The sequence below is a fragment of the Sphaeramia orbicularis genome, chromosome 11 (assembly GCF_902148855.1).
Source record: "Sphaeramia orbicularis chromosome 11, fSphaOr1.1, whole genome shotgun sequence".
Classification (NCBI taxonomy): Eukaryota; Metazoa; Chordata; class Actinopteri; order Kurtiformes; family Apogonidae; genus Sphaeramia; species Sphaeramia orbicularis.
The window spans coordinates 12,930,633-12,991,580 of NC_043967.1; the positions used below are offsets into that span (position 1 = coordinate 12,930,633).

Here is a 60,948-nt window from a genome sequence, read left to right on the forward strand (position 1 = left end):
ACTCATATATCCTAGAATTAAAAGACTACAAACCTCAGTGCACTCGGGCTATCATTGCGCTTAAAGACTCTCTGGTGACGTTTAAACATAATGAGCATTAGGCCAGATCATTTTAGAGTTTCTCTCTCAAAGTCATAAATTAATAATTGCATTGGTTAATTAAGTCATTTACCCGGATTAAGACTAAGTTGCAGGTGTGATTTTTTTTTTTTTTTTTCACATGCGCGCTTGCACACATAGACTACACACACACACACACACACACACACACACACACACACACACACACACACACACACACACTGAAACGCGCACGCACTGGGTGGGACACCGGTATATGCTTGTATATAGTGGACTTACCATGAGCAGACAAGGGCAGGATGAACATTGAGATGGTCAGAAGCACCTGCCAGGTCCACAAACGACCGTGAGCGCGCGCCATACCGCAGACTCTCCTTTTGACACACTGATGCAAACTCTGATCTGATCCAGGCTGTTCCAGGCTGTTCCGGGCTCTCTATGACAATCCTCACAAGCGGATCCTCTAAAGTTCAAATGTCGCCTATTTGCGCCATGTCACCGTTATCCTCCCCAACGTGTCTATGTCTGCCGCCGCCGCTGTGCGTGCGCCTCTCAACCATCAACGGCTCGGATTCGGTGCCATTGTCCCAAGCGGGTGCCCTCTCTCCTCCACACCTTTTGCGCGCGCGTGTCACTTTTGCGCTCGGGGCTCCGTTCCTCAGCTCCGGTTACCGCAGGTGTAGTTGTAGTAGTAATGCGCGTCACCGGTGGAGGCTTCTGCAGAAAGAGGTTTTAATGAGCCGGGTTTGTCACCGCCTGCCCGCCTCCCTTTCCACGCGTGCGATCCGTTAAAGCCTTTTTTTTTTTTTTTTTTTTTTTCCCTTTGGCTTCAGAGCGATGAGCGGCAATAAAGCACGGCGCGGCGCAGAATGGAACGGTACGGCACAGCGCGCGCACAGTGATCGGGTGTCAAGGTGCCAGCATGCACACATATATATATACACACATACACACACATACAAATGCTCTCCAGGGTCCAGTGTCCACGCAGCGTCAGTCTCCTGTGGCTGGTGTAGACTGGGGCTGAGCTGGGATTTAAGCAGCGTCTGTTGTCACTGGAAGTCAATATGCTCCATTTTACACCACAACCAATGTGTGTGAACTACTGTGAACATCATGTCCAAGAGTCACTCTCTCTGCTGCCCCCCCCACCTCATATGTCTCTCTCTCTCTTTCTCTCTCTCTCTCTACGGGTGATGTTTCTATGTCAGGGGGTTATTTGGGTGCAGTATGGCCTTCAGACTGCAGAAAGGCATATGTGTGCATGGATAATCCTCTTACTGTTATATTGTGATGTATAGGCTCCAGACAATGGCATCTGCTGCTGAACCCCCTCTCCTGTCCACACAACTATACAAAGACATGGACACACACACTTGCACACAAACTGCTTCCCTCTTTTGTGGGGACATTACATAGGATATACTAACATTAATTCCCTGGAGACCTTTCCCTGTAAAACAGTGGTTCTTAACCTTTTTTGGCTCGTGACCTCATTTTAGCATCACACATTTCTGGCGACCCCAGACTTTCAAAAAAGAGACACTTTTTTGCTGAAATTAATTTTATTTTCCTTGGTCAGGATATGTACAGTCAGTCCAGCTTGTATTTAAAAGGCTGACAATTAATACTGAACAAACAAGAACTCAAAATGTGAATTAAGAAAGAGCTGCAGCATCTTAACTGTTAGGGGTTTGAGTCTATTTTGGCTGTTTTTGAGTTCTTTTGATTTTGTCTTTATATACTATATAAAGAAATGTTTACTATACCCATGTTTAGTATGTTCTTTTTCAGCACAACTTTCATCTATCTCATCTGCCTATATTTTTTCACTTTAACCTACTATATCAACACAAAAGGCCAAAAAATACACACAAATTAGAAAATCCAATTTGAAAAATGTATATAATTTATTGCATAAATGACACAAAGATGCTTAACGAACCATTTCAAAGACTTTAAAAGTGAATATTGGTTCCAAATATTAAGTATATAAAATCAAAATTGTAATAAATAAAAAAAAATATACTAAAATATTTGACCTGAAAGCATATCTTTACATAGGCATTTTCTCTGATTTTCTCCATCAATTACTTGAAATTTCAGGTGACCCCATTTGAATTCCAGGCGACCCCACGTGGGGTCCCAACCCCAAGGTTGAAAAACACTGGTGTAAAATAAACCTTAACCAAAGTCTTCACCTTAAAATTTAATGCAGCAGTTTGGTCCCTAAGAAAATGTCAGACCCTCCTGGTATGAGTGGGCTCCTGGTTTTGAGACCTTACAAATGTAGAAAAAAAAACCTACCCACACACACTCAGAGAACAGACAGCTGTCTCCGTCCTCTGTTCCCCCCAACATTTAATATCATTTTTTCCCAAAGCTTGTCATATTTTCCTTTCAAGTGTGGAAAATTCTACAACACACACCATTACCTCAAAGGGCTTTTGTATCCTTGCATTTTAGTATCTTTTCCCACTATCACCATAAATACTCATAATAGAATTGCTTCCAAATACATGTGACACTAATCCATTTTCCCATTTCTTTTTTTTCTTCTCTTTACTGTCACAAACGGAGAACAAAATGCCTGTGGAGGACTGACTACCCACTCTGCTCCTAAATGGGATTATGTCAAATACATTATGAAATAATTAAGACCAAATGTTCTGTTCCTAGTGAACAAATTGCAGTTTCACTCATTACTCATTGAATTGGGACTGAATTGATTCCAGACCCCCGCCGTGTGCAGCATCCCACAGCTCCACATCAATTACAATCCAAAAAATAAAAGAATATCACTGGAGTCTAAACATGATGCACTTTCATATTCCTACTCTCAGCAGCAAAAGAGTGGGATTTGGTGACAAGACAAGAGGTTGGCAGAGGGAGTGAGAGGAAAAGCCAGAGAAAGGGACAACCATAGCAGAGGAAGAAGGAGAGACAGTGTGTGTGTGTGTGTGTGTGTGTGTGTGTGTGCACGTGTGCATATGTGTGTGTGTGTGTGTGTGTGTGTGTGTGTGTGGTGGGATTCAGAGGATGGACAGAAACGGGAGAGAGCAGGAAAGCAGCGGAGATTGAGAAACAGAAAAATGTTCACTGGTGCACTGCCAAACAGAGCAGAACGAAATTGCTTCCGCGCCGCCCCCCACCCCCCCCCCGTACACATACACACAATGATAAAACTGCCATCATAAACACACACACAAGCACATATTGCGCTCATCCTATCCTTCGACCCTCACTCTTCTCATATTGATTGAATTAATCCCAGTGTTTTAGGCTTGCAGTGTCACCATCAGACTGCAAAGGAATAAAAGAGTGCACTATTTTGTGCAGGATGAACAGATGGATCTTACTGAGAAGCAGAATGGAAGAATGGCACACCTTAATCAACGCCAAGCTCTATGCATGCGTGGTGTGCTCAGGCCACGTTGGTTTTTCCATCCTGTTCCTGGGTTGAACAGCGAGAGGCGGACAGGATGTCCAAATCCCCTCCAGTGCATTCCACCTGTGCATCAGTAAATATACTGTATATATGCGTGAGTACGTGTGTCAGATGTTACAACATCTACTCCAGGGAGAGGATGAAGATGCACATGAAGTACACTGTAAAATCCAATTAGTTACCATTACTTAGAAAAAACATGCAAACCGATTGCCCTTAAAAAAAATAGGACCAATGACCCTGTAGCTTACCGGCCAATTTCAAAGCTTTGGGAAATGTATCCAGATGCCATTTCTTATCACCCAGTTCTGTGTATTTATTATATTACAGAAATAGCCCATATTTTGGTCATATTCTAATCAGATCTGTAAAAAATTCAAATTCCAACTTGATATCATTGATACTTACTGATTTATTGGATCAATCCACTTCCTATCTCTTATAATGGGAAATTTTTCAAAGTCGCACCAAATCCAGAATCAGATCCGGATCGAAATAATTTCAATACCTTGTGTTGAAATCATCATAAAGAAGCTGTATACCAAGTTTGAAGTCAATCAGAACTGGAGTTTCTGAGAAAAAGACGATTGAAATTTTTTCCCAACCCGGGTACGGAGCAGAGCCCAGACCGTAGATGGCATCGGAGCCCAACCCGGGTACGGAGCAGGGCAGAGCCTCAGCTGGCGAATTGTTGCTCTGCAACACTCGTGACCCCTCGGGAACAAGCATTGTGCGTGCCATTACTCTGGAGGCGTGGCTTCAGAGGGACGTCTGAAGAAAAGGTTTTGGACTTTTGAACTGAGGATTTTCAAAATGTGGCTTGCTCGAACCGTTTTTCTAAGATCTCAGACCCCACTCTTAACGTAACACCCAGCACGTAAATGATGCAACTTCAAAGCTAAGGTGACTCTACAGATAAGCAGCCTGACAAACATCCTGTGTCCTCTTGCCAGCCTTCACCGTTTCTCCTCGGACAGACAGTGTCAGTACATTATGAACATCTGTTAATCATGTCTTTGAATGGAACACATTCATGCTGCATTCACGGAAAACCATAATTTCCACATCGAAAATTTGAAAGTCCAGCCAAAATACCTTCGCCGTCAACTTAGGAAAAACAGAAAACTTATGCTACAACATTTCAAATGTGGGACTTTTAAAGTTACTCGGCTTTGAAACTGTTAAAGGCTTTTAAGATAATCACAGGTGGGAAACCGCCCAAACTTTGACCTGAACAGGCTAATGTTACATGGATTTGGCTCGTTAGCTAGCTAACTAACGCTAATGTTAGCTAGCGAACGCTAACAGTCACAGCAGTAATTAAAACGTATAAACAGACAAACGTGCTCGATAACTTACCTTAATATTTTTCAAAAGAATAAAATACACGGCTCAACGGTCAAGTCAGCAGGCTGCCCTCGGTGCCCCGGGCCGGAGACTGAATGTTGCTACTGCACATGCTCAAGTCTTCGACTTCTCTGAGCCCACAGTGGGAGTGAGACTGTTAGCTACTTATTGTTGTTAGTGAGCTGAACTCTAAATGAAGAAATCTCCACTCTAAACACTAAGTATTTAGCATTTTTCTCCATGCAAGTAACTGCTACTTCATAAATACAAGTCATAAGTGCATATTTTTGATAATTTTGTAAGGTTAATGAATGTATGTCAGGGCAACTACTGGATTTTACAGTGTACTGAGCGGTTACTATTTCTAATCACTTTTGTCTAGTCATTCTTTGATACATTTCCTTTTCATGCACTGATCATCTTGAAAATGTCTTTCTTCCTTTATTTTCATTTCTCCATGCATATACAAAATGGGCACTAGTGTTCCTAACAAAAAATAAGAGTTCTTAGTCTTAAAATAGTCTTAAAATAGTTAGCTAAAAAAGACACAAATGTACTTCTGCTAGACAGAATCCATCTTATCTCACATGTCTTCCAATCAGAGCAAAACACAAAAGGATCTGAACATTTTACCTATCAATATGTTCAATATGTGATGGAGACACACATATAAAAATTGACCAAAAACTTGTCCTCTAATTCAGTTGAGACCTTAGTTATGGACAGTATTGGGGAGACTTAATCTATTTGTAGCTGAACTACATATTAAACTACATTTTGCTGTAACTTGCTGGTAGTTAAACTACATACATATTTTGTGCCGTATCAAGTAGTTGAAGTACTTTTTGGGTAATTTTTTGTACTTTATCTACTTAGTTTGCAAACTACCATTTTGGGCAACAACATCAAATTAAGGTGTTTTTTTTTATTTATTTTTTATAATGTAAATTGTATTTCAACGTTGAATTCAAGACAGTCCCTTTTTCTTTCATCCTGAATTGCTTTGAAGACATGATCATGTCATGACATGAAGGCCAATGCTGCCTCTGACTGGTTTGCTCTGACAGCACTCGAATGCTTTGCAGATGTGCGATCATTACTAATGTCGTACAGTCGTCACCACCATGGACAACCCTCCTGTCAGCGCCACCCCTGATAGCGACGTGTCCCCAACCATGGCCATATTTTATTTCACATACACCACATTCTCAATTTAATGCTAAAAATAAAAAGTAGTTGCTAAAACTACATTTCTCTCGGGGTAGAAATGCAGTTTGCTTTGACTATACTGCTGTGCTGAACGACTTGTAGTTTTCCAAGCTACAGTTGTAAAGTAACTTCCCCAACACTGGTCATGGAGTGCACCATGGAATAGGCCAGAATCTAAATAAAAACCTGACCAATACAATATAATACAATACAAGCAAGTCTACACAAAGCTTCAGTCTTACAATGAAAATCATTCAGCACTAACTGCCAGAATTCAATGAACCGAAGATGATTATGTTAATCTTGAATGAGCATAAATAAGTGAAAGAAGACTATCCTTTCATAACAACCAACAGCAAAAGGGGGCGACACTCACATACACAGACATGCTTTTAAAATGAGTATCTGGTATAATAATAGGATGACTGGATAAGAAGGGTATAACCTGTAAACTGAAGAATAAACACAAAACTTCACAGTCTCACAAAGGTTTCTGTAGCTGAGAGGATGTGGCTGTGATGGAGGACTCATGATGGGCACCTGTTGATGGTTTCCAGGTTTTGTCTTGTAGAGGGATAATAATTCCTCCTGTGGCTTTGTCAACAAAGACTTATTTCTCCACATTTTATTGTCATTTGAGACCTGAAGTCATTCTTACATCAGCTAGTTGTGAATAAAAAAAACTTTTAACCTTTCACCAAATGAAATACAGTGGAGCATTTTATGATTCTTGAGCTATTCATTTACTTTGCACATAATTCTCTGAAGACTCAAACTTAGATCACTATAACTGTTTAAAGCTTAGTGCACCTAAAAAAAAAAGCTGCAATAAAAAAATAAAATAAAATACAATTCATCCATGATTGATCAGTTTAGTTTTCTGTTTGATAGTGGTGCTATAGACATGACAGATCCCCCACAAAAACATATGTGAATGAAATATGGATTATTAAAATGAATAGAATATTATACCACATAAATGATAGTGAATATCACAGCGATAAAACAAGATCAGCTTATTTACATTAGTCAAAAAATTTCTTTGAATTGGAGACTAACAAAATAATTACCATGAAAAATATAGAATAGAATAGTAAATAATACACTGCTGAACACTGGTGATTGCTTGATGTACTGACAAATGGAAGACGATGCAACCTGTGAACACTGGACTGGACTGTTGGATCACAGATGTGTTCTGCACTGATCTGGATGAATTGAGCAGCTCTACTCCACATGCGTTTATTTGTTTAAGTGTAACACTTATAAGACAAAGGGGGGAAAAAACCTTTTTGCCTCTTTAACTCTCAGCTCTCACTTAAAAGTGTTAACAGTTACCAGTCATGTTTTTTTTCCTCTCTGTTTTTATATTTTCATATAACGTCCTGTAGTGAGTTATATTAATATGTGTCACACCCTAAAGAAGAATATCTGCCATAGCCAATATGTTTCCTACTAAACTAAACTAATTTCACTGAACATTTTATTATTCTGTAAATTTTCCAAAAAATGCAAAGCTAAAGTAATATATAATTATAAATAACTATCAGCAGAGAATCCACATATAATGGATGCTCATCAATATCTATTACTATTGTTGATGTTGACTAATTTAGGCAAATATTTCATTGACTGTTTGGCAAAAAAAAAAGCTCTTTAGAAAGTAATGGTTGCCAAGTTCTTAGTTAAGTGTATATGGGGATGATGTGTTCAAAGGCAAATGAGACACTAAACAAAAAACATTGTAAATATCCTAACAGTGGGTATGTTTTATTCAGAGATATTTTTATTATTATTCACATATTTTCATGCATGAATTATGAAAAAAAAAGTAATTACACTTTTATAGATTGATTTTATTACTCAAAATTATGCTAAAGTTGAAATGCACTTTGATTTTTTTTAAAATATGGTTTTATTATTTTTAATAATATTAATATATATATATATATATATATATATATATATATATATATATATATATATATATATATATATATATATTTATATTTAATCTCCTGAGACCCAGGAAAGTACAAGTTTTGGCTTTTTTTAATTAAATAATTGCCGTTATTGGAAACATCATGATGTAACAGTTTTTTCAGATGCATTTTTAAAAACTTTTATGGAATGTTTTTTTGTGGTGGACAGTTTGTTTGGTTTTTTTTATTGAATAAAGCTATAAATCTCTTGTCCACAAACGTGGACAGAAAACCCATAGCTGGGTTTTAAGAGATTAACTAAATGAGATCACAGAACAGTGAAAATTCTAAAACTAAGATGATAGTTGTATTTCATTGTATTGTTAGGGTCTATAGAGACTGCCCCCATGTGGTTTGGAGAATACTGCCTTTATAACATTTTGGAAAGTGAGCTTCAACTATGTGTGCGCAAATGTGGATGTCATGCATGAAAGGGGTATAGGGGGATGATGTGTTCAAAGGCAAATAAGACACCAAACAAAAAACATAGTAAATATCCTAAAAGTGGGTACATTTTATTCAGAGATAATTTTTTTATTATTCACATAAGGGATGTTCAGCCTCTGTTGTACCATGAAGGACTGTTGTGCTGCCTTTGTGGATACAGGTGGTGACAAATTTTACCTTTTCCTGAGTAACAATGAAAGAGAAACTATCTATGTGACAGTGTTTCAGGATGAGCTGAGAAGTATCACTGGTTCTTTAATTAGGGACCGAGCAGAAAGGTGAGGCCCTCGCACTCACTGAGTGAGAGGCCTTGCCTTGAAGCAAGGCCCTATTGTTTTTGTTCATTTTTATATTATTCAGACACCACTTCTAACTGGATTTTGACCCCCTAAACATGCTCAAAAATTTACCAAATTTTGCACATGCCAGGTCTGGTGAAAATTTATTTATTTATTTATTTATTTTTAAATGTAAAAATTAACCCCATAGGTGCCAAAATGTGCTCTCTAGCACCACCCATGTAACAAAAACGGAAACGGCCCTAGCGGCCAGTCAGAATACTGGTCTGGCCCACTTGAGATTGAATTGAGCTGTACATGGCCCCTAAACTATGAGTTTGGCACCTTTGACTATTAACATCTCATTGTATTAGGCCTGCAGGCTGCATGTATGACACCCCTGACCTGGAGCATCACAGGATGCTCAAATGTGATGGGGTCCACAGGGAACACTGAAAAAGAAAAAGTGGTCTTCAATATACAGTCTACTCTCGTTATACTGCCAACTTCCGTTCACGGCCAAATTGGCGGTATAGCGAAAATGGCGTTACAACGGGTTGCGTCCATAATGTGCATGTCTTTACTACATGATGTCTATGCTGCCTCCGTTAACCCGTTCTAATTTGCGTTTCTAAATAAATCTTGATTCTGTTATGTTGTAAGGGATCATTTAAAGTGGGGAAACATTTTAAGCATTATTATACCGTGTCGGGAAATGACACCCCATCATCTTGAGGCTTTGGCTTAATCCCACGTCCTCTTCCCGACATCCTGACCTACTGAGTGTTCTGCGATAAATGAACGGTGGCCGTTCCGTAGACCTACTCGTAGCTTGTCGCGATCAGCGTCTGGCGCCTTTGTTTCAGTGCATTGTTAAAATTTATGTGTACTCGATGGCAATCATGCTGGCGGTATAACGGTCGGGAAATCAATGGTATAAGTGTTGTTTGTGCATGGAACTGGGCTGGCGGATGGCGATAGGCGGAAATGGCGGTAGCTAATGGAATAATGCATTGGGGATTTTTGTGCAATGGTTTTGGTCGGCGGTGAGCGAAAATGGCGGTATAATGGCGGGCGGTTTAACGAGAGTAGACTGTATTTTACATGATCCAGCCAAAAAAAATGACCAAGCAAATACACAAGAGCCTTCCATTAAAATCACTGTAGGGGTTAATATGTTTCTGCTGCATCTAGTTCTCCAACCCAGCTTGATGCAGTGAGTGGCCTCTTATTTCTTAAACAACTATCAGTTTGTATGGAATGAATGAATTGTTTATTTTGGTTTGTACATTGATCATTGTGCTTAGTACAATAATTATAATAAACATAAAAACCAAAAAAGGAATATGCTAGAAGCAAAAACTTATTTTTTTGCCAATCCTTTTCACCTGATCCACTGCTTACATTAAATTAAACGTGTACAGCATTGAGAATTCTCATTATAACAAAAAAAAATCAACAAAAATACATCTACCATGTCAGCTTAATATTCCTGAATGATTTTATACTTAAGACATTTTTTTAAACTTTGTCAAAGAAGTGAACAAATTAAATTCATCATGAAGTCCATTCCATAATTTCACACCCACAACCAAAATACATCCAGACTTCACATTTGTCCTCACTTTAGTAGAGCATAAGGTCGGCTGTGTTTCAGTGGAAAAAGGTCATGTGGTCTGATGAGTCCAGAATGACCCTGTTCCAGAGTGATAGAAGCATCAGGGTGAGAAGAGAGGCCTATTTCCCATCATGCCTGGTGCTTACAGTACAAGTCTATAGGGGGCAGTGTTATGATCTGTCGTTTCTTCAGTTGGTCGGGTCTAGTTTCAGTAACGTTATGCGTCCATAAAATGAGGACAGATGAACCTGAATATACTGAATGAGCAGGTTTGAACATCAGTGCAGTTTTTTCTTCCATGATGACATATGATGATAACGCAAGGACTCACCAGGCTGAAAGTGGTTCAACAAGTATGAGGTATTAGAGTCCAGACCTGAACCCCACTGAGAATGTCTGGGGTACATGGGTCTGACTCCCATCATCAATACAAGATCTTGGCAAAAACTTAATGCAACGATGGATGAAAATAAATACTGTGACATTTGTAGTGACATTGCATAGATGCCACAACAGTTTCCCCTTGTTTTTTCAACAAAAGATTAATGTCAATTCCACGGGAACACATCAAATGTTACAAGAGCACTGGTACCTGATTAGATTAAATAACTAGAAGAAATGGAAAAAATTGCTCAATTGCAATCACTCAACAATAATTATATTCAATATCATTGCCCCAAAACATGACAAAATTCAAATAGAAACAACAAAATAAATAATGCTCTGCGATGAACTGGCGACTTGTTCAGGGTGTACCCCGCCTTCGCCCCTACGTAGCTGGGATAGGCTCCAAGCGACCCCCGTGACCCTAGTGAGGATAAAGCGGGTTCAGATATTGAATGAATGAATAAATAAATAACATTAGCTACATTATGTTCTCACAAAGGTTTATCTTACATTAGTTTTAGGACAATTTGCATTTATTCTGTCTACATTTACATTGCTCGGTATGCTTTATGCTGAGTGCTGAATTTTTTAGTTGTTTTCTGAACATTTTCCAATAAATTACACATGGTAGTTAGATGTCATACACATATTGACAGTCAAAGAATTACCAACAGATAGTCAATAGGTGGTTAGATGATTTATAACCTTACAACCAGTGTATCAAGAATGGTCTGTGTTTAATGCTTTTCTGTATTCAGTATTTGTTCACTTCTGCAAATTGAGATGTGAGCATGTTAATATCAACCATTAAAGCTTTATAACTGAAAATGTGACTCTTGGTATAGCTGTTGACTCTTGAATTTTTGATTATTTTTATCGTTCACTATAATTTGTAGTATGAGGCCGTACAGCTCTTTTTGCTTGATTTTATTGTGTGTAATGAGTACGTTGAAGAATTCCTTTAACATCCAAAGTTTATACATTGCTGGGGTATTCTATATTAGTAAATTAAGTGAGCTACTGTAAGTGACACAAGGAGTGGCCTGTAAATTAGGATGTGATCAATGAGGCGCAGTGGTTTGTATTCAGTGTATTTAAGTCTGACGTCACAGTCATTTCTGTAAAACACCAGGCTTTCATCATCTCCCACTCCATAACCCCTCCCTGAATGATGTGTGGAGGATGGGAGGGGTCAAGGCCCCCTCCGCCTCTCCCTCACCATCCGGTCTCAGCACTCACGAGTCTCAAACCCTCAACCTGCCAATGACAGGTGGCGGTGGGAGAGCCAAGGATGAACCTGCTACACTACAGAGCACCGTGGCACTCAGAGCTCCTGTCTGACAGCTTTAATTTAACTGCAGAGAACGTGAGGCTCCACAACATGTCAAATAAAGCATCTGACGAAAACATCTTCAAATTTGTGTGTCAGCCATTAAACCAGGGCTGTCAAACTCATTTTAGTTCAGGGGCCACATTCAGCCTAATATGATCTAAAGTGGGCCGGACCAGTAAAATTATATAAATAATAGTGTAAGAGCCAAAATATGATGGCTGAAACAAATTAATGTTTATAAGTTTGTTTGTGTGAAGTTGCAAATTTCTGATTTTCTTTGTTGCTATTTAATGCACCATCACTATGTATGTGTGTCTTATGACCTCTCTGAAGTAAGAAAAAAAAGAGGTTACAAAGCTTGTGAGTATATAGTTTTTTCTACCGTCTGGCATGATGTAAATGAGCCTTTTTTTGTTTTAATAAATTTTGGAACGGATGACAGTTTTGTCATTCGTGTCAGAATACAATTCATACGCGATTTTTTTTTTTTTTAAATGAATGGAAGATCAATACAAATAAGAACTTTTGAGTGAAAAAAGTAAAATTCCGTAATGAAAATGTTTACCTCTACGAATTGTACTCCAACATAACATGAACAAATATGAACAACCTGTAAATTCTTAAGAAAAATAAGTGTAATGTTAACAATATTATGCCTTAGTTTATCATTTATACAAGTGAATCACAAGTTACAGATCACAGTGGATCTACAAATACACCAAACATTTAATAAGAGGCAGAATATTATTAAAATTCCACATACTTCTCTTAAGAGATTTCAGATTATTCACGTTTTTTTTTTTGTAAAAGGTTTGTCTGTAAATATTCTTGTGTAATTTTACTTTTTTTTTTACACTAAAACAAAGAGAAGAAATACAGTTTTCATTATTTATAGGTTATTATGATAGTATTTCACTGGTCTGACCCTTTAGATTGAACTGACCCAAAATTATTTTAACATCCTTGATTATTAATATCTTCAGTGTCATTTTTGCATTTCACAAATTCATCCCAGGGGCTGAACTGGACCCTTTGGAGGACTGGATTTGGCCCCCGGGCCACATGTTTGACACCCCTGCATTAAACAAACTCTACATGAAAAAATTCACATTAAGCTGACACAGGACAAACACAAAAAACACAAGAAAAATCTAGACAATACCAAGTTAGGGTGAAAAACATGTTCAACACAATGAGCAGCAACAGAATGAAGAGAAAAATAACCAGACACCCCAGCGTCTCCACAGTGAACAGGCAGAGGGCAAGCGTGGACATCTGTGCCAACGACAGACCCTCAGCCGACCATAGATCGTTTCCAGGTTGCCCTGCCGACGGCCACAGGGGAGGTGGCCAAGGGTCCACTGGGGATGGTCAGAGGCTACCTGAGAGCTGGAGACAGAAGGGCAGCTGGCTGTTACTCTGGCTTGGACAGTCAGGGGCCACTGGAGTGCTGGAGGTGGAGGGCAGGTGGATGCTGCTCTGGCCCAAACGGTCAGGGGCCACCTGAGAGCCAGAGGGCCAAGGGCTGCTGCTCTGGCCTTGAATGATTTGGGGCTGCCAGAGAGCCAGAGGCGGAGGGCAAGGGATTAGCACAGGTCAGGGGCCACCTGAAAGCTGGAGGGCAGGGGACTGCTGTTCTGCTCCAAAGAGTCAGGGGCCACCTGACAGCCAGAGATGGGGGGGCAGGTAGCTTTGTATCACATCATCTCATTACGGTCATCTAGTCAATAAACATTTCTGAATTAAGTTATTGCAGAAGCCACTGTTGCATTCGAGAGTACCATGAAGTGCATCTTGGGAAATTTGTCCACTATGTCTACATGAGTCACCAGCCAGTGCATCCTTGGTTTAAACTAGCAAATAAGAACAACATCCGGGTATTCCATGTGTGTGTGGTTCCCATGAGACAGGAGGAAATGACAGACAGATAATGACACGATGCATTTACCACAGAGTAACCTAACAGTATATTAAAAAACTTGAAACAAGCTCACCTTGGAACATAAATTAAGTGTGCTATATGTGTAAAGTTAATCCAAAACCGTCATATTGGTCAGTAAGTCTGTATTGTAATTATCACTCAGATAAACATGGCAGTGGTGCAAATGTAACAGAATTCTGTAGTGATGTGACGTTCATGAACAAATCGAATCTTTTGAACGGCTCTTTGAAACGAACGATGGGAACCGAGTCTTTGTAAAGAGCCGTTCATTTTTGTATTTTTTTTAAGGAGGGAGTGTCCAATTGCCTGTCAATTTAGCGTCACTGGGGAGGCATTGGCTTTGTATACAGAGTAGAAGTGAGAGAACTCCTGATGTGGTATCATTTAAATATTTACATTAGAGATATCAGGTATTTTGCAATGTTACTTGAAGTATTTTATTTGCACTACAGTTTTTTTTTTTTTAGGTATTTAAGTACTGTATTTGCAGTGATTAATCACTGTTGTGTTTTGTGCAATTTTTTCCGTTTGTTTACTCACATTTATTGTTCTTGTTCTGAGAACTGCACTACAGTTCAGGTGTTTCAGTAATTGCAGTGATTAATCACTGTTGTGTTTTGTGCATTTTTCCCCTATGTTTACACACATTTATTGTTCTTGTTTTGAGGGGAATAAAATGTTATTTCATAAGAAAAGGTTTTATTTTCTTCTTCATTTTTAGGCTACAGACTAGTCCACATAATGTACTGTGATGTTTTTGGTCAAATTCCAGCATTTGCCTAATGTCACCTCTCATGTCATGTATTTAGCCCACACATTTGAACTAACTATTCTTTTTTACAGTAACATAATATTCACTGCCGCACCAATTAAACACCTTTAAAATGTAATGTCAATCATCGCATGTAGCCTATTTAGTCTTCAAAACACTGGTGTTTCAAAATAATGCAAAAAACATAAAAGAGCCAATCTTTTGAAGGGCTCCTAATTGAACGGCTCCCTTTGAAGGTCCAACAGTTCCTTCAGTACAGTTCTGCTTCCACTGGCCCCTCACACGTCAGTTGTATGGGTGGGTTATTCAGGGGCTCCTTCTTCTGATTGGCAGAAACGAAGTCAGTCAGCCGATGAGGGATGCTCCGGGTAGGTGTACTGTATATACTTGGTCCGCTACATGAACAAGGTTTATTTATCTGAAATTCCAATTGTCATTGGAGAAGAGCTATTTCAGCACATATAATATTGCGTAGTGATCACTTTGAAGTAAACTTGTTGTAGTTGATGTCATTGGATTATACGTTTCAGCGACGTTCATAATGTGCTAAGCTAATTATGCTAACTTTTTTTATAGCAGAGACCCAGCGGTACCTGCCATGACTGACCCACTACAAAACTATTTTTTGTGTGTTCCGAATAAATCCGCCATAAGTGAGACCTGCGCCGCCTCCTTCTCCATCTCGTGGGACACAATCGGGAAAATAAGCACGCAGGTAACAGAAAAAACAAGTTTAATCAGAATAAACTAAACCAAAGGTCACTTTGCTGACTCTTTAACATGTGGGACATGTCCTTCTGTACTGTGTGTTCATCAGGGTTGATGACACATAAACTCCAACCAAGAGTAGGTAAGTTATTCAAAGATTATCTCACACAAATCATTTCAGTCTTTAACATGTTAATATATATGATTTTACTGTACTTTATGCTTGTGTGTAATCAAAGTAAGAACTGAAATGAGTGTAATATTGCATGTGTGACTTTTGGGAACACAGTTTTATGCAGCAGAGAAATAAAAAAAAGTGTTACTTATTGTTTAAGGACATCATCATAGTGTAAGAAATCTACAAAAAAAATTGGTTACTCTACATGAGTTTTTATTATACTAAACACTACAAAAAATGAACAATAGTGGTTTTTTGATTCTCTGTCTTTTACTTCTGCAGTTTTGATTGGACTTCTGTGTTTGTAGTTCACTATGTTGCGTGCTGTAGGGGTTCTTTGGATCTTATCTGCATTGGTCTGTGTGGGAAGAGGTCATCACCATGAAGGTCATGGTAGTTCAGATCAGACAGACCAACACACCAGTGGCAATTTCTCATAGACTGCAAGGGAAGCCTGGCTTCCCCCAAAATTACGAAAATTAAATGGTTAAATATGTACGGTAGTGTTGACATTTCATTAACTACAAATGTGTTAGAACACGCTCATCTCAAAGATGAGTTCGTTCAGAATCAGCTTTATCACAAATCAACAGACCCGATGTTGTTCACTTCTCATACATTCCTGTTGCACTGTTTTCTCATCCATCTCTGCTCAGTGCATTTGCCCGTAGACGCTGGGCGTCTCTGGGCTTCAGTGGGACTGAGTGGAACAGTTTTTTTCATTGCCTCAAAACTGGATGGTAATTGGATAAATGCCACAATGTTGTCCCGCCCCCAGACGCCGGGCGTCTCTGGGGGTGAATGGAGCTGTGGGCGGAGCTCAGCCGGGCTTGACGCCAGAATCCCGCGTGCTGATTGGAGGATCAGTCGAAAGGCTGAATCCCGTTTGATTGACAGCTATTTTCAGATCTACCCCTTCACTGACACAGTTCAGTTTAATACCATCGCACATTCTGCTGTGAAATCAGAGAAACCACTACGAAATTACTCGTTCATTTCTTGCACTGTAAATAAAACACACTCATTGGACTTCCTTCTTTCAATTTAACATAATTTCAGCGTTTTCTTGTTTCAGTTACATAATTTAATCATTTCTTGTTCGAGTTTAATATCATTTTGTAGATAGTTAAATCAATCAAACTGTCGGCTAGGTCGGGGTGAAAGGCGCATCTCTTGTTTAAAAAGGCTGAAGTCTTACACCCACAACACACTGGGCCAAGGCAATCTAAGCAGCCCAGCTCTGCTGCCCATTCAGAGGACACTGGTCCAGTCCCTGGAAAAGACGCCTACTTGGTACGATAAGGTCACTGAGCATTTTCTTAAAAAGGAACGAAGGGCCAAATGTATGTTTGAATAACTCGACAATTTTTATATTTTTTATTTATGTATTTATTTATGTATTTATTTATTTATTTAGATGTAAGCCGACAATGAGCTTCCCCTGTCTGAAAGACGAGCAGCCGCCACTGCAACACACCACAGTTCCCAGCAGCACCAACACTGTCTCACTGGTGAAATAAGCAAACAAAGACTTTGCCCTCCGTCTGTACACAAACTTAGCAAACCATGCTGATTCACAAGGCAAGAATATCTTCTTCTCACCCTTAAGTGTGTCTGTAGCCTTGGCTGCCCTGTCCGTCGGAGCACAAGGTGAAACCCATGAGCAGCTTTTCACTGGTCTGGGTTTCAACAGCTCTCTGCTGACCCAGACAGATGTAGATCAGGCCTTTCATTCACTTCTGAACAACAATGGATCCCAAGAAGATGCCAGTCAAGGCACCGCTGTGTTTGTGGATGACCAATTCAAGACTCAGCCTGAGTTCCTGGATGTCTTGAAGCGGTCCTACTTTGCAGATGGGTTCACTGTTGACTTCAACCAGAGCACAGAAAGTGCAAACACCATCAATAAGTATGTGGAGGAGAAGACCCACGGTAAGATAGACAAGATGGTTGAAAGCCTGGATGAAGACACAGTCATGTATCTCCTCAGCTACATCTACTACAAAGGTACATGTTTAATGATTCTATCATTGTGATTAAGGTGGCCTCTGTAAGTCTGATAACCTTAATTTCAAAGTAAAATAGGAATAATTTCTTGAGGTTTTTTTTCCTTGTGTGAAACAGGAAAGTGGGCATCACAGTTTGACCCTCAGCTCACCAAGGAAGATGAATTCACAGTTAATGAGAACACCAAGGTCACTGATGAATTCAGTTTGGAAAAGACGGAAGTTACAACACAGATTGTCTCTGGTATGATTCAGTATGCCTTATTCTGTTGTGGATTCTTTATACATTTTCCAGGTTTCAGTGCAGATGATGAATAAGGAGGACGGGTTTGATACCAGCTATGATCAAGAAATCAACACCAACGTCCTCCACCTTCATTTCACCAACTCCTATTCCATGTTGTTGTTGTTGCCCGATGACATGGCCACACTGGAGAGAGTCATTAGCCCAAGTCATGTCCACAAATGGCTCAATGAGAGGTTTTCCCAGTGAGACAAAATTAACTGTTATTCATTTTTGTTATGCAATGTTTGAAAATATATGGAGAAGGAAACAAACTAAAACATCTTGTTATTTTGGAGGTTTTAATTTTCTGTTATGAAACACTTGATAACAATAATAAGAGCCTTTGACTGACATATCAGCAAAAATATTTTTTACTCACTGATGATTATTAAAGTGACACAAACCACATTTTTCCCTTCACAGGGAAATCAATATCTTCATTCCAAAGTTTTCCATCAAGACTTCCTACTCCCTGAAGGATGTGTTGAGGCAAATGGGGATGACAGACATGTTTAGTCGTCAGGCAGATCTGAGTGGGATTTCAGAAAGACAGAAGTTGTTTGTTTCAGAGGTAACAACAAAGTATTAGAGAACACATATATATATACACACATATATATATATACACACACACATATATATATATACACACACATATATATATATATACACACACACATATATATATATATATATATATATATATGTTTTTCTTCCATGAACACTTTGTCCAATTTTTACTTCATTTTCTTAAGGTTGTGCATCAAGCTTCTCTGGATATTGATGAGGTTGGAGGCAGCGCTGCAGCTGCCACAGGTGCTGTATTTCAATTTCTGAGCGACCCTCCCTATATCCCCGTCTTGAAGTTCGACCGTCCTTTTATGGTCCTCATCATTGAACGCAACACAGCAGACATCCTGTTTATGGGCAAGATAACCAACCCAACCATCTGATGGAGAAAACACAATGTGTTAAGCTATAACATACTTCAGAAAACTGAATAAAATCCATACTTGTGAAAAAAACTACTGTTTGTTCACTAATACTTTATTTTTCTGGAATATTTCCGATATGAGTAACATTGTTAAAAAAAAAAAAACTAATCTTTTGGCATTTGTTAAAAAAGGAAGTAAAAATAAAGCGCAGGTAGATTCTAACACAAAAATAATCACATTGATATGGATAAGTTAAAAATGCAAAATGAAGCCAAAGAACTCCACAGATCAAATGACCAGATTATAATTTTTCATAGCTCTTGGGTGCATATAACCACTTATTTCCAAATGTAATGAATGTTCGTAATAAATTGAGGAATGATGTTTTCTTCTGTGGGATTAGTTTAAAATTCCCCTTCATTTTAATCTTTAGAAATTGGTTTGATTAGCTGAGGTCATGAAAATTGGACTTTTTATGTAAAGTTCAAATGAGCTTAACCTTAATCATCTAATATAAATCCAGAAACAGCATTTGTGATAGTAAAACACTACTAGTTTTACAGTGCAGAGTAAAGCTCACATACAGACAGTGATACTTAATTTAGAGTAGTCTTTATTGAGTCCAGGGAACACAGGAAATACTACGAGGATTAAGAGTTCGAACAGTTGTATGTCTCCAATAGCCTTATCAGCACTGAGGCCAGGCAGCTCACCAGTATGAAAGAGAACACGGAGTAACGCCGTGTTCAGGAGTTCAGCCACAGCAGATGAACAGCCGATGAGGAGCATGCAACAGCTGAGTCAGGGATGGAAGAGGGGTCAAAACCATGAAAGCCAGACGAAACCAGGAGCAAAGACAGCAGACGTAGTGGGGGATGGAAGGCAGGTAGGTAACCTGGAGGCAGACGTGGTCATTGACTCATTGACCTTGTGGAGTTCAGAACTATTCAAATAATATATAAAGTAAAGAATAACTTACTACCGGGCAATATTCAAGGAATGTTTTGTGAAAGAGAGGGAGGCTATGATTTACGGGGAAATTGTAATTTAAAGATTCATAAAGTACGCACTACATTAAAAAGTTTCTGTATCACCATCTGTGGAGTAAAATTAGGGAACAAATTGTGTGTGGAGATAAAACAAATATCAAACATAATTCAGTTTAAAAAAAGATATAAAGAATTGATTCTTGAGAGGTACAGTATTTAATAATGACAATGAGGCCTGTTTGTTTATGGATGATGTTGTACTGATAAATATGTGTAATTATTGAAGGAAACGGTTGAATTGTTGAGTCTGTATGACTGCACTGCCATGAACATACTGTTGTGAATAATTCAGTTACTGCATTATGGATTGTTGTGGTTCGATGCTAAAATTAGGAAAATAGTATTGTTTGATTGTTGTATTAAGTTAATGATAAAGGAATAAAAGCACTGAGGGGTAGGATAAAATAAGTTTATACTGCTTCCTACTCCTTTTCGACCATGCAGTATTCAGACTTGTATGTGCTTGAAGATGGATTCTGTCCATTTAAATGTTATTTTGTTTTTGTCTTAATTGGCTTTGTTTTATTTTGTTTCTTCACATGTTTGAAATAAATAAATAAATAAAGGACAAAGGGCAGGTAGGTTACCAGGAGGCAGGTAGACATGGTCAGGCAGACAGGTACGATCAGGTTCAGAAACAGGCAGGAGCATAATGCTGGATAGTCTCACACGAAGCAGAAGAACAATCTGACAATGAACAGAAGACAGAGAGGTGAATATATACGCCCCACCTGATGAGCCACAGCTGCGCACACAGGTGAGTGGAATCAGCTGATGAGGAGGTGTGCCTGAGTTAAAGGGCCAGAGAGAGAAAAAGAGCAGCAGAACCCCCCTCAAGGGACGTCCTCTGACATCCCCAAAACAATTAGACCAGGAACGGGAGGGTGGAGGGGGTCTGGAGGAGGGTTAATACTCTTCAGAGAGCCCCTCCTCTTCAGGTCTGGGCACCTCCTCCTCCGACAAAGACTCCTGCCTTAACTGGACTGGGCCGTATTTGGCCCCCGGGCCGCATGTTGGACACCTGTGCACTACACTGAACAAATATAGTGGTCATGCAAATAAGAGGCTTAGTCAGAATAAACAAAACCAAAGTTCAGCTGATTTGATCTGTTTATAATATGAGACATCTACCCTCTGTTCTGCCTGAGCTTCAGTGTCTGTGGTTGATGAGACATAAAATACAACCAAGAGCAGGCAAGTCATCCAAAATATTATCTCATATTATTTATTTTAATGCAGTTTTCTCTATAATATGCTGAGATTGAAAATGGGAAATCTTTAAACAACACGGCGCATCAGATCAAATGCATTTTGCACATAATAACTTTTTTGTTGTTAGTTTTCATTATCACTGACTGTTGAATTAAGTTCTTTTAAATAGTGTAATTGGATGCTCTAAGATATGATCATATGTTGTTTTTTTATTGATAAAAAAAAGAAAAAGTGAAATTAGTTTAAAGGCAATTTTGTGTTTAAGACACATTTTGTCACTGGATAAATGATCTGCTTTAACAAACTGACCCAAATGGAGGAGGGGGCTGTTATAAAAATAGGAAAATAACAATGTATGAATTTGTGAATTCATTTTCCTAATCAAAATAGTAGAGTGATTGTCTTGACAAATTTGTAAATGTTGACAAAAGCCTTATTAAATGCAGAGGAGCAGCATCTGACATAAGGACGAAAAGCAGCATCTACGACGAAAATGATGATGGGAAAGACATAAAAAGATGAAAATGACCAAAAAAGCTGAAGCAAGAACATTATGTAACAAAATGAAAATGCACAAGATGTAAACAATTTAGAATATATAGTGTTTTGACAGCAAAAGCATAATCCAGTCATGTGTTTGATTATGTAAATGTATTACCTCTGCCAGGAGGTATTGTGATCACTTTGCTTTGTGTGTTTGTTTACGTGTTTGTTTGTGGGTTTGTTTGTTAGCAGGATAACTCAAAAAGTTATGGACGGATTTTCATGAAATTTTCAGGAAATGGCACAAGGAAGACATGATTAAATTTTGGTGGTGATCGGGGGGGGCACAGATTTGTCTTGGCAGAGGTCTGTCCTCCCTGAGTGCTTTTTTTTTGTTTGAATTACTTGTTTCGTGTGTGTTTGTTGTTATCAGTGTGTTGCTAGGTCACAAATATTACTTGTTAGACATGATTATTAACATTATCGTTCTGTGAACTGACAAGTACATTTATCATTATTTACATGATGGTGGAAGAGTGAGTAAACTGTAGACATTATAGCCTGAAAGGACATATGTTTGTAAAATTTGGTCCTATGGGTGAAAGAAAAGGGAAAAAAAATAAAAAATAAATTAAGCATCAAGAAGATTGGAACCACTTATCTAGATAAATATGTAAAAAGTGTCATTTATAGTTTAACCACGCTTTCATTATGCAATTATACTTTACACACAGTACAAAAAAACTAACAAATGTGATCTTTTTCACTTCTGTGTTTGTAGTTCACTATGTTGCGTGCTGTAGGGGTTCTTTGGATCTTATCTGCATTGGTCTGTGTGGGAAGAGGCCATCACCATGAAGGTCATGGTAGTTCAGATCAGACAGATCAACACACCACAGTTCCCAGCAGCACCAACACTGTCTCACTGGTGAAATCAGCAAACAAAGACTTTGCCCTCCGTCTGTACACAAACTTAGCAAACCATGCTGATTCACAAGGCAAGAATATCTTCTTCTCACCTGTAAGTGTGTCTGTAGCCTTGGCTGCCCTGTCCGTCGGAGCACGAGGTGAAACCCATGAGCAGCTTTTCACTGGTCTGGGTTTCAACAGCTCTCTGCTGACCCAGACAGATGTAGATCAGGCCTTTCATTCACTTCTGAACAACAATGGATCCCAAGAAGATGCCAGTCAAGGCACCGCTGTGTTTGTGGATGACCAATTCAAGACTCAGCCTGAGTTCCTGGACGTCCTGAAGCAGTCCTATTTTGCAGATGGGTTCACTGTTGACTTCACCCAGAGCACAGAAAGTGCAAACACCATCAATAAGTATGTGGAGGAGAAGACCCACGGTAAGATAGACAAGATGGTTGAAAGCCTGGATGAAAACACAGTCATGTATCTCCTCAGCTACATCTACTACAAAGGTACATGTTTTATCAGTTCCTCTTCATTTTCAGGTCATTTCCACAACTCTAATATACTTTATTTAAAAATATCAATATCTGTTATGATTAATTTTTCCTTCTTCTGTGAAACAGGGAAATGGGCAACACCTTTTGACCCTCAGCTCACCAAGCAGGACATGTTCACAGTTGATGAGAACACCCAGGTCAGTGGTGCATTTTATTATCTACCACCAAGTACCTTATGTAATGCCTCCCCTTTGTCTATCCACGCGTCCATTCCTCAGCAGGATTACTTAAAACCTACTGCATCAGTTTTCACAAACATTGGTGGAACAGTAGGGCATGGTCCAAGATCAAAACCTTTTTGGAGGAGTTCTGTCAGATGTGTCTGAAATTGTTTTTCACATTCTTTAACACTGGAAAGCACCTGGCCAAAATTTAACTAGTTGATTGAAAATGCAAATAAGATAACCACCAAATGGGACTAAATGATAAATTAGAATGAAGGAATGCATCAGCTGTATTTGCCCTTGTGAGTGTGGTGATCGACATTTAAGGCCTGTATACACTCCACATGAACTACAAAGAATGACACCATTCTTTTCCTCAGCCCTGACTTGAGAGATCTTGCTGCTTGTTCTTGATAAGTCATGTTTGCAGAACTTTGTTCTTGTGTGGTGTATGACAACTAGACTACTTGTTTGTTACACCAAACAAGGAATATTGTCAAATGAAAAAAATAAAGGAAAAAATGAAATATATTTAAGGATAAATATGTAGACACGCAGCAAGCAGTAAATCTCAAAAGCCACAATTTATTTCGGTTAATGAACTACTGCCCCAGTTTCTTTATCTTTAAACCACCTTGGTACTAAAACTCTCCAGTTATCTTGGACAAAAAGCTGCGTGTTCTAGAGATTTTTTGACCAACGGTGGCTCTGGACTACTCCATGTCGGCTGCTTACCAGAGGGGGGGTCATGTAACTTAAATTAACTCACCAGTTATGTTTCGGATGGAAGGACCAAACCAGGAGAAAGGAAGAACTCACCAAAAAGAAGGTTTGAGGTTTTAAAAAGTTAAAAGAAAGCTTGATTTATTGCTTCAGGCAAAAATAGAAAAAGTTACAAAAAAGACTATTCGTCTCAGAGAGAAAAAGAAAGCAAAAAAAAGAGTTTCCTCTATTTCTTTTTATAGTCTTTAGTGACTCTTGGAGACTTCCATTATTCAATGACATCATTTGCTGTACGCTTATGATTGGTTAATGATAGTTACTGGGCAGAACATGTCAGTCACTCCATAAGCTAATTTTAAGAAAAGCACATGCTGAAAGTTCATCTGAGTTTAACAGGCGCCTTGGACACCTGTCAATCAAACCAACTGCATAGCTGAACCACAAAGAGTTTTCAGAAAGCGCGTCCTTGCTTAACACCTGCACAATTAGGTTAGCATTTCTTGACCACAACAAATTCCCCAGGTTCATAATCTGGTTTTTCTGCTTCACTGTCTTTACCACAATTACTTTCCAAAGATGTAAAATTAGATCTGTTATGTAGAATCTGACCTTTTCTCCAAGTTCAACACAGACAGGTGTGAGTTCATCTAAACCACACACGAATCAAACCTTTCACTGACTGTTCAGTACAAATAAGGATACAAAATACAGTTAAAAATTGTAAATCAGAATATGACAACTTAGATCTGCAAAAATAAAAAGAACAAAAGCATCTGTAATGCAAAGATTAAGCAAACAACTTATAACATTACATTTCCTCTTCCTCCTTTCCATTTTGGTTCATGATGTATGATTTACGATGTTCATCGAACATTTTTTAGAGCAAGATTTAAAGTCGCACATTCAACTTTCATTTAATGTAAGATACGTCTTACAAATAAATAAACTGCAGTCGTTGCTTGTACAAACTGTGATTTTAAACAGAAACATTATCCCAGAAAAAGGAAGAGAATAAAGGCCACAATTTGAGGTTTAATATCATCGTAATAACAACACACTAAGAAGCAACAATAGACAACTTAGAATACAGAGCAGTGTTCAGAATTCTATCATGCATTCTTCTTACTCTTTATGTTTTTGTTTTTTTTTTTGGAATAATGTTCATTTTCCAGGTTCCAGTTCAGATGATGAATATGGAGGACACTTTTGATGTGTATTATGATCAAGCGATTAACACATCAGTGCTCCACCTCCCTTTCACCAACTCCTACTCCATGCTGCTAATGTTGCCTGATGACATGGCCACACTGGACAGAGTCATTTGTCCAGGTCATGTCACCAAATGGCTTCAACGGATGGAATCCAGGTTAGACGACAGTTGAAATGTTTCTGTTTTTGTTATGAAATATTCAGCAGTTGGTAATAAAAGCTGAACTAAAACAACATGTTATTTGAGTTTGAAACTGACACAACCACATTTTCCCTTTTATAGGAGATATGAGATTTTCATTCCAAAGTTTTCCATCAAGACTTCCTACTCCCTGAAGGATGTGTTGAGTCAGATGGGGATGACAGACATGTTTGGTGATAAGGCAGATCTGAGTGGGATTTCAGAAGGACAGAAATTGGTTGTTTCAAAGGTAATAACAAAATTTTACTCTCCTTCTTACTTACCATCAACCCTTCATCTCACTCTCACTCCATTTTTCCTCAGATCGTACATCATGCTGCCCTGGATGTTGACGAGGTTGGAGCCACCGCTGCAGCTGCCACAGGCATCGAAATCACACTTACGTCCCTCCTCTTCATTCCTGTCTTGAAGTTCAATCGTCCTTTTATGGTTCTCATCACTGAACGCAACACAGAAGACATCCTGTTTATGGGCAAGATAATCAACCCAACCATCTGATGGAGAAAACACAATGTGTTCAAATATTAAATAAAACAGAATAAAGTTTGTTCTGTGATCTTTAAGGCATGTAATTCAATGTGTATGAAATCATTGTGTTTGCTGTTTGTGTTTGTCAAAAAAAAAAAAAAAAAGATTAAACAGGGACCTTCCAAGCAGACGATTACTTTAAGAAGTCACATTAATATATTTTTTTAAAAACTGGCATTGAAGCCAAAAAATCTAATGAATACAGTTCAAAGCTAGTTTATGTATACAGTACTTGTAATATTTTACACAACCATAAATATTAGTTTGAAATATTTGTGGAAAAATCTTTTTTGCATTTAAATATGTATGGCTGCATCTGATAGGCACAAAAATATGCAAAAGATTTTAAAAATATATATAAAATCCTGTGATAGCAAAATAAATTTAAAGGAGCACATTGGACAACTGTGCCGGAAGAATGAAAGACTGAAAAGGCAAGAACATGGACAAAGAAGGAAAACAAATCAGTGGAAGAAATTTTGTCACTTATATCTTTTTTAGTGATTCATGACATGTCTTTCTCAGTTGGAAGCATGCAAAGGATCTGACCCTGGCTACAACTGTAAATTTTACTTTCACAGATCTGAAAATATCAGCTGAAGTTATATACTCTCAGAAAAAGTAAAATGATGTGTGTGCATGAAATTTACAGATTATGCAGTGAATAAGAGTCCATTGATCACTGGGTTTAACCCTTTCATGCATAGTGGTCACCAGGGCCGGACTGAGACTCATTTTCAGCCCTGGAGTTTCATACCACAGACCGGCCCACTTTAGATCACAACCAATTATTATTAAAATCATGGAATTATAACCTTACATGTTAGGTCTACACACTGTTCTGCAAAGCCTTGTAATTCAGTGTATTTTCTAAAATATTTCCAATTCAGTGCAAGTAAAGGTTGCTTCACAATGTGGATTTATTTCAACAGCGAGTGCACATCGACATCTCCAACATTATTATTCCTCACAACACAACAATAACAGAATCTATATTTTTGTTCTTATAAGTGTTAACATTTTTCAAACCTTTAAAATGTTTGAAATGAAATAAAAGAATATATAAAAATATTAAATAAAAAAATGATACAAAAAATAAAGTTTGCTGCAATTTCTAATAACTATCATTTTCGTATCCTCTGCAACAAAAGATTTCCATCACAACTTACTTGCGGTTTGTTCCATCTTTGCTATTGAAAACTTTTGGTATAGTTTTATTAGGGGTTTGACAAGGATGATAAGAAAAAACTGTCTGTATATCCTGTGACTGAGGGTGAGCAAAGTAATCAAAGCTAACAACAGACTCCTGTTCATCTGTCTCATTTGTGCCTAGTGGTTCAGGGTTGTGCTGCTGAGCTGCTCCTCTGTCATCAGTAGACTCTGCTCTCCCTTTCACACTTCCTCCAGTTTCCCTAGACTCACCTGCACCTGGATCAAAATAACAAATAATATCTACAGACATTTTGACTGACTTGACCAATTAAGATATTTACAGTGGCAAAATATGCAGGCTTATTTAATATTACTTTATGCTATTGCCTTTCAATTGTGGGCTTTGTGTATTTACCGTCTCACTTTTAATAATAAAAAATAAAAAAGGCCAGTATTATGGTTTGGGTCTAGAAAGTGGTTTTACTGGAACTAATGCTTGTTCACACAGTCTATTCCAACAGCTCACCTTTTCCTTCCACCCTGACAGGAACAATCCCCTCATCACTACTGGCTCCTGGCTCTGCTTCTGACACTAAAGCACATTTTAAAAATGCTCATAATTCTCAGCACAAATCTTCTATTTTCAAAGCCTTGGTGTCAGTTTCATTCATGTAGTGCTGAATCCTGGAGCATCTCAGAGCCCCTTTCATACTGAACAGGCCTACACCATACTCTTCATTGGAGCCTATTTATTAATAATCTTCAGTCTATGAGCAGTCCTACCTGCCCACTCTGGACTTGTGGGCTCATGGCTGGTGTCTGCTGCTGGATCTGCTTTCTGACTCTGAGGAGCTACAAGACAAAGTTTCCCAGTTATGTGGCGTCGCATCATACTATTATTTAAATTGCATAACGTTATGTTCCACGCCACAATACTACACAATTCATTGACTCGATAATTAACTAGCTTGAAAGGTGGTTTACCCATTTCATCGTCCTCAATTTGTTTCCAACCGGGAGATCGTTTTTGTGGAAAAGTTGCAGATTTTGTCACATTTGGCTGCGTTTGCTTCCAGAGCTTTCTTCTTTTTAATTCTTGCTTCTCCACACCACCCTTGCTCTTTCTATTAAACATGTTTCAAACAGCAAACACAGCTGACCATCCACAGCCTACAGAGCACAGATCATATATGCTCCACAGTTACAGTACAGAGCTACTAACCGTATGCAAGGACACATTATAGCAGATCACGGTGCGTCTGCGTCTGCTTGCTAGTACAGGGGGTGGGGCCCAGGAACAGCGGTTGCAGTTTACGTGATCAACCCAGTGCCATGACTAATATTTTTTCTGCCGTTGATAATATGATTACTCATAGATCTTAGCAGTCAGACATGTGGCCTGTAGGCCAACAGGGCTTCCAAAGGGTCCAATCTGGCCCATGGGATGAATTTGTTAAAAAAATAAAATAAAATAAAATAAAATAGAATAAATAAACAAATAAATAATTACACAGAAATATTAACAAACAAGGGTGTCAGGGGGATGATGTGTTCAAAGGCAAGTAAGACACTGTACAAAAAACATTGTAAATATCCTGACAGTGGGTACTTTTTATTCAGAGATATGTTTCTTATTATTCACATATTTTCATGCATGAATTATGAAAAAAAGTATCTAGATTTTTTTTTTAGGTTGATTTTACTACTCAAAATTATGCTAAAGTTGAAATGCATTTTGAATTTTTTTTTAAAAATATGGTTTTATTAAGAAGATATTTAACCTCCTGAGACCCATGAAATTACAAGTTTTGGCTTTTTTAATTAAATAATTGCCTATATTGGAAACATCACGATGCAACAGTTTTTTTTAGATGCATTTTTAAAAAAAACTTATGGAATGTCCTGTGTGGTGGACAGTTTGTTTAGTTTTGATTTTTGTATAAAGCTGTAAAACTCTTGTCCATAAACGTGGACAGAAAACCCATATTTGGGTCTTAAGAGTTTAACTAAATGAGATCACAGAGCAGTGAAAATTCTAAAACTAAGATGACAGTTATTTTTCATTGTATTGTTAGGGTCCATAGAGACTGCCCCCATGTGGTTTGGAGAATACTGCCTTTATAACATTTTGGAAAGTGAGCTTCAACTATGTGGATGTCATGCATGACAGGGGTATAGGGGGATGATGTGTTCAAAGGCAAATAAGACACTAAACAAAAAACATAGTAAATATCCTAAAAGTGGGTATGTTTTAGTCAGAGACAATTTTTTTATTATTCACATAAGGGATGTTCAGCATCTGTTGTACCATGAAGGACTGTTGTGCTGCCTTTGTGGATACAGGTGGTGACAAATTTCAGCTTTATCCTGAGTAACAATGAAAGTGAAACTGTGACAGTGTTTCAGGATGAGCTGAGAATCACTGGTTCTTTAACCCTGTAAAGCCTGAACCATTAAATCAGTGACAGAAAATTCCAGAAACCAGAGCGACACGGTGGTGCAGTGGTTAGCACTCGTGCCTCACAGCAAGAAGGTCCTGGGTTCGATTCCAACACCAGTCGACGGGGGGTGGGACTTTTCTGTGTGGAGTTTGCATGTTCTCTCTGGGTCTGCGTGGGTTCTCTCCAGGTGCTCCGGCACGCCAGGCCGGGCCAGTTCCGGTACGGGCAACAAACGTCGTAACTCCTCAAATACAAATTTCCGAAGGTAAGAAGGGAAAGGAAATGAGGTGCACAACAATGGGAGACAAGCCGAGTTGAACTGGTTGCACGTAGTAGAAATGCGGCAATTGAGGAATTAGTAAAGCATCTTTAGTTTGACTTTCACTGCCCCCCTCCCCGCCACCAAACCGGGCCGGCGTCATCTGTTCTTATTATTTGTACATACTGTATATCAGTGGCGATTTCTCACAGACTGCAAGGGAAGCCCGGATTCCCCTAAAATTACGAAACTTAAATGGTTAAATACGTTTGGTTGTGTTGACATTTCATTGACTCCAAATGTGTTAGAACACGTTCATCTCACAGATGACTTTGTTCAGAATCAGCTTTATCACAAATCAATAGACTCAATGCTGTTCACTTCTCCTCCATTCCCGTTGTGCTGTTTTCTCCTCCATCTCTGCTCAGTGCATTTGTCTGTAGACTCCGGGCATCTATGCACTTCAATGGGACTGAGTGGAACAGTTTTTTTCATTGCCTCAAAACTGGACGGTAATTGAATAAATGCCACGATGTTGTCCCACCCCCGGACGCCGGGCGTCTCTGGGGGTGAATGGAGCTGTGGGCGGAGCTCAGCCGGGCTTGACGCCAGAATCCCGCGTGCTGATTGGAGGGTCAGTCGAAAGGCTGAATCCCGTTTGATTGACAGCTATTTTCAGATCTACCCCTTCACTGACACAGTTCAGTTTAATACCGTCGCACATTCTGCTGTGAAATCAGAGAAACCACTACGAAATTACTCGTTCATTTCTTGCACTGTAAATAAAACACACTCATTGGACTTCCTTCTTTCAATTTAACATAATTTCAGCGTTTTCTTGTTTCAGTTACATAATTAAATTATTTCTTGTTCGAGTTTAATATCGTTTTGTAGATAGTTAAATCAATCAAACTGTCGGCTAGGTCGCAGTGAAAGGAGCATCTCTTGTTTAAAAAGGCTGAAGTCTTACACCTGCAACACAAAGGGCCAAGGCAATCTAAGCAGCCCAGCTCTGCTGGACATTGAGAGGACAGTGGTCCAGTCCCTGGAAAAGACGTCTACTTGGTACGATAAGGTCACTGAGCATTTTCTTAAAAAGGAACAGAGGACCGAATTTATGTTTAAATATTTTGACAATTTTTTTGATGTAAGCTAACAATGAGCTTCCCCTGTCTGAAAGACAAGCAGCCGCCACCTGCTGTCCACACGGGTGGACAGATGTGGTATTTTGTTCTAACAGTCTCGGTCAGGGTGAATGTAGTAAAGTCTATTAATGCACGTAAGTACATATTTAAGCTGCTTCACTTTGCCAGTCATTTTATGCAACCTCTGATTTTAGCTCCATTATATGTCAGAGAAAAATACTGCACTTTTAACATATTTATATTTAACTGACAGTTTCAGTTACTTTTCAGATTATAATTTTCCATAGCTCTCAGGTGCATTTGGTGATTTCCAGGTGTTTCCAAATGTGATAAATATTTGTGATAAATTCAAGAACGACATTTTTCTGAGTGGAATTCGTTTAAAATTCTCTTAGTTTTTAATATAAATGATCTGTACAAATTGGTTTGGATTGGCTGAAAAAACATTATGATTAAAGCAGGCCTGTTTAGGAGGTTTACTTTTAGATGATGTAGTCTTGTAGTCAGTCCACAACAACAAATTAGAGATAAGATCACACAATTGAAACAGGAAGCTGATAGTAAGCAATTGCTGAAAAAACTTAAATAACACAGACTTAACAAGGATCCCACTTTTGCTAAGCTTATCACTCTGCCTTTTTTGTTGTTCAACATATGCATCTACCTTAGTGTGATCTTAGTTTAGGTGCAGCCTGAAAAGGCTTCTGGTTGGACTATAACCATTACACCAGGGGTGTCAAACTCATTTTAGTTCAGGGGCCACATTCAGTCCAGTGGGATCTCAAGTGGGCCAGACCAGTAAAATAATAACAGTGAAAAAATAAAATTCTATTATGATCAGGTTTACATCTACAAAGTTTCCTTAAAAATCTGAATAACATGAGCAACTTGAATTGTCTTAAGAAAAACAAGTGCAATTTTAACAATATTGTAAAGCTCAGAAATTAAAATAATTTATGTTGAAGGAATGTAAGGTTTAACAATGGAATAATTTACAGGGAAGAAGTTAATTCAGGTATTTGTTAAAAAAAATATATATTGACAGTGTTTACACAAATAACTATGTACATTTATGTTTGCAGAATTATTATTTACACATATACACATTTAATTATTTTCATTTGTTATATATAAGCAACTTAAATAACCTGCTGAATGTGCCTTTTCTACATCACTTACATTTACCAATCTAGGTACTGTTAGTTCCTGATTGGCTGCTTCGGTCATGTGAGACGATGTTTCAGGAAGTGTTGTTGTAGCTGTTACGGTACATGAAAAGACAGATTTGTCTTGGCAGAGGTCTGTGCTCTCCGAGTGCTTTTTTTGTTTGAATTATTGGTTTCATGTGTCTATTTGTTGTTATCAGTGTGTTGCTAGGTCACTAATATTACTTGTTAGACATGATTATTAACATTATCGTTCTGTGAACTGACAAGTACATTTATCATTATTTACATGATGGTGGAAGAGTGAGTAAACTGTAGACATTATAGCCTGAAAGGACATGTTTGTAAAATTTGGTCCTATGGGTGAAAGAAAAGGGAAAAAAAATAAAAATAAATTAGGCATCAAGAAGATTGGAACCACTTATCTAGATAAATATGTAAAAAGTGTCATTTATAGTTTAACCATGCTTTCATTATGCAATTATACTTTACACACAGTACAAAAAAACTAACAAATGTGATCTTTTTCACTTCTGTGTTTGTAGTTCACTATGTTGCGTGCTGTAGGGGTTCTTTGGATCTTATCTGCATTGGTCTGTGTGGGAAGAGGCCATCACCATGAAGGTCATGGTAGTTCAGATCAGACAGACCAACACACCACAGTTCCCAGCAGCACCAACACTGTCTCACTGGTGAAATCAGCAAACAAAGACTTTGCCCTCCGTCTGTACACAAACTTAGCAAACCATGCTGATTCACAAGGCAAGAATATCTTCTTCTCACCTGTAAGTGTGTCTGTAGCCTTGGCTGCCCTGTCCGTCGGAGCACGAGGTGAAACCCATGAGCAGCTTTTCACTGGTCTGGGTTTCAACAGCTCTCTGCTGACCCAGACAGATGTAGATCAGGCCTTTCATTCACTTCTGAACAACAATGGATCCCAAGAAGATGCCAGTCAAGGCACCGCTGTGTTTGTGGATGACCAATTCAAGACTCAGCCTGAGTTCCTGGACGTCCTGAAGCAGTCCTACTTTGCAGATGGGTTCACTGTTGACTTCAACCAGAGCACAGAAAGTGCAAACACCATCAATAGGTATGTGGAGGAGAAGACCCACGGTAAGATAGACAAGATGGTTGAAAGCCTGGATGAAGACACAGTCATGTATCTCCTCAGCTACATCTACTACAAAGGTACATGTTTAATGATTCTATCATTGTGATTAAGGTGACCTCTGTAAGTCTGATAACCTTAATTTCAAAGTAAAATAGGAATAATTTCTTGAGGTTTTTTTCCTTGTGTGAAACAGGAAAGTGGGCATCACAGTTTGACCCTCAGCTCACCAAGGAAGATGAATTCACAGTTAATGAGAACACCAAGGTCATTGATCTATTCATTTTGGAAAAGATGGAAGTTACAACACAGATTGTCTCTGGTATGATTCAGTATGCCTTATTCTGTTGTGGATTCTTTAAACATTTTCCAGGTTTCAGTGCAGATGATGAATAAGGAGGACGGGTTTGATACCAGCTATGATCGAGAAATCAACACCAACGTCCTCCACCTTCATTTCACCAACTCCTATTCCATGTTGTTGTTGTTGCCTGATGACATGGCCACACTGGAGAGAGTCATTAGCCCAAGTCATGTCCACAAATGGCTCAATGAGAGGTTTTCCCAGTGAGACAAAATTAACTGTTATTCATTTTTGTTATGCAATGTTTGAAAATATATGGAGAAGGAAACAAACTAAAACATTTTGTTATTTTGAAGGTTTTAATTACCTCCGCCAAGGAGGTTATGTTTTTGCCAGGGTTTGTTTGTTTGTTTGTTTGTTTGTTTGTCTGTCCGTTAGTGTGCAACATAACTCAAAAAGTTATGGACAGATTTGGATGAAATTTTCAGGGTTTGTTGGAAATGGGATAAGGAAGAAATTATTAAATTTTGGTGGTGATCGGGGTTGGGGGGGCCCACAGGGGGGGCCACTAATCAGCCTTGGCGGAGGACTGCGCTCTCAGAGTGCTTCTAGTTTTGTTATGAAACACTTGATAACAATAATAAGAGCCTTTGACTGACATATCAGCAAAAATATTTTTTACTCACTGATGATTTTTAAAGTGACACAAACCACATTTTTCCCTTCACAGGGAAATCAATATCTTCATTCCAAAGTTTTCCATCAAGACTTCCTACTCCCTGAAGGATGTGTTGAGGCAAATGGGGATGACAGACATGTTTAGTCATCAGGCAGATCTGAGTGGGATTTCAGAAAGACAGAAGTTGTTTGTTTCAGAGGTAACAACAAAGTATTAGAGAACACATATTTATGTTTTTCTTCCATGAACACTTTGTCAAATTTTTCCTTCATTTTCTTAAGGTTGTGCATCAAGCTTCTCTGGATATTGATGAGGTTGGAGGCAGCGCTGCAGCTGCCACAGGTGCTGTATTTCATTTTCTGAGCTACCCTCCCTATATCCCCGTCTTGAAGTTCGACCGTCCTTTTATGGTCCTCATCATTGAACGCAACACAGCAGACATCCTGTTTATGGGCAAGATAACCAACCCAACCATCTGATGGAGAAAACACAATGTGTTAAGCTATAAAATACTTCAGAAAACTGAATAAAATCCATACTTGTGAAAAAAACTACTGTTTGTTCACTAATACTTTATTTTTCTGGAATATTTCCGATATGAGTAACATTGTTTAAAAAAAAAACTAATCTTTTGGCATTTGTTAAAAAAGGAAGTAAAAATAAAGCGCAGGTAGATTCTAACACAAAAATAATCACATTGATATGGATAAGTTAAAAATGCAAAATGAAGCCAAAGAACTCCACAGATCAAATGACCAGATGATAATTTTTCATAGCTCTTGGGTGCATATAACCACTTATAACTGCTGGTTATTAAATGTGTCCACGCTTTGTACTGATGTCCACAGCAAGTTTATTCTTCACAGAAGATAGATGGTACACCGTGAAAACACCGTGAAAACTAAATACAAACAGAAAATTAAACAATGTTTCACTTAAATGTCATTCATACAAAACACGGTAAACATAAATTAAAAGTCACTGTTACCGTGTTTGCCTGGATAACCAACAGAAAAATGGGACGGGGTATAGTTTTCTCTGTTCGGACCTGCCAGATCTGTTTTTTCCTCGTGTTGTCCTTTGCTTCCGTGTTGAGGCCACATGACTGTACATGACCTTTGACCAGGACGAACTTACTTATTACAAATACTTATTTGACTTACAAAACAACTTTAATTACAACAAATCAGATATTTCAATAATGAAGTGTAAAATAAAATTAACCCAAAAAATCTAAAATATAATAATCAGGTTAATAAACTGCTGTGTTGCCATAGAAACTTGACAACCTGAAACTCTATCCGTTATACCACTTATTTCCAAATGTAATGAATGTTCGTAATAAATTGAGGAATGATGTTTTCTTCTGTGGGATTAGTTTAAAATTCTCCTTCATTTTAATCTTTAGAAATTGGTTTGATTAGCTGAGGTCATGAAAATTGGACTTTTTAAGTAAAGTTCGAATGAACTTAGCCTCAATCATCTAATATGAATCCAGAAACAGCATTTGTAATAGTAAAACACTCTAGTTTTTTTTTTTTTTAACTTTATCATTTTTCCGTTACAATTACATCTTTAAGGCAAATCTTATGCAATTCTTGACCCCCCCAATCCAGGTGGCATCCCCACAAATACATCCATATAGACACGCAGACAAAGAGAACACACACACACAAAAAAAAAAAAAAGACTCAAACCAATTTATGTTGATCATTTCGGTCATATCACCAACATTCTGGACCTCTTGCATAAGGAAAAAAAAAGTCCCAGTAGTCAGACTGTGGGCACTGAGAAGACTAGGATGGCAGTAGAAGAGTGAGGAAGAAAGAAAAAGGCATTAAATAAAAACAAGGAATCAGGAAAAAGGCAGGTTCTTGGTATGAATTATAAACTGTGACCAGGTTCTGTCATATTTATCCTCCAACCCACAGACTGTATACCTAATTTTTTCCAGGTCCAATCCCAACATCATCTCTCTAATCCAATGAACAGAGGCAGGAGGGTTCTTCCCCTTCCAGTTCAGTAATATCAGACGGCGGGCATGTAACGATGGAAAGGCAATTGCATTTTTGTGGAGATGAGACAAGTTTAGATCATCACTAACTACACCGAAGATGCCTATCAAAGGGTCAGGCTGCAGTGTTTTGCCAGGTATCGCTGGAAGTGATTGGAAGGTTGAAGACCAGAAACTATACAAAGATGGACATGACCAAAACATGTGTCCCAAAGAAACAGGAGAATATTGACATCTAGGACAGTTTGGTGCTACATTAGGGTATAATTTAGACAGTCTGTCATTATTATAGTGCAACCTGTGGACGACCTTAAACTGAATCAAACCGTGTCTGATACAGAGAGATGATGTATGTACAGTATATGCTGTATGGTATTTTTCCAGGTGTCTTCTGGTATTATTTCTCCAACTTCTCCTTCCCATGCTGCTTTGATTTTGTCCCACATTTGAGGACAGCTGTTCAGGATTAATGCATATATTTTTGATATTGCTCTTTTATTGAGCGGATTTACATTAAGGACTAAGTACAATAGGTCTTTAGAAGGTGGAGATGGATACTCTAGAAAAAATTTAGAGGCAAAACTCCGAACCTGCAGATATCTAAAGTAATGAGACTTAAACACTACTAGTTTTACAGTGCAGAGTAAAGCTCACATACAGACAGGATACTTAATTTGGAGCAAGTCTTTATTGAGTCCAGGGAACACAGGAAATACTACGAGGATTGAGAGTTCAAACAGTTGCATGTCTCCAATAGCCTTATCAGCACTGAGGCCAGGCAGCTCACCAGTATGAAGGCGAACACGGAGTAACGCCGTGTTCAGGAGTTCAGCCACAGCAGATGAACAGCCGATGAGGAGCATGCAACAGCTGAGTCAGGGATGGAAGAGGGGTCAAAACCATGAAAGCCAGACGAAACCAGGAGCAAAGACAGCAGACGTAGTGGGGGATGGAAGGCAGGTAGGTAACCTGGAGGCAGACGTGGTCATTGACTCATTGACCTTGTGGAGTTCAGAACTATTCAAATAATACATGAAGCAAAGAATAACTTACTACTGGGCAATATTCACGAAATGTTTTGTGAAAGAGAGGGAGGCTATGATTTACGGGGAAAATTTAATTTAAAGATTCATAAAGTACGCACTACATTAAAAAGTTTCTGTATCACCATCTGTGGAGTAAAATTATGGAACAAATTGTGTGTGGAGATAAAACAAATATCAAACATAATTCAGTTTAAAAAAAGATATAAAGAATTGATTCTCGAGAGGTACAGTATTTAATAATGACAGTGAGGCCTGTTTGTTTATGGATGATGTTGTACTGATAAATATGTGTAATTATTGAAGAAAACAGTTGAATTGTTGAGTCTGTATGACTGCACTGCCATGAACATACTGTTGTGAATAATTCAGTTACTGCATTATGGATTGTTGTGGTTCGATGCTAAAATTAGGAAAATAGTATTGTTTGATTGCTGTATTAAGTTAATGATAAAGGAATAAAAGCACTGAGGGGTAGGATAAAATAAGTTTATACTTCTTCCTACCCCTTTTCGACCATGCAATATTCAGACTTGTATGTGCGTGAAGATGGATTCTGTCCATTTTAATGTTATTTTGGTTTGTCTTAATTGGCTTTGTTTTGTTTTATTTTGTGTTACGCTCGGTCTAGGGGTTGCCAAGACGCAACATGAAATGAGACTCCCCTCCCTCCATGTCCCTTAACAAACAGGGCAAATTATCAAAAATGACCAGCAGCCACAGCACTGCAGGATGAGATATTTACAAAAAAAAAGAAAAATTAAATCAGGTAAGGGAATCAAAATGTTCTACAAAAACAAACGAAGGAAACCAAAATACATCAACCTTACCAAACAAAACTTAAAGAAAAAGATTACCCTCCTTGTATCACTAGGTTTACATAGTTCTAACAAAAAATGACAAATGGCTGGTCTGCACACAGGGGAGGATGGAATGAGAGGAGCCTCTGGAGGAATGACGATCTGTCCTTTAAATTTCCCAGCTCAACTCCAAAGCACCAGTCAGAAGCAGCCAGCACACCAACACCACTCCTGCAGCTCATCCTCAATCAGCTGCTATCTGTTGGAGGGAAAAAAAAACAGAACAAATCCACACACAAGGAAGAGAACAGAAAAAACTACAAAAATACAACAATCACAAATGGCACAGCACATTACAGAATCAACAAAAAAATACTAACCCTTAACATTTGTTTCTTCACATGTTTGAAATAAATAAATAAAGGACAAAGGGCAGGTAGGTTACCAGGAGGCAGGTAGACATGGTCAGGCAGACAGGTACGATCAGGTTCAGAAACAGGCAGGAGCATAATGCTGGATAGTCTCACACGAAGCAGAAGAACAATCTGACAATGAACAGAAGACAGAGAGGTGAATATATACGCCCCACCTGATGAGCCACAGCTGCGCACACAGGTGAGTGGAATCAGCTGATGAGGAGGTGTGCCTGAGTTAAAGGGCCAGAGAGAGAAAAAGAGCAGCAGAACCCCCCTCAAGGGACGTCCTCTGACATCCCCAAAACAATTAGACCAGGAACGGGAGGGTGGAGGGGGTCTGGAGGAGGGTTAATACTCTTCAGAGAGCCCCTCCTCTTCAGGTCTGGGCACCTCCTCCTCCGACAAAGACTCCTGCCTTAACTGGACTGGGCCGTATTTGGCCCCCGGGCCGCATGTTGGACACCTGTGCACTACACTGAACAAATATAGTGGTCATGCAAATAAGAGGCTTAGTCAGAATAAACAAAACCAAAGTTCAGCTGATTTGATCTGTTTATAATATGAGACATCTACCCTCTGTTCTGCCTGAGCTTCAGTGTCTGTGGTTGATGAGACATAAAATACAACCAAGAGCAGGCAAGTCATCCAAAATATTATCTCATATTATTTATTTTAATGCAGTTTTCTCTATAATATGCTGAGATTGAAAATGGGAAATCTTTAAACAACACGGCGCATCAGATCAAATGCATTTTGCACATAATAACTTTTTTGTTGTTAGTTTTCATTATCACTGACTGTTGAATTAAGTTCTTTTAAATAGTGTAATTGGATGCTCTAAGATATGATCATATGTTGTTTTTTTATTGATAAAAAAAAGAAAAAGTGAAATTAGTTTAAAGGCAATTTTGTGTTTAAGACACATTTTGTCACTGGATAAATGATCTGCTTTAACAAACTGACCCAAATGGAGGAGGGGGCTGTTATAAATATAGGAAAATAACAATGTATGAATTTGTGAATTCATTTTCCTAATCAAAATAGTAGAGTGATTGTCTTGACAAATTTCTAAATGTTGACAAAAGCCTTATTAAATGCAGAGGAGCAGCATCTGACATAAGGACGAAAAACAGCATCTACGACGAAAATGATGATGGGAAAGACATAAAAAGATGAAAATGACCAAAAAAGCTGAAGCAAGAACATTATGTAACAAAATGAAAATGCACAAGATGTAAACAATTTAGAATATATAGTGTTTTGACAGCAAAAGCATAATCCAGTCATGTGTTTGATTATGTAAATGTATTACCTCTGCCAGGAGGTATTGTGATCACTTTGCTTTGTGTGTTTGTTTACGTGTTTGTTTGTGGGTTTGTTTGTTAGCAGGATAACTCAAAAAGTTATGGATGGATTTTCATGAAATTTTCAGGAAATGGCACAAGGAAGACATGATTAAATTTTGGTGGTGATCGGGGGGGGGCACAGATTTGTCTTGGCAGAGGTCTGTCCTCCCTGAGTGCTTTTTTTTGTTTGAATTACTTGTTTCGTGTGTGTTTGTTGTTATCAGTGTGTTGCTAGGTCACAAATATTACTTGTTAGACATGATTATTAACATTATCGTTCTGTGAACTGACAAGTACATTTATCATTATTTACATGATGGTGGAAGAGTGAGTAAACTGTAGACATTATAGCCTGAAAGGACATATGTTTGTAAAATTTGGTCCTATGGGTGAAAGAAAAGGAAAAAAATAAAAAATAAATTAAGCATCAAGAAGATTGGAACCACTTATCTAGATAAATATGTAAAAAGTGTCATTTATAGTTTAACCATGCTTTCATTATGCAATTATACTTTACACACAGTACAAAAAAACTAACAAATGCTGTCTTTTTCACTTCTGTGTTTGTAGTTCACTATGTTGCGTGCTGTAGGGGTTCTTTGGATCTTATCTGCATTGGTCTGTGTGGGAAGAGGCCATCACCATGAAGGTCATGGTAGTTCAGATCAGACAGACCAACACACCACAGTTCCCAGCAGCACCAACACTGTCTCACTGGTGAAATCAGCAAACAAAGACTTTGCCCTCCGTCTGTACACAAACTTAGCAAACCATGCTGATTCACAAGGCAAGAATATCTTCTTCTCACCTGTAAGTGTGTCTGTAGCCTTGGCTGCCCTGTCCGTCGGAGCACGAGGTGAAACCCATGAGCAGCTTTTCACTGGTCTGGGTTTCAACAGCTCTCTGCTGACCCAGGCAGATGTAGATCAGGCCTTTTATTCACTTCTGTACAACAGTAGATCCCAAGAAGATGCCAGTCAAGGCACCGCTGTGTTTGTGGATGACCAATTCAAGACTCAGCCTGAGTTCCTGGACGGCCTGAAGCAGTCCTACTTTGCAGATGGGTTCACTGTTGACTTCACCCAGAGCACAGAAAGTGCAAACACCATCAATAAGTATGTGGAGGAGAAGACCCACGGTAAGATAGACAAGATGGTTGAAAGCCTGGATGAAAACACAGTCATGTATCTCCTCAGCTACATCTACTACAAAGGTACATGTTTTATCAGTTCCTCTTCATTTTCAGGTCATTTCCACAACTCTAATATACTTTATTTAAAAATATCAATATCTGTTATGATTAATTTTTCCTTCTTCTGTGAAACAGGGAAATGGGCAACACCTTTTGACCCTCAGCTCACCAAGCAGGACATGTTCACAGTTGATGAGAACACCCAGGTCAGTGGTGCATTTTATTATCTACCACCAAGTACCTTATGTAATGCCTCCCCTTTGTCTATCCACGCGTCCATTCCTCAGCAGGATTACTTAAAACCTACTGCATCAGTTTTCACAAACATTGGTGGAACAGTAGGGCATGGTCCAAGATCAAAACCTTTTTGGAGGAGTTCTGTCATATGTGTCTGAAATTGTTTTTCATATTCTTTAACACTGGAAAGCACCTGGCTAAGTTCAAACCCAAAATTTAACTAGTTGATTGAAAATGCAAATAAGATAACCACCAAATGGGACTAAATGATAAATTAGAATGAAGGAATGCATCAGCTGTATTTGCCCTTGTGAGTGTGGTGATCGACATTTAAGGCCTGTATACACCCCACATGAACTACAAAGAATGACACCATTCTTTTCCTCAGCCCTGACTGGAGAGATCTTGCTGCTTGTTCTTGATACATCATGTTTGCAGAACTTTGTTCTTGTGTGGTGTGTGACAACTAGACTACTTGTTTGTTACACCAAACAAGGAATATTGTCAAATGAAAAAAATAAAGGAAAAAAATGAAAAATAAGGATAAATATGTAAACATGCAGCAAGCAGTAAATCTCAAAAGCAACAATTTATTTCGGTTAATGAACTACTGCCCCAGTTTCTTTATCTTTAAACCACCTTGGTACTAAAACTCTCCAGTTATCTTGGACAAAAAGTTGCGTGTTCTAGAGATTTTTTGACCAACGGTGGCTCTGGACTACTCCATGTCGGCTGCTTGCCAGAGGGGGGGTCATGTAACTTAAATTAACTCACCAGTTATGTTTCGGATGGAAGGACCAAACCAGGAGAAAGGAAGAACTCACCAAAAAGAAGGTTTGAGGTTTTAAAAAGTTAAAAGAAAGCTTGATTTATTGCTTCAGGCAAAAATAGAAAAAGTTACAAAAAAGACTATTTGTCTCAGAGAGAAAAAGAAAGCAAAAAAAAAAAAGTTTCCTCTATTTCTTTTTATAGTCTTTAGTGACTCTTGGAGACTTCCATTATTCAATGACATCATTCGCCGTTATTATTGGTTAATGGTAGTTACTGGGCAGAACATGTCAGTCACTCCATAAGCTAATTTTAAGAAAAGCACATGCTCAAAATTCATCTGAGTTTAACAAGCGCCTTGGACACCTGTCAATCAAACCAACTGCATAGCTGAACCACAAAGAGTTTTCAGAAAGTGTGTCCTTTCTTAACACCTGCACAATTAGGTTAGCATTTCTTGACCTCAAAAATTCCCCAGGTTCATAATCTGGTTTTTCTGCTCGACTGTTACTTTCCAAAGATGTAAAATTAGATCTGTTATGTAGAATCTGACCTTTTCTCCAAGTTCAACACAGACAGGTGTGAGTTCATCTAAACCACACACAAATCAAACCTTTCACTGACTGTTCAGTACAAATAAGGATACAAAATACAGTTAAAAATTGTAAATCAGAATATGACAACTTAGATCTGCAAAAATAAAAAGAACAAAAGCATCTGTAATGCAAAGATTAAGCAAACAACTTATAACATTACATTTCCTCTTCCTCCTTTCCATTTTGGTTCATGATGTATGATTTATGATGTTCATCCGACATTTTTTAGAGCAAGATTTAAAGTCGCACATTCAACTTTCATTTAATGTAAGATACGTCTTACAAATAAATAAACTGCAGTCAGTGCTTGTACAAACTGTGATTTTAAACAGAAACATTATCCCAGAAAAAGGAAGAGAATAAAGGCCACAATTTGAGGTTTAATATCATCGTAATAACAACACACTAAGAAGCAACAATAGACAACTTAGAATACAGAGCAGTGTTCAGAATTCTATCATGCATTCTTCTTACTCTTAATGTTTTGTTTTTTTTTGTGGAATAATGTTCATTTTCCAGGTTCCAGTTCAGATGATGAATATGGAGGACACTTTTGATGTGTATTATGATCAAGCGATTAACACATCAGTGCTCCACCTCCCTTTCACCAACTCCTACTCCATGCTGCTAATGTTGCCTGATGACATGGCCACACTGGACAGAGTCATTTGTCCAGGTCATGTCACCAAATGGCTTCAACGGATGGAATCCAGGTTAGACAACAGTTGAAATGTTTCTGTTTTTGTTATGAAATATTCTGCAGTTGGTGATAAAAGCTGAACTAAAACAACATGTTATTTGAGTTTGAAGCTGACACAACCCACATTTTTCCTTTTATAGCAAATATGAGATTTTCATTCCGAAGTTTTCCATCAAGACTTCCTACTCCCTGAAGGATGTGTTGAGTCAGATGGGGATGACAGACATGTTTGGTGATAAGGCAGATCTGAGTGGGATTTCAGAAGGACAGAAATTGGTTGTTTCAGAGGTAACAACAAAATTTTACTCTCCTTCTTACTTCCATCAACCCTTCATCTCACTCTCACTCCATTTTTCCTCAGATCGTACATCATGCTGCCCTGGATGTTGACGAGGTTGGAGCCACCGCTGCAGCTGCCACAGGCATCGAAATCACATTTGCGTCCCTCCGCTTCATTCCTGTCTTGAAGTTCAATCGTCCTTTTATGGTTCTCATCACTGAACGCAACACAGAAGACATCCTGTTTATGGGCAAGATAATCAACCCAACCATCTGATGGAGAAAACACAATGTGTTCAAATATTAAATAAAACAGAATAAAGTTTGTTCTGTGATCTTTAAGGCATGTACTTCAATGTGTATGAATCCTTGTGTTTGTTGTTTGTGTTTGTCAAAAAAAAAAAAAAAAGATTAAACAGGGACCTTCCAAGCAGACGATTACTTTAAAAAGTCACATTAATATATTTTTTTTAAAAATTGGCATTGAAGCCAAAAAAATCTAATGAATGCAGTTCAAAGCTAGTTTATGTATACAGTACTTGTAATATTTTACACAACCATAAATATTAATTTGAAATATTTGTGGAAAAATCTTTTTTGTGTTTAAATATGTATGGCTGCATCTGATAGGCACAAAAATATGCAAAAGATTAAAAAACATATATATGATAATGAGAAAAAATATCCAAACTAATTTCTCTGCAGTTTCAACATGTCATGCCTTGGGTGTGTTCCATTATCTTGCTGAAACACGCTTTGTACCTCGATGGAACAGAGCATAAAGATTGGACTGTGGAGCAATGGAAGATGGTCATGTGGTCTGATGAGTCCAGAATGACCCTGTTCCAGAGTGATGGGTGCATCAGGGTAAGAAGAGAGGCAGATGAAGTGATTACCCATCATGCCTACTGCCTACATACAAGCCTGTGGGGGCAGTTCTGTGATCTGGGGTTGGTTCAGTTGGTCAGGTCTAGGTTCAATGTTGTGTTCAAAGAATGAGGTCAGTGGATTACCTGAATACACAGAATGACCAGGTTATTCCATCAATGGATTTTGTCTTCCCTGATGGCACAGGCATATCCCAAGATGACAATGCCAGGATTCATGAGGCTCAACTTGCGAAAGAGTGATTCAGGGAGCGTGAGACATCATTTTCACACATGGATTGGAATTCAGACCTGAACCCCTTTGAGAATCTTTGGGATGTGCTGAAGAAGGCTTTGCACAGTGGTCAGACTCTCCCATCATCAATACAAGATCTTGGTGAAAAATGAATGCAACACTGGATGGAGGTAAATTTTGTGACATTGCAGAAGCTTATCGAAACAATGCCACAGCAAATGCATACCGTAATCAAAGCTAAAAGCGGTCCAACGAAATATTAGAGTGTGTGACCTTTTTTTTTTTTTTTTTTTTTGTGGCGACTTTTTTTTTTTTGGCCAGGCAGTGTGTATCTCTTGGTGGATATTTTTCCATGTACGTTTAGGCCTCTCATCCACATGTAGATGCTGTTTTAGGTTACGAAAATATAGATTTTTGAAAATGCCTTTCATAGTGAAGATTTTTAAAAACACTGGATTGCGTATACTACACTTTGACCACCTGAACCAACACTTAACATAACTGAAGTTTCTAACTTAACTTGTTGCTGCTGAACTTCATGACTTCTACATTTGTTACATGCAAAATTGTCAGTGTTTGCAGTTTTAAGTTACGAAACTATGGTGTACTTTGAGCAGGGCCAGATTAACACTTCATTGTACCCTGGGCAACAATATTCAAGGGCCCCATCATCACAACCCCAGGATCCCTATAATCTGGCAAAATACAGAATAAGTTCCAGGAATATATGTAAACATACCCCATACTCCAATATCTAACTATTATCAATTGCATTTTGATGTACAAATGTGTAAATGCTCGTAGAACTATAAGTGCACCACTACAGCCTCTTGTCAAGGCCACTCACTTGCATATGATGATATGAAAACAAAACACATCCTCATCATCAGTATGATCTAAAATTGATCCACTACATTAGAAAGAGAGGGAAGTGTCCTCCATTTTCACAAAAAATAAATAAACCATTTCCAAAGTATCCAGTATTTATTTAAGAACACTTTTTGCCAACACCAATGTATTGAATCGTCAGAAAAAGCCCACAGACAAAACACAAACATAATCTGATAGAATCAGATATGAATTTTAAACAGAAATCCCCTTGTCACCTCAGAATTCAACAAGAGAGTTAAAGTAAGTGCAATGTAAACATCTTGAAATCTGCTTTCTCTCAACAATAAACATATCTCAACATTTTCATGGAGCCACCACAAGGAAAAAATAAATATAATGTAGTATAATCTGATAAAATAAACATTTTGGTCCCAGTTTAACTTTTAAACAGAAAACACATCACAATTCAAGGCATGTCAAGGCAAGGGTTAAACATTTGAATACTAAATACTACATATACTAAATACTATAAACCAGTGCCGGCTGCTCGTCTTTTAGACAGGGGAAGCTCACTGTCGGCTTACATACAAAAAAAAAAAAAAAAAAAGAATTAAGAAAATGCTCAGTAACCTTATCGTACCAAGTAGGCGTCTTTTTCAGGGACTGGACCAGTGTCCTCTCAATATCCAGTAGACCTAGGCTGCTTAGATTGCCTTGGCTCATTGTGTTGTGGGTGTCAGACTTCAGCCTTTTTAAACTACAGATGCTCCTTTCACTCCGACCTAGCCGACAGTTTGATTGATTTAACTATCTACAAAACGATATTAAACTCGAACAAGAAATGATTAAATTATGGAACTGAAACAAGAAAACGCTGAAACTATGTTAAATTGAAACAAGGAAGTACAATGAGTGTGTTTTATTTACAGTGCAAAAAATGAACGAGTAATTTCGTAGTACTTTCTCTCTTGATTTCCCAGCAGAATGTGTGACGGTATTAAACTGAACTGTGTCAGTGAAGGAGCAGATCTGAAAACAGCTGTCAGTCAAACGGGATTCAGCCTTTCGACTGATCCTCCAATCAGCACGTGGGATTCTGGCATAGCCCGTTCGAGCTCCGCCCACAGCTCCATTCTCCCTCAGAGACACCCGGTGTCCGGGGGCGGGACAACATCGTGGCATTTATCCAATTACCGTCCAGTTTTGACGCAATGAAAAAAACTGTTCCATTCAGTCCCGTTGAAGCCCAGAGACGGACACAGTCTACGGACAAATGCACTGAGCAGAGATGGAGGAGAAAACACAGACACGGGAATGTATGAGAAGTGAACAACATCGCGTCCGTTGGTTTGTGATAAAGCTGATTTGAACGAACTCATCTTTGAGATGAACGTGTTCTAACACATTTGTAGTCAATAAAATGTCAACACAACCGAACATATTTAACCATTTAATTTTCATCATTTTAGGGGAAGCCGGGCTTCCCTTGCAGTCTATGAGAAATCGCCACTGATATAAACATCTGGAAAACCGTCAATTTCTCTCAAAGAAATACTTATCTGACCAATACTAAACTTCCCACTTAGCTGCTTCTCCATGTTTGCAATGTTTGATTCGCGTACGTCGCGTAGTTCTTGACGTCTCACATCCCGCTCAGTGCACGCACGTTGATTTGCGTCACCGCTGATTGGCTTTTTGGACTGACCAATGAGGAGAGGGTCTCAGCTCACGGTCACAGACAGCAGGAGCAGGGTTTCTGTGCAGTGCAATGGCTCCGGGCAGCGGACAGTTTCATTTATAAGCAAAAGATAACCAGATATTTTCGTTATGCCCGAGCTACCCAGGGCCCTTCAGAGGTCGCGGGCCCCTGGGCAATTGCCCAGTTGCCCATATGGTTAATCCAGGCTTGACTTTGAGGTTTTTTGTTTTTTTTTTGCTATTTTGTGGTGTGGTTTTTGTGTTGTAGTGTGGACAATTAAAAAAAAAAAACTAAGGTGGAAAAATATCTGTAGTAATCTTGTTTTATAAAAATATCTGTATTAGTTTGGACATAGCATAAGATCTTCCATGCTGTTTTACTTGTTAAAAACTGCAGCTATGTGACTGTTAAATGCAGGTCGTTGGAGAATGTACAACTCTACATTTTAATATTCACTGTTTTCATCAAGTCCACTGCTGTGCCACTTTGAGAACCTGGCCAATGAGCTTTCAGTTGAACTTAGTTATGAAGACATCAGGTCAGCGATGGTTAAATATGGTGTCCATATAGAGGTAAATCCAGGACTTTAAATCATATGAATAACTTTCCATTTATCCTGAGAAATGCTCCTGTGGTTGTAACTTTGGTATCCCTGTTTTTCCTGCAGGTAGAAAGAGAGTCGGTACAGACCACATACACAGAGAATGACCGCTCTATGTTGCGATATGTTTACGACTGTGTCTTTTTTGTGGCACGGAAACCCACAGAGGTTTATCTGAATGTTCAGCAAGACGACCAACAACAGAGTTTACCACCTGCTGCTAAGTCACCACGGCGAGATGATACAGCCAGCCTGACGTGACAGAAAATCCTGTGATAGCAAAATAAACTTAAAGGAGCACATTGGACAATTGTGCCGGAAGAATGAAAGACTGAAAAGGCAAAAACATGGACAAAGAGGGAAAACAAATCAGTGGAAGAAATTTTGTCACTTATATTTTTTTTAGTAATTCATGACATGTCATTCTCAGTTGGAAACACGCAAAGGATCTGACCCTGGCTACAACTGTAAATTTTACTTTCACAAATCTGAAAATATCATCAGCTGAAGTTATATACTCTCAGAAAAAGTAAAATGATGTGTGTGCATGAATTTACAGATTATGCAGTGAATAAGAGTCCATCAATCACTGGGATTAACCCTTTCATGCATAGTGGTCACCACAGTGGACAGCTGTTCTATTTATTCATTTTGTATTATTTATTGGTTGATTTAATAGGGATCATGGATATTTATCCAATCCAACTTTATTTGTAAAGCACTTTAAAACAACCACAGTGGACCAAAGTGCTGTACAGAAGAATAATCAAAACCAAAACAGAAGAATAAAGAATTTGTTGTTTCAGTTCCATATCAGCTGATCCAGTGGACGCTTATGCACCATCCCATACACTGACATTCATACCATTACTGTAACGTTGCTGTTTATGAAAAGTTACATGCTAATGCTAATTGTTAATAGACTGTAATTAACATTTTTGTTTTGTTTTCTTAAATAAAAAGCTGTTTTTTTTGCATATTATCTCCATGAAGGTATGCTAAAATGTGAGAAAAGATCAGATTAGCAGAATTAAAAATGTTTTTATTTCATCGTTTTCTCACAGTAAATCAGTAAATACATGTTTCTTTGGGTCTAAAATTAAACACATCGTCTTCAGCTGAGTGGACACTTTTGTAACTCCATCAAAAATAGGTTCATGAAAAATCAATTGCATTGTTTTTTGTTTTTTTTTTTCATGCCTAAAGAGGAATAAAAACACTGAGGAAAAAAAAAATCTTGATTAAGGTTCTTATAATTCATGCATGAAAGGGTTAAGAGGAGTCTACACATGACTGTCATTAATCTTCTAACCACGTCAATTACAAAACATCAAGATTCCTTCTAAGTCTTGCAGTCATTGTTGTCTGCAGTAACTGTCACTGCCTGAAAGTACTTTATATACATTTACTAATTAAATCTATTTATTTTTTCTACCATGGTGCCAATAACCATATTTGCATTCATCATTAGCAACTGCTGAGAATGTAATCGAAACTAATCTGCTTTTGAGGAAAAGTTGTTTTAAAGTTGTAAATTACTTCTTATTACACTTTGGAATAAAGTAAAACATTTTAAAACTTTCCAGATGTTTACTATTTTAAATTTTATATTGAATTTTCACACCAACATACTACCATTTTGTAATTTATTGCTGCTAATACCTATTAAACAGTTATATAGTTTTGCTTTTATGTTTTATTAGCTAAAGTATTCTAATATTTTTGCTGCCATTGATAATATGATTACTCAGAGATCTTAGCAGTCAGACATGTGGCCTGTAGGCCAACAGGGCTTCCAAAGGGTCCAATCTGGCCCATGGGATGAATTTGTAAAAAAAAAATAAAAATAAAATAAAAAAAAATAAATAATTACACAGAAATATTAACAATCAAGGGTGTCAGGGGGATGATGTGTTCAAAGGCAAATAAGACACCAAACAAAAAACATAGTAAATATCCTAAAAGTGGGTATGTTTTATTCAGAGACAATTATTTTATTATTCACATAAGGGATGTTCAGCCTCTGTTGTACCATGAAGGACTGTTGTGCTGCCTTTGTGGATACAGGTGGTGACAAATTTTAGCTTTATCCTGAGTAACAATGAAAGTCAAACTATGTGACAGTGTTTCAGGATGAGCTGAGAAGTATCACTGGTTCTTTAACCCTGTAAAGCCTGAACCATTAAATCAGTGACAGAAAATTCCAGCTCTTTGAAACCAGAGCCTTTATTGGTCCATCTACACATTTTTTTAACATCAATTTCCATGTATGATTTTCAGTTTTGTTTCATATTTGATACATCGGGTCTCAATGCTGAAAAATTATTATTTTTGAACAAACAAAAACATAATAAAACACAAACATGTCCAACAATTTGGCAATTCCTTTTCAAAACTGGCAAAGTTCTGCCTCCTGACAATCTTGTAGTGTCACTGGAAAAGCCTCTAGTGAATGAATTCCTCCCCCCTGGTGGATTATCAGTGTATTGCATGTATCTAATTGTAAACATCAGGCTTTTCAAGAAAAAAAAATATCACACTGATCATGTAGAAGGCTTCAAAACTCATGTATGAAATATGATACATTTGGCGTTATAGGGTTAATTACATGTTCCACCTCCATGAACAGGGGGTAGAACCACAAACTCCCTGACAATACACACAAAAACATTTCTGTTGCTCTGAAGACTACAAAGCTGTGACAGCGATACACTGACTGGAGAGCAGATACTCAGGATGCCTCTGACTGTGTGAGTGACATCCTCTACATCTGGTGACTTTGTGGTGTTGGCTTTTACGTAATGTTCACGTGTGGTGTGGCAGTACCTTGGTAACGGCCTCTTGGTTTTTACATACAAAGAAAGAAAACTACACTGTTGCTCATAAAGTTGGAATAATTTTGTTTTCAGGCACATTCTTTTTTTTTTTTGATTCTTTTTTATACACATCAATAATCACCTTTGACCAGGTGCAATGATTACACACTGAGTCCCAGTTACACTTTATTGAGAATAAATCACATTGTCACAATCATTTCATGAGAAAAGGTAAAGCTCTTTACAGTGTAACAGTGCATTTTCTCAATGACCTGTTGAATAAAGAAAATAAATGCCAAGATCTGCACAGAATAAAGCAATGAAAATGTTCCTCCGTTTTTAGGCAAAGCATGGATGCGAGAATGTCAAAGATGGGCATTGCAGTGAAGGGTGTCACTACAAGTGACCATTTTTGATCATATTTGGTGCATTTGCTGTTATACTGATGGTAAGTGAATGCATAGTTTTTCAAAAAGACCTAATTATCTTTAAAAAAAATAAATAAATGTAAGTATCATAACTTCAATTTTTTTTCATTTCTCAGGGGCTCCTCGGAATGCAGAAGTAAAAGGCACTCAAGACTGCCTAAATATGTAAAGCAGCAAAATGTGTATACATTATAAACTGTTACAATCATAAAGAATAAGTAACAAAAAAGTGCACTATATATGTGTTGTTGAAGTTCTTTGTCGTTAGATTCTTTATTGTTGATTTCTCTTCATCAGCTATGGAAGGAACTTCATGAAAATCTCTAAAACTCAGATCGAGAAAGTCAAGATAAAAGTTGATAAATACATCTATCAACTTGTATAGATGACATAAGTTGATTTTTTGTGTCACTTGGATTTTTATATCATTGTTCATTGTGTAAATTATAATAGAGTAAGAGAGAAAGTGAAAGTATCATTGGGTTTTTTTAACCAGTGAATCTGTGGAAAGTACATGAAACTAAAAGTAAAATTCAGTAAACCTGACACACAGTGGATCATTCAGCACTACTTCTGAAATATAAAATATCCAAGATAGGTGTGACTGTGTAAGTGTCCATGTGTACCACCTGTCAGAGTCACCTGAGGTGTAATCATGTGTACCTGGGATGGCTCATGGCTGGGATACTAAGCTGATGGACCTGTTGTTCTTGACAGTGTTGCTTCATCAGCTGCTTTTAGTGAAACACCTGATTTCTCCAAAATGAGACCTGTCAAGGAGGCAGGCTGTTAGCTGAGCAGCAGTCCACAGGATCTACAGTGTTACACCCCGGCCTAGGGGTTTACCAGGGCGAACATAATATTGCTCTAGTTTTGTCCCCTCCCAGCTCCCAAGCACACACGTCAGTCAAAAAATTAAAATTCACAAGATTTATTTTTTTAGCAACTAAAAAAGGATTAGGGGAGGGTTCAGATAAAACAACAACCAAAAAGTTTTCTTTGGAGTTCAAACTAATTTACCTAATCCAAAATAAATGCACGAAATAAAATACAGAAAACTAACCTAAACTCCCTAACCAAAAACAGGAGAAAACGGGAAAAACAAAAGAGCCGACCTCCGCTACCAGAAAAGGATCAAATGTACAAAAAGATTCTATTTACGACTATTTACAAAATTGTGAATTAGCACATGAAACACACGAAGACTGACGATCACACACAGGAACACACGGTTGGAAGCTGGCAGGAGGCAAGAGAGAGAGCAAACGGCTGGATCCAGGGCCATTTGAAGGGGCTGGGCAATCACTCTCAACCAATCAGCTTCCTGCAAAACAAACAGACACAAAAAGGGCACAGCACACCTACAGGACGGGGGAGAACACACAGAAACATATATACATATATACACGTAAATAAACAAATTATGACCCAGGGTCATAACAACAGTCAGATCTACACAATATGATGCAAAGTCGCTTGAATAAAGCAACAAAATCTTGAATTAAGCAAAAAAAATCTACCAATGGAACGAGAGAAAAATATCTTGGTAAGATTTCTTGAAATAAGAATTTTGAGGTCTAAATATCAGGTCTGCTGAGAGTCTGAGTTCTTTTAAGTAAAGGTTAAAGACTCACCTGTTCACTGCTGCCTTTGACTAAAAGGCTTTTGACTTTTTAAACTTTATATTCTCTTTGAAACTCTGCACTGCAACTCTTACTATAATATGTGTGTTTTTATTTTTATTTTATTCTATTTTTTTTTTTTTTTAATTTTATGTGTTTTCTTACTCGCTGTTTTTAATCACCTTTTACATGTTTCTTTTATAATGTTTTAAATGTGTTTCTTTTTGTTTCTTTTATTTCAATGTCCTGTGTGAAGCACCTTGAATTGCCTTGTTGCTGAAATGTGCTATACAAATAAACTTGCCTTGCCTATTGTCTAAAAATCAGTTATTGAATCTCACTGAAAAGTTACTCTTTAGGTGATTATGTCTTATTTTAAGTGTGATGAGATATTTTGACTCGAGAAAAAGACACTTGGTAAGATCTGGATTTTTGCAGTGTGTGATTCTGTTTGTGCAGCCAATGGGCTTTTTACACAACTCCACAACTTCCTGAAGTTAAACGAGCTCCTTTATTTCCTGTCTTTCATTATTGGACACACTGATTAATCCAGGTGTGTCTGCTACTTCTTGTTGTGACTACTGATTAATTAGGCACACCTGGATTAATCAGTGTGTCCAATAATGAAAGACAGGAAATAAAGGAGCTGGTTTAACTTCAGGAAGTAGTGGGGCTGTGTATAAAGCCTGTTAACAAACTGTGACACTAGTGCAGGGGTGGCCAACCCTGGTCCTGGAGAGCCACTATCCTGCATGTTTTAGATGGATCCCTCCTCCAACACACCTGATTCAAATGATAAGCCTGTCATCAAGCTCTGCAGAAGCCTGATAATGACCGTCAAGATTATTATCATTAACAAAAACTAACAAAATGACGAAAACTAGAATTGAAAAAACATTTTCATTAACTGAAATTAATAAAAATAAAAAATAAAACTATAATTAAAACAAAAAAATGATAACTAACTGAAACTATATTGTGTGCTTACAAAACTAACAAAAAATTATGGAAAAAATTCCTTTAGTTTTCATCTTTGTCAATGTCAAACTGATATGAAATTGATTTATTTCGCTCAAGCAACCTTAGCTGGAGGCACCATACGGCACTTCACGATCCGTCACTTCTAGTCACTTGTTTAGAGTCAGCTTCTCATCCCCACTCTACCTGGAAACATGGAGACTAAAGTTGGGAGAAAGCAGCAGAGTCCCATATGGGATTTATTTGAATATGACAGTGAAGAAGAGAAAAGATGAAAAAACCAAAACTAAACAAAAACTAAGCATTTAGAAAAAAAAACAAATAAAACAAAACTAATATAAACTAACAAACCTGCTCTCAAAACTAATTAAAACTAACTGAATTAGAGAATAAAAGTCAAAACTAAATAAAACTAAACTATAATGAAAAATCCAAAACTATTAGAACCTTGGCTGTAAGAGGGAAATAGCTAAAACATGCAGGATAGTGGCTGTCCAGGACCTGGTGGGACCTGAAAAGCCCGGACTGAGGTCACATAAGTCTTTCTTGTAAAAATCCTATCCTTTGTTGCGGTGAACTGCTAAACTCATCTCCAAATGGACCGTGTTCAGTGCCTCCTTTGCTGAAGCAGTCGTGCAGAGCTGTGCCATAAGTCCTCAAATCCACTGGTAAGCACTGGTGGTGAAGGGTACTCAGAAAGGCTCTGGACCGCAGCATTTGGACGGACTTGAAGAGATTCTGGAAAACTGTCCAGAATCCCAAACAACTCATTTCTGAATCAGCTGCCTGCTAAATTTGCTGTGTGTATTTCTCATTTCATTTCATTAAGTAGGTGTTTCAGTTGAGTTTAATGTCACCTTTATTCCCTACAAATCTGTTTCATAAAAGAAAGAAAACTTTATTCCACAATGTGCCTCCTTTACGCTGTCTTCTACAAACTTACTGAGCTTGAAGAATTTAATTAGAAAAGAAAGCACCAGCATTCATACATGTCTCCTTGATGAAACAGAAAGTAAAGGGATATTTTGGCATTAAATACAGTTTACAATCACCACAATCTGAGCAAGAAGGAACAAAGTAGAAGAAGTTCATGGTTATATGAGACCATTGAGTTTTCATTAGTTCACTGATTTATTTCTTCAGTTTTTAAGCTACTTGTCTGCTACTCTGGAAGTCTGTGAACGTACTGTAAATGAAAATGTTCTGTTCCATAATTAAAGACTGATGTGACTCCATTCATTTAACCTTTTCATGCATAGTGTTCACTCCAGTGGACAGATATTCCACAGCTGTTCTCTTGTATATTCATGGGTTTTGTTGTTTTATTTGCATATCAGCCAACACAGTGGACACTTATGCATCCTCCCAAACACTGCAGTTCATACAATTATTGAAACTTTGCTGCTCATGATAAACCTGATCTGCACTGACATGTTTGAGTGTAAATCAGTTGGTAATTGTTATTAGACTGTAATTAACAGTTTTCTGAAACAAAAAGGTTTTTTGGGTTTTTTTTTTTTTTTTTGCATATCCTCCTGAGACCCAGAAATGCATTTTGTCCTCTGTAGGGGACAAAAGTTTGACAGTTTTACTTTAAGAATACTGTGCATTACAAAGGACATTCCATTAAAAAAAAATCAGTCAATAAATAAAAATTATTTTGAAAATATATCTGAAAAAACTGTTGCATTATGCAGTTTCCAATCAAGACAATTTTTAATATAAACAAGCTAAAACTGTCAAATTCCTGGATCTGACGAGGATATTATCTCCATGAAATGAGTAATAACCAGTGACGTGCAGTCAGAGGAGGCAGGGGAGGCAGAGCCTCCCTTGTCAATCTTGAAAAGAAAAAAAACTTGACTATAAAATATAATAAATGTTGATAGTTGTCAGCTGGTACGTCCTATAAACTCATTTTCCGTTCGAATCCAATATTGTTATTATTATTATTATTATTATTTTTTTTTTTTTTGTCAATTAGAATAGCAGAATTTCCGCATGCTCCGTTCAAATACAGGGAGGAGATGTGCCGTGATGCAGCGCTGTGCTGTGCCTCCAGGAGAACTGTCTCCTCCCCTCATGAACTCTGCTGGTACCAGATGAAAATATTGTGTCGCTGTCCCTCTGTATATCGCAGTTAAAATGCTTTCAAACACTCTGATTATATGCTCTATCCTTCCATAATCTGCATAATGTATGGAATGTATTTCTGTAATGTGTTTAGGCTCGCAGATTAATCATAAAACCGCAGTGAAAAAGTCACTAGGGGAGGCAAACAGTACCCCTGCCTCATGATAGATGGCGCCAGTGAGTCCACAGATTCATGCGCTGATAATCTTCTTCATTCTTTTTTATACACTTTAATTCACCTCATCAAAAGTGGAGGATTACATTTCATGTACAAATAAAGGTAAGACCATAAACTTTTTTTATTTTTAGTTTGAAATGGCTCTTTTTGAAGGTTTCCTGTTGAGTTCCTGCCAGTCTACCTATGCTGACTTGATGCAGAGCCCATATACCCAGGCCATTCCTTTTGCTCACTCTCTCTATTCCAGTTTCTCAGGCCACCATATATTTGTAGATCTGGCTCTGAAAGAGTCAGTGCCTCCCCAGCCATGAACCCCACTGCACCTCACTGGTAATAACTAATATTAGAGTATGATAAAATGTGAAAAAACATTAGTGATTTAGCAGTTAGCAGCATTAAAAATGCTTTTATTTCATAGTTTTCACACAGTATATCACTTTCTGATGATGAGTTTTAAACACATTTCTTTGCTTCAAAAATTAAACGCATGGTGTCCAGCTAAATGGACATTTTTGTAACTCCACGAAAAATAGGTTCATTAAAAAAAACACAATTCATTTGCATTGCTTTTTTCATGCCTAAAGAGGTATAAAAACACTCAAGAAAAAAAATATTGACAAAGGTTCTCAAAATTCATGCATGAAAGGGTTAAAGTTGTTTTATCTGTCAAATCACTACACTAATCCTCTTCTGTCAGTAACTGCTTCAGTGATCTTTCCGATGATCCAGGAATTCCGAGGTGCAGAATCATCCACTCTTAGCTCGATGTCCCCAGGAATGAAGTTCCTCCTGACCTTTGTCCACTTCTGGCGCTCCTGTAGTTGTGGTAAGTACTCCTTGGTCCACCTCTTCCAAAATAAATCAGAAATATATTGGACTTGCTTCCATCTGTGATGTGCATAACTGTCCTCCTTGTGAAACAGACCAGGTGGTAAACAGGGCTTGGTTTTGAGAAGCAGAAGATGGTTTAGTGTTAATGCTTCCAAGTCATTTAGATATGTAGACTCCTTTGTAAGAGGTCTGCTATTGAGAATTGATTCAACTTCACAGAGAACCGTTTGAAGTCCCTCCTCATCCAAACTTTGTGCTCTCAAAGTGGAATTAAGAACCCCTCTGATGGAACGAATTAATCTCTCCCATGCTCCACCATGATGTGATCCGGTAGGAGGATTAAAGGTCCATTTGATTCCTTTCAATGAGAGTGTGTCGATCTGTTCCAGATTCCATCCTTCAATAGCTCTTTTTAACTCACGCTCTGCACCAATGAAGTTAGTGCCATTGTCTGAGTGGCGCTCCTTAACCTGTCCTCTTCTTGCAATAAAGCGTCGTAACACATTTATAAATGAGTCTGTGTCCAAAGATGAAGCGACTTCAATATGCACCGCCCTTATCACCAAACAAGTGAAGATGACTCCATATATTTTAACCAGAATCCTTCCACGCTTGATGTCAAAAGGTCCAACATAATCTATCCCAACATAACTGAAGGGAGGTTCATCTGGTGAAATCCTGTTGACAGGCAGATCCGCCATTTGTTGTTGACCAACAGCTCCATGTAACCTGCGACAGACAACACATCTAGATAGGATCCTTCTTATGGCAACGCTGGCAGAAGGAATCCAAAAACGTTCACGTAACCTTGATAACACATGGTTCCTACCACCATGGCCGACACCTTGATGAATATGGCGTATGATGAGATCTGAGATATGAAGATCTTTAGCTATTATAGCTGGGTGTTTAGACTCTTCAGGCATGGCCGCCTTACTAAGCCGACCTCCAACTCTCAAAACACCATCATCCAGTATTGGATTGAGCTTGTATATGTGACTGTTCCCTCTCACACTCTCACCCCTTTGGAGGTAAGAAAATTCTTCTTAGTATTTTTGTCTCTGACAGAACTTGATTATTTCTAATTCACTGGCTTTGATTTCTTCCAATGAGAGATGACCACAACTCATCTTAACATCCTTGTGCTGCTTTACATTTGATGCAGGAAAGTGTACATTTACTTCCTTCCTCTTCCTGATTTCTAATAACAAGGCCTTAAGTCTTAGTATCCAGGCCATCACTCTTAAGAGATGTGTCCAGGAGGAGCTGCGGTTTATCAAGCATGTCACAGCATTCTCTTCCTTTTGTTCCACAGAAACAATTGCAGATACCTTGACTTCTGGATCTCCGAACAGAAGCTCCCCCAAGTCATCTGGATCAGCAGGCCAGGTTTCCTTTGGCTCCAAGAGAAATGGGGGACCACACATCCACATTTCATTCTTTAAAAAATATTCCACTCTTACACCTCTGGAAACAAGGTCTGCAGGGTTGTGTTTAGTAGACACATACCTCCACTGAGATGAATTAGATGTCTTTAGAATCTCTGCGACTCTGTTAGCTACAAAGACACGAAACCTCGTAGTTTCATTCTTTATATATTTTAGAACAGAGGTACTGTCTGACCAGAAAACAGAATCTTGTAGGTTCATCCTCAGCTCTCTTCTCCACAATTTGTCCATCTGAGCCGCTACCACAGCTGCTGTCAACTCCATACGTGGGATTGTCACAGGCTTTAAAGGTGCAACCCTGGATTTTCCCATTATAAAGGCACTGTGTGAAAGACCTTGGTGATTGTGCAACAGCAGGTAGGTGACGGTCCCATATCCCTCTTCACTTGCATCCGCAAAATGATGTAACTGGGCGGTGGCTATTTCTCCAAAGTTGGGAGGTACTAAACATCTGCTGGTGCTGAAGCCATCCAATGTTTGTAGCTCTTCCACCCAGCCTGTCCATTCCTCAGCAGCAGATGGTGCTATAGTGTCATCCCAGCCCAGCCCTTTGCGGCACAGATCTTGTAGGATCCTTTTAGCTGTAAAAATCACAGGAGACAAGATTCCAAGAGGATCATAGAATGAGCTGACAATTGAAAGGATTCCTCTTCGGGTCAATGGTCGATCTGGAAAGGTTATACTGAATCCAAATGTGTCAGACTGCGCACACCATTGCACTCCCAATGCTCTCTCCACTGGTAAAATATCCTGATCCAGGTCTAGGTCTCTAACCTCTTTTGCTCTTTCTTCCTCTGGTATTGCTGCCAGCACACAGCGACTACTACTGGTCCACTTAGTTAAATTGAAGCCTCCTTTAGCACATAGCCTTCTTAGGTACAGGCATACAGCTTGCTGCTCTGAGGCCACTGAAGCAAGGAGGTCGTCAACATAAAAACTATGCATGATGGTTTCAATCACCTGCTGGCTGAAGAGGTCTTTGTTATCTGTGGCACACCTCCGGAGAGCAAAATCGCACAGCTTGGGGAAGATGTAGCCCCAAACAGATGGACAACCATCCTATACTCCTCCAAACGCTGGCTAAAGTCTCCATTGGGCCACCATAGAAAATGTAACAAGTCTGCATCCTCTTCTGGCACTCGAACCTGGAGAAACATAGCCTCGATGTCAGACATCAGTACAATAGGTTCCTTTCTGAACCTGGTTAGAACACCAATCAGTGTGCTTGTGAGATCTGGTCCTTGCAGGAGATGTGCATAAAGTGAGGCCTCCTTGAATGATGCTGCACAATCAAAAACAACACGCATCTTCTTCTTCTGAGGATGGTATACCCCATGATGAGGGATATACCAAACCTTGCCATCACTGTGTTCCAAATCTGTGTCTGGCACTCTCTCTGCAAATCCACTTGATATAAGGTTATTCATAAATGCAATGTAGTCCTTATGGAATGATGGCTCCCTTACAAACCTCCTCTTCAGATTAAAAATGTGTTGTTCTGCAATTATGTGGTTGTTAGGCATACTGACTTTTCTGTCTTTAAGAGGGAAAGAAATGCTGTAATGACCATCAACCAGTTTCACAGACCTTTCAGCCATTTCCAGGAACCTGCAATCATCCCTTGACATCCCCAGCAGCTCATCTTGGTTGTTCTCAGGGAAGTCTGTCTTAAACTGTTTGTTCCAGAGCTCATCAAGTGTGATGGCTGAAATTCTATTAACTGTAACTGCTGATTGGCACCCAGGACTACCACTGCATCCACCAAGTGGCCCATTTACTGTCCAACCCAACACCGTCTTGACAGCGTATGGCCCTCCATTCATGCTCCTAATAACTTCCAGGGACTCCAGAGCACTAGGAACGTTCGTGCCTATCAGAATCCCCACATCTGTATCTATTTCTGGTAAACAAATATGCTTCAAGTGAGGCCATTTTTCCAAGTCTTGCTGCCGTGGGATGTTGCTTTTGTCGACAGGCATCCTATTTTGAACAAATAACTTTGGTATTTCACAATACATGCCATTGTCCAATCCAGCAACTTCCAAATGAGATGCAATATGACTGTCAACTACCTTTTCTTGTCCCATCGTACGCAGAAGAATCTTTGTTTTTCTCCCAGAGAGACCAAGCTTATCCATCAGACCCACTGTGCAGAAAGATGCAGTACTTCCTGGGTCTAAAAAGGCATACGTTTCCACTGACCTTTGGCCTTTACTTGATTTGACTCTGACCGGTGCAATGGCTAATTTACAATCCTGGTCACCGGCCCCCGTGAGACCACTAGTTCACACTTCAACCATACTGTTGTCATCTGCCTTTTCATTTTCCTTTTGATGGATGTGCAACATGCTGGGGAGTCGTGAGCCACATATTTTACAAGAAAGATGCTTCCTGCACTCTCTGCTGATGTGCCCAGTGCACAAACAACCAAAGCAAACTCCATTAGCTTTCAGGAAATTCATCTTTTTGCTATGAGCTTTTCTCTGCAATAGAGTACACGACTCCAGTGTGTGTCCATGGTTTTTACAGTAGAGGCAGGCCTTCTCATATTCATCCCTCTTATTATCTGGAGGAGCTCCTTTTTTAACTGTCGTAACAGTGCTGGCGAAACTGCTCC

The 60,948-nt window shown here is 38.5% G+C and overlaps 5 protein-coding genes across 8 annotated transcripts in view; 4 read left to right on the plus strand and 1 right to left on the minus strand.

The window, feature by feature from the left end:
* Window positions 1–1,201, minus strand: part of cspg5b (chondroitin sulfate proteoglycan 5b) — a 20,855-nt gene extending 19,654 nt beyond the window's left edge. For 3 of the 4 annotated variants that reach the window (XM_030147115.1, XM_030147114.1, XM_030147112.1), the window contains exon 1: window positions 361–1,200. In XM_030147115.1, the coding sequence (XP_030002975.1) occupies window positions 361–442 (82 nt within the window). In that variant the 5' untranslated portion in view covers window positions 443–1,200. Of the gene's footprint in view, window positions 1–360 lie in introns of all 4 variants that reach the window. The other variant, XM_030147113.1, reaches the window with a different exon arrangement.
* A 15,739-nt stretch (window positions 1,202–16,940) lies between these two features.
* Window positions 16,941–18,975, plus strand: LOC115428917 (serine protease inhibitor A3M-like). The gene is given in 5 exon segments (XM_030148164.1): window positions 16,941–17,737; window positions 17,855–17,925; window positions 18,032–18,225; window positions 18,446–18,593; window positions 18,778–18,975. Coding segments are annotated over 5 exon segments (1,188 nt in total). The 5' UTR covers window positions 16,941–17,160.
* A 3,513-nt stretch (window positions 18,976–22,488) lies between these two features.
* Window positions 22,489–25,969, plus strand: LOC115428916 (hibernation-specific plasma protein HP-55-like). The gene is made up of 5 exons (XM_030148163.1): window positions 22,489–23,125; window positions 23,240–23,310; window positions 25,233–25,426; window positions 25,553–25,700; window positions 25,775–25,969. The coding sequence occupies exons 1-5, from the start codon at window positions 22,489–22,491 to the stop codon at window positions 25,967–25,969; spliced, it is 1,245 nt and encodes a 414-aa protein (XP_030004023.1).
* Window positions 25,970–32,247: 6,278 nt separating this feature from the next.
* On the plus strand, window positions 32,248–34,780 carry LOC115428913 (alpha-1-antitrypsin-like protein CM55-MS). The gene is made up of 6 exons (XM_030148161.1): window positions 32,248–32,295; window positions 32,708–33,350; window positions 33,467–33,537; window positions 33,644–33,837; window positions 34,305–34,452; window positions 34,535–34,780. Exons 2-6 carry the CDS (start codon window positions 32,714–32,716, stop codon window positions 34,730–34,732), a joined length of 1,248 nt encoding a protein of 415 aa, XP_030004021.1. The 5' UTR covers window positions 32,248–32,295; window positions 32,708–32,713; the 3' UTR covers window positions 34,733–34,780.
* Window positions 34,781–40,017: 5,237 nt separating this feature from the next.
* Window positions 40,018–43,921, plus strand: LOC115428915 (hibernation-specific plasma protein HP-55-like). Its single transcript, XM_030148162.1, has 6 exons — window positions 40,018–40,030; window positions 40,443–41,085; window positions 41,200–41,270; window positions 43,185–43,378; window positions 43,506–43,653; window positions 43,727–43,921. Exons 2-6 carry the CDS (start codon window positions 40,449–40,451, stop codon window positions 43,919–43,921), a joined length of 1,245 nt encoding a protein of 414 aa, XP_030004022.1. The 5' UTR covers window positions 40,018–40,030; window positions 40,443–40,448.
* Window positions 43,922–60,948: the final 17,027 nt, after the last annotated feature.

Excerpts from the sequence above, each read along its gene's own strand:
- LOC115428915 (XM_030148162.1), top strand. The coding sequence starts at position 40,449 with ATGTTGCGTGCTGTAGGGGTTCTTTGGATCTTATCTGCATTGGTCTGT. Across the intron at positions 41,086-41,199 it reads CAGCTACATCTACTACAAAG|GGAAATGGGCAACACCTTTT; the intron begins GTACATGTTTTA and ends TCTGTGAAACAG. Across the intron at positions 43,379-43,505 it reads CTTCAACGGATGGAATCCAG|CAAATATGAGATTTTCATTC; the intron begins GTTAGACAACAG and ends TTCCTTTTATAG.
- LOC115428916 (XM_030148163.1), top strand. The coding sequence starts at position 22,489 with ATGTTGCGTGCTGTAGGGGTTCTTTGGATCTTATCTGCATTGGTCTGT. Across the intron at positions 25,427-25,552 it reads CTTCAACGGATGGAATCCAG|GAGATATGAGATTTTCATTC; the intron begins GTTAGACGACAG and ends TCCCTTTTATAG. Across the intron at positions 25,701-25,774 it reads AGAAATTGGTTGTTTCAAAG|ATCGTACATCATGCTGCCCT; the intron begins GTAATAACAAAA and ends ATTTTTCCTCAG.
- LOC115428913 (XM_030148161.1), top strand. The coding sequence starts at position 32,714 with ATGTTGCGTGCTGTAGGGGTTCTTTGGATCTTATCTGCATTGGTCTGT. Across the intron at positions 33,838-34,304 it reads CTCAATGAGAGGTTTTCCCA|GGAAATCAATATCTTCATTC; the intron begins GTGAGACAAAAT and ends TTCCCTTCACAG. Across the intron at positions 34,453-34,534 it reads AGAAGTTGTTTGTTTCAGAG|GTTGTGCATCAAGCTTCTCT; the intron begins GTAACAACAAAG and ends CATTTTCTTAAG.